This window comes from Salmo salar, chromosome 04 (genome assembly GCF_965601325.2).
Source record: "Salmo salar chromosome 04, fSalSal1, whole genome shotgun sequence".
Lineage (NCBI taxonomy): Eukaryota > Metazoa > Chordata > Actinopteri > Salmoniformes > Salmonidae > Salmo > Salmo salar.
Window position 1 is genome coordinate 13,761,533 of NC_138294.1, and position 72,089 is coordinate 13,833,621.

At 42.6% G+C, this 72,089-nt stretch overlaps 3 protein-coding genes, 1 long non-coding RNA gene, 1 other non-coding gene and 1 pseudogene across 5 annotated transcripts; 5 read left to right on the forward strand and 1 right to left on the reverse strand.

The window, feature by feature from the left end:
- The first annotated feature begins 8,311 nt into the window (after positions 1-8,311).
- Positions 8,312-28,212, forward strand: LOC106602208 (uncharacterized). Its single transcript, XM_014194711.3, has 16 exons — positions 8,312-8,501; positions 15,930-16,158; positions 19,779-20,362; positions 20,860-20,955; positions 21,640-21,795; positions 22,409-22,486; positions 22,699-22,837; positions 23,736-23,786; positions 23,893-23,943; positions 24,055-24,099; positions 24,203-24,247; positions 24,350-24,400; positions 25,413-25,466; positions 25,590-25,616; positions 25,852-26,027; positions 26,279-28,212. Exons 2-16 carry the CDS (start codon positions 16,020-16,022, stop codon positions 26,651-26,653), a joined length of 2,067 nt encoding a protein of 688 aa, XP_014050186.3. The 5' UTR covers positions 8,312-8,501; positions 15,930-16,019; the 3' UTR covers positions 26,654-28,212.
- Positions 28,213-28,525: 313 nt separating this feature from the next.
- Positions 28,526-39,851, forward strand: LOC106602222 (adipose-secreted signaling protein). Its single transcript, XM_014194738.3, has 6 exons — positions 28,526-28,707; positions 33,449-33,536; positions 33,949-34,085; positions 34,395-34,548; positions 38,116-38,241; positions 38,627-39,851. Exons 2-6 carry the CDS (start codon positions 33,518-33,520, stop codon positions 38,698-38,700), a joined length of 510 nt encoding a protein of 169 aa, XP_014050213.1. The 5' UTR covers positions 28,526-28,707; positions 33,449-33,517; the 3' UTR covers positions 38,701-39,851.
- Positions 39,852-40,351: 500 nt separating this feature from the next.
- LOC106602206 (sterile alpha motif domain-containing protein 9) lies at positions 40,352-50,122 on the forward strand. The gene is made up of 6 exons (XM_014194705.3): positions 40,352-40,623; positions 41,778-42,064; positions 42,888-42,989; positions 43,613-43,684; positions 43,862-43,916; positions 44,131-50,122. The coding sequence occupies exons 2-6, from the start codon at positions 41,805-41,807 to the stop codon at positions 49,054-49,056; spliced, it is 5,415 nt and encodes a 1,804-aa protein (XP_014050180.1). The 5' UTR covers positions 40,352-40,623; positions 41,778-41,804; the 3' UTR covers positions 49,057-50,122.
- A 1,270-nt stretch (positions 50,123-51,392) lies between these two features.
- trnal-cag (transfer RNA leucine (anticodon CAG)) lies at positions 51,393-51,475 on the forward strand. Its single transcript has one exon. It is a non-coding gene; the product is annotated as a tRNA-Leu (tRNA).
- A 3,482-nt stretch (positions 51,476-54,957) lies between these two features.
- On the reverse strand, positions 54,958-67,314 carry LOC106602168 (GTPase IMAP family member 9-like; annotated as a pseudogene).
- Positions 67,315-69,572: 2,258 nt separating this feature from the next.
- LOC106602224 (uncharacterized) lies at positions 69,573-71,446 on the forward strand. Its single transcript, XR_001328185.2, has 3 exons — positions 69,573-69,705; positions 69,847-69,914; positions 70,207-71,446. It is a non-coding gene; the product is annotated as an uncharacterized LOC106602224 (long non-coding RNA).
- The last annotated feature ends 643 nt before the right edge of the window (positions 71,447-72,089 follow it).

Below are 72,089 nucleotides of genomic sequence, written 5' to 3' on the forward strand. Positions count from 1 at the left end.
CTCAGCACTTGTCACGCAACTATCACATTGAGTGAAGCAAACGTGCATGCGTTCTGAGTGGGTACTCGGTGCTGCCTCTTATATCGTGCCAACTCTGTAATATCTATGGTTCCCCCTGCTGCTCATATCACTGAGTCTACTTAACGTAAACAGCAGGAAACAGATTTAACATTAACAGTAACATTTTTCTGGGGATAACTACAGGGGAATAACATGATTATATGTGAAGTTATGTAATTCATTATGAATGTAGAACATTATAATAATCACTTGATTATATGTAGTGATATTGATGTTTGATAAGATGGCTATACTCGTTGTTTTATAGTTATATGTTAAATGATTTGACAGTTTAAGTCTATACAATCTAAATGAATAATTTCCTCACTACATAATGTCTCCTTTATATTGTGTAGTCTCATTATTCATGTTTGAACTACTCATGCCATTGTGATGTTTGGTGTATGTTTGATGATTCAATTCAATTCAATTGTGTATCGAGAATCTGTCTCTTTTATATTCCCTTTTTGGAGCCTTTCTTCCTCAAGTTTCTTGTATGTTATTGTAGTAATAATGTCAAGCACAGTATAATATAATAATACTGTGTTAAATATCACTGCCCTTTAGGCTACAGTATATGATTACTAACAATGCTGAATGATGACACATGTATTCCAGGGTTAATATAGCATGAATTATCTACTAATACGTCTATTTACACACTTGTTTAAGTACTTCACTTGAATCTATTGCATGAGGATACTGTATCTTTACGAACACACACACACAGGAGTTTTTTCTAGCAGTGGTTTGCTTATCTTTACTCTGTCAGAGAGATGCAAAATCTACACCTCTCACTCAGAGGAGATGGGAAAAGATAGTTGAAGTGTGGCTTGATTGAACAGTATTATGCGTTAGACGTGCGGTTATTGGTTGAAATTGGGAGCCGTCTTTGGATTGCGGTGATTTGATTTATGCGAAAATATTGCAATTATTTGAATGTTTTATGAGGAAATCAGTGACTGGTCAAATTTGAAAGCTCTCGCGTAGTAATATTGTGGGTTACTGAACAGCCAAATGGAAAAGGTTAGGTCTTCATGTGTGTTTTTTTTATACCTCCATACATATCATTCACAGCAGGTTGGTGGTGCCTTAATTGGGGAGAACGGGCTCATAGTAATGGCTCAAGGTGGAATGGTATCAAACACATCAAACACATGGTTTCCATTGGCTCCGTTCCAGCCATTATTATGAGCCGTCTTCCCCTCAGCATCCTCCTGTGACATCATTACTATATCTGTCTATACACAACGATCCTGAATGCTGATTGGTTAAAACCGTAAACATGTATGCAACATGATGGTTTTATGAATGAACGTGTGAAGACAAAGATCAGCCTCAATATCTGTCTATATCAGTCTGGATGAGCCCCACAACTATTCCTGCTGTTATCCTTCTCTATTCAAAGTATTGTAGTAGTAGTACTAAGAATCCCAGGTAGATGGCGCCTAACATCACACACCAAAACAGCAAGTTGTACCTCAACCCTCAAAGTAAAAACAACTGAAAACTCCTGACTGTAGGCCTATATTGTCTAATTCCATTGGGTTTGGTACACGACAAGCCCTTTTCGCAGATGCAGTCAGGGAGTGATGGCAGCCCTTTAGTCACCACACATTAGCCTAATAATATCAGCCTGACAGGTTGGCAGAAGGGAAAAAAAAATATTTGCATGGGATCGATTACACAGTGCTCTCTGCCGAGTAGGCCAAAATGCTGAGTGTGCTTTAGTCCTTTTGCCTAATGGGGTAGTTCCTCCCTTTGCCTAATGGGTCAGTCCTCCCTTTGCCTAATGGGTTAGTCCTGCCTTTGCCTAATGGGTCAGTCCTGCCTTTGCCTAATGGGTCAGTCCTGCCTTTGCCTAATGGGTTAGTCCTGCCTTTGCCTAATGGGTCAGTCCTCCCTTTGCCTAATGGGTCAGTCCTCCCTTTGCCTAATGGGTTAGTCCTGCCTTTGCCTAATGGGTCAGTCCTCCCTTTGCCTAATGGGTCAGTCCTCCCTTTGCCTAATGGGTCAGTCCTCCCTTTGCCTAATGGGTTAGTCCTGCCTTTGCCTAATGGGTCAGTCCTGCCTTTGCCTAATGGGTTGGTCCTCCCTTTGCCTAATGAGTCAGTCCTCCCTTTGCCTAATGGGTTAGTCCTGCCTTTGCCTAATGGGTCAGTCCTGCCTTTGCCTAATGGGTTAGTCCTCCCTTTGCCTAATGAGTCAGTCCTCCCTTTGCCTAATGGGTCAGTCCTCCCTTTGCCTAATGAGTCAGTCCTCCCTTTGCCTAATGGGTCAGTCCTCCCTTTGCCTAATGGGTCAGTCCTGCCTTTGCCTAATGAGTCAGTCTTCCTTTTGCCTAATGAGTCAGTCCTCCCGGAAAGCCTTGAACAAACACACACCATTCTCTAAATGACTTCACATTTTTGGAATTAAGTTCATGCAGTTTCATGTTCTCCAAAAAAATGTAAAGTTGCGTGATGTTTCCACTTACCTGTGCTCTTGTCGATCAACCCAAACGTTTTTTAAGTGCATATTTGGGTTATTCAGGTCTAGTTAGATTCAGCACCTTCTAGCTATTGTCATAATATCATAGCAGCTTAAAAACAGGTGACAGTGTAAGAGTGTAACACACCCATGGGACATGCTGTAGGCCTACTTGCTGTGTCAACCAGGTTTCTTACGTAGACAATGTGTATGAATAAAACCACAAATGTTGCCGTATTCCACATTAAAACGAATCTAGCCCACTTTCAAATAACACACTTGAAATTGTCAGTCAATGTCAGTTGATCTGCTGCACCACATTCACACACAACGCACATCACTCACGTCACTCACATCACTCACATCACTCACAGCTGCTGAGCTAACAATCCTCTCCTTCTAACTGTGTCTGTATGGTGTCTGTTTGGCTACTAAAATTCTTCAAAGACTTACAAATCATTAACTCTTTATTTGCACACTCAAGGAATAGTATACAGTTAGAGCACTTAGACTTTATGTTTAATAGCATAACCTTGAGGCGGATCTGAAGGGGACTTGAATAGGAGAACCAGTAAGACGGGTGGTAAGATCTGTCTAACTACATGTACGTATTACCTCAATTACCTTGACTAACAGGTGTCCCCGCACATTGACTCTGTACCGGTACCCCCTGTATATAGCCCCGCTATTGTTAATTTACTGCTGCTCTTTAATCATTTGTTATTCTTATCTCTTACTTTTTGGGGGGTATTTTCTTAAAACTGCATTGTTGGTTAAGGGCTCGTAAGTAAGCATTTCACTGTAAGGTCTACACCTGTTGTTTTCGGCGCATGTGACAAATACAATTTGATTTGATTTTTTAAGCTCTGTGTAGTTTTCCTCCAAGACAGGACACCGTTGTAGTTGAATGTGCTCAGAACCACAAAAGCCTTACCTCTCATGATAACATTTACAGTTTTTCTCAATTGCTAAAACACTAAAACCCATTGGCTGAACAAAGTTCTCAGTTGCCTGGACTCATTTAGCTAATTATGCAGTCTGTTGTCAATACCTTAAACCATTTCACATGGTAAAACACAATTTGCAGATCTCACTTAGACTTTTCAGCAAAACTCTAAACACATTCACATTCTCAAAACACATTCTGCACTCTAATGCACATGTCATCCATACTGGTAAACACAAGTGGCAACAATCAAATACAAATAGAGAACACATGTCATTGATTGAACACAACCACTCAAAATTGATTTAACCTGTTTCAAATGATGCGACTGTCACGTCCTGACCAGCAGATGGAGCTGGTGTAGTAGTTTGGGGGTCAGGACGTGGCAGTCTGGTGTGTGTCTTGTGACTCCTGATCAGGAACAGCTGGGAATCGTTGTTCCTGATTGGGAGTCACATATGTAGGAGTTGTTTGTCACTGGGGTTTGTTGGGTAATTGTTTCTTGTTTAGTGTGGTTGCACCTGACAGGACTATTGGCTGTCAGTTTCCTTGTTTTTGTTTTGTATAGTGTTCTTTCTAATTAAATTGAAAGATGAATACTAACTCCACTGCATTTTGGTCCATTCCTGAAGACAGCCCTTACAGAATTACCCACCAACAAAGGACCAAGTAGCGGAAGAAGGCTGGCGAGGTAAGGGAAACCGGGAGGCACCCCCAAGAAATTTTTAGGGGGGGGCACAAGGGGAGTTTTGCGGGGCAAGAATGGAGCCCCAGGCCAGCTCTCCGCACTAGCATGGAGGTGCGTGTTCGCAATCTGGTACGCCCAGTACCAGCACCACGCACCAGGAGTCTAGTGTGTCAACCCAGCCTCGCCAGTCAACAGTCGTCATCAGAGCTGCCCGCCAGTCAACAGTCGTCATCAGAGCTGCCCGCCAGTCAACAGTCGTCGTCAGAGCTGCCCGCCAGTCAACAGTCGTCAGAGCTGCCCGCCAGTCAACAGTCGTCAGAGCTGCCCGCCAGTCAACAGTCGCCAGAGAGGTCAGACTGCGCTGAACTGCCGGAGTGGCCAGACTGCGCTGAACTGCCGGAGTGGCCAGACTGCGCTGAACTGCCGGAGTGGCCAGACTGCCCTGAACTGCCGGAGTGGCCAGACTGCGCTGAACTGCCGGAGTGGCCAGACTGCCCTGAACTGCCGGAGTGGCCAGACTGCCCTGAACTGCCGGAGTGGCCAGACTGCCCTGAACTGCCGGAGTGGCCAGACTGCCCTGAACTGCCGGAGCGGCCAGACTGCCCAGACTGTCCCGAGCTGCCAGACTGCCCAGACTGTCCCGAGCTGCCAGACTGCCCAGACTGTCCCGAGCTGCCAGACTGCCCAGACTGTCCCGAGCTGCCAGACTGCCCAGACTGTCCCGCGCTGCCAGACTGCCCAGACTACCCAGACTACCCAGACTGCCCCGAGCTGCCAGACTGCCCAGACTGCCTGGAACGGCCAGAGCCTGAGCCGCCTCCAGGATAGGTGGGTTGGGGAGGGAGGGTGTAGCACAGTGCCGTCGTTGACGGCAGCCACCCTCCCTTCCCTCCCTTATTGTTTAGGGTTACTGTTTTAGGGTTTTGTTGGGGATTTTGTTTGTTGGTGGTTTTTTGTTGTTGTGGTTAGGTGCATTCTGGGGTCTGCACCTTGAGGGGGGGGTACTGTCACGTCCTGACCAGCAGATGGAGCTGGTGTAGTAGTTTGGGGGTCAGGACGTGGCAGTCTGGTGTGTGTCTTGTGACTCCTGATCAGGAACAGCTGGGAATCGTTGTTCCTGATTGGGAGTCACATATGTAGGAGTTGTTTGTCACTGGGGTTTGTTGGGTAATTGTTTCTTGTTTAGTGTGGTTGCACCTGACAGGACTATTGGCTGTCAGTTTCCTTGTTTTTGTTTTGTATAGTGTTCTTTCTAATTAAATTGAAAGATGAATACTAACTCCACTGCATTTTGGTCCATTCCTGAAGACAGCCCTTACAGCGACACAACCAATATAAGCCAATTCAGAGAGCAAACAGGTTGTTGAAGGTGGGAAGGAGAAAGTCTGAGAATGGATAGAAGAAACAATGTGAGAGGACGAGGACGAGTGCGTATGCGAGGTGGGCGACGAGGAGGAGGAGGGCAAGAAAGAGGAAGAGGAGGACGAAGAGGAAGAGGAAGACAAAGAGTGGAAATATCTGATGAAATTCGAGCAACAGTTAAAGACCATGTTCTTGTCCATGGACTGACAATGAGGGAAGCAGGACTTAGAGTGCAACCCAATTTGAGCCGATTTTCTGTGTCCACCATAGTAAGGACATTCAGAGAAGAGAACAGGTACAGTATACTACTGTATTTTTGTAATTTACTGTACTACATTATATGCAGCTGTTTCAATAGACATTTGTAAAGTTAATCACTGTATGTATTGTACTGCATGAATATGTTTTGTAACTGCACAACTACTTTTTGTAGAATTGCAAGGCTGCCACATGCAGGTGGAAGGACAGCTATATTCACTCGGGAGCAAGAGACCGTTATAGTTGGCATGGTCCTTCAAGATAATGCAATACGACTCAGAGAAATCCAGGAACGAGTGATACAAGACAACACACACTTCCAGGGAATCGACAGTGTGAGCATTTCCACAATTGACCGTGTCCTCCATCGTAACAGGATGCGAATGAAACAAGTATACAGAGTACCTTTTGAGCTCAACTCACCAAGGGTGAAAGAACTGCGAGCTCAGTATGTGCAAGTAAGTGTACATTCAGAAACATTTACTGTAATCCAGATTGTCTACAGTACTAACACATACTATGTGAATGACATTACTCTTCAGTACATACAATGTATGTGAATCAGAAGTGCATACAGTAGGCCTAATTGTATTCTACAGTATAGCACGGTCTCTGTACGACTTACAAAATCCTACATACAGTATATTGAATTTCTACCCACACAATATTTGACGTGGAATCCTTGGACAGACCCCATGAGTTCATCTTTGTCGATGAAGCAGGCTTCAATCTAACAAAGAGGAGAAGGAGAGGCCGAAACATGATTGGACAGCGGGCCATTGTTGAAGTCCCTGGTCAACGAGGTGCAATGTCACAATCTGTGCTGCTATCAGCAACCATGGTGTTCTACATCACCATGTTACACTCGGGCCATATAACACCCAGCACCTTCTAACATTTATTGCCAATCTAAGAGATATTTTATTTGAGCAGCAGGTTCAGGCGCAGCAGGGTCAAGAGCTAAATGAGAATCCCATTCCCACCTATGTGATAGTGTGGGACAATGTCAGTTTCCACCGAGCTGCTCAGGTAAGGGAATGGTTTAACATCAATGGGCAGTTTATGAACTTGTACCTCCCTCCATACTCGCCTTTCCTGAATCCGATTGAGGAGATTTCTCCTCTTGGAGATGGAAAGTGTATGATAGACAACCCTACACCAGAGTAAATCTGCTGCAAGCCATGGATTTAGCCTGTGGTGATATAGGTGAGGAATCATGTCAGGGCTGGATACGGCACACAAGAGGCTTCTTCCCCCGTTGCATCAGGAGGCACAATATTGCTTGTGATGTTGACGAAGTGCTCTGGCCTGACCCAGCCCAAAGACAAGAAGAAGCACATTGATCACATGTTTACTCCTTTGATTTTTGTCCCTTTTAGTATTGTATACTGTAGTACAGTGCATTGTAGGCTGTATACTGTACAATGGACAAATTGTATGGCCCTGAACATTGTGCTTTCCATTTATTAACAGTACTGACTGCTCAATAGATTTTGACTGGTTGCAGGTTCATATCAACAAAGAACAAGAATTACAGTATCACAGAGACAAAGGACAAGTTTGTGAGATGCAGGGTACAGTACTGTAACAATAGGGGTACAAGGAGGCGGAAGAACAAAAAACAAAATTGCAAAGAGCAAAGCAGAGTAGTAATTTCTGATCAATTTTGAGCTACTAAGATAGAACATGTTTTCATTCATCAAAGGACAGTGACGGAAAAATATGAATATTTTTTTAGATTAAAAATGTACTTCTTCCTGAGAATTGTATGTTTTGAACAATGTGTTTTCTATTTTTCCGTGTATTGTTTACTGACTGCTTGAGAGTGTATATCATTTTGATCACTTTGTTTATGATTTGAGAGCAGTGTTTGATTTTGAACACAGGTAAAACTGTTTTGAGGCAAATGTTTCATTTTGCGGGAGGAGTCAGAGGTTATGTAAATAGCGCTTGAAGATGAGGTTTTGTGTTTAATGTTTTCAGGAAATGGAGCAAGGTTTCAGAAATTGTGTTTTAGCAATTGAGAAAAACTGTAACAGGTGTAGCCTGTGTCTGGCGTGCCTAATGATATGTTATTAGGCCTACACCGCCCGACACTCTCTCACTCAAGAGTAAACACATGTAATACGGTTGTGTGCGTCAAAGGGCCTCCATCTCTGGGAAAATGCTACCTTAGTTATGGGAGTTTAGGCTAGAGAGTAAAGAGGGGTAATGCTTGAACAGTGCCATGAGTTAATCCTTACAAATCCTTTAAAGGATGTCAGACAGGTGTGGAAAAAGAGAGAGAGAGAGGCAGAGAGAGAGAGCAAGAGAGGGAGAGAGAGAGCAAGAGAGAGAGAGAGAGAGCGAGAGAGCGAGAGAGCGAGAGAGAGAGAGAGAGAGAGAGAATTAAATGCATACCTGAACCTGGTCGGCACACCTGTCTGGCTGGTTGGATTGGCTGAGGGAGGGAGGGAGGGAGGGAGGGAGGGAGGGAGGGAGGGAGGGAGGGAGGGAGGGAGGGACTGACTGTAAAGTCTGCAGTTACTCCATCATGATGAAAAAAACCTCAGTCTATCTCTGGATACCTGTTGAAAGCAGTGAGGAAAAGACAGAAAGTGAGAAAAGGGAAAAAGTGTGTAACAAGGAACAACTATAGAGAGATAGAGGAGGGGAAGACTGACAGAAGACAGGACACTGGACATTATCCACTTGGAAGTCTCAAGGACCACAGAACAGGTACTAGGTCCATCTCAAAATGATAAAGTCCTAACTAATAAGCAAGTGTTTTGCATATATTTTAAAGCCTAAGCATATGTAAATGTGTGGAAAGTCTCAGGTGGAGACCCAAACTAAGTCCTGAAAAATGTAGAAGTACTGAGACTAGGAATGCTTAGCTATTTTGCATGTGTCTCCTTCAATATCGAACTACATTAGGCCTCAACATAGATGTCATTTAAATATCTAGCTAACAATAGCTAGCAGTAGAATGGACTCAAAAACACTGACTATTTCCCTAGTACTATTCCACAGTAGGCCTAGCTCCTTCTAGCCAGCTAGCTATTTCTCCCGTAGGTAGCTAACTGCAGGGCTCCGAAATGAAGGGTGTCCTGTTGTCCCGGTGATGATAAAATGTCTGGAATGTCTGGGAAGATTCAAACAGACTCTGGAACAGTTCTGGGAGGATAGATCCAAATTCTTACAACTACTGTACATAAAAAAAACATATAATAATAATACTCTGTTAAAGCTGATGCAAGAGATTAGAACGTTTAGCTTAAACCGTTGATAAGCCATTATTTATGCACATTTTAAGCGCAGCAATGCGCACTCAGCAGTAGGCTATGTGCCAATGTTCCAAAATGCAATTCATGGGAACACACCGTTCTAAAGAGCTACAGTCAGGCTACACAAAATAGATTTACATACACTAGTATTCCAATGTTGACTTTTTAAGAGGCCATTTTTTGGGGTGAATTTCTGGCTCAGCCCCATTTATCTATTTCAGTAGTAGGCTACTCTTATTAGCGAATTAAATCACTGTGAATGACCTGGGTTCTCGAGTAGACCCATGTTGGCATATCAAAACATAAATAAAAATATGTAGGCTATTTTAATTTGGAATTTTTCATCTTCATTTTGGGGAGATTTAAATTGCACTTAGGGATGATTCTGGGATGGTGATAAAAACGGTTAGTCTCATTGGCCAGAAAGGTGAAATCAACCGATTTACTCCATTACTGACTGTCTAATTATAATAGGCTAGTAGTGATTGATTACTAGTAGAATAAAACTGTCTTGATATACTGAACTCATGATGGATCTCCTCTTTCTCTTTCCATTTCCATTTTACAGCCTGCAGCCACACATTAATAGATGTTTATTCTCCCGTTGAAAATACGATTATTTTAGCGCAGTGTGACTTCTATTAACACCATGTCACAAGAATGTTTTTTGAAAAAAAAAACATCTGTTTTAACCATTGACTGTCAATCACTTCTATAGTTCAGATTAAATAATTCGGTGTGATGAACCAATAACAAAGGGGGAAATGCAGAGAACAAGGTAAATACATTTTAGCAGTTGTAGCCTATTTAGATTGTCATTAAGGAGAGACGTCTATTGGATAAATGTGTTAACTCCACTCTTGCTGCGGAAAAAAAGGGCTAGTTTTCAGACATTGTACGCGGGTTTTGAATTGTCAACGAATTCCGACTTCAGTGCTTTCAAATGAGTTCCGACATTGAGCGCGGGCTCCTGTGGTCAGATAAAAACAAATAATAATAATAAATTAAAAAATAACATCATTTTTTTAAATGTGCCTCTTGGCCCCCTATAGGCTCACAATTGATCAATCACATTCATTTATTATGCAGTTTATTTGAACATTAATAATCAGTTACCCAATCAAGGCAGGGCCAGCCCCCTACCTCCTCTCCTCCCCCATCTGATGATTATCAGAGTGGCAGCAGGCAGCAGGCTGTCTACACTCATTGAGAGCGGGCTCCTGAGTCTTCCTGTGGTTGGCGGTTGCAGTAAAAAAAATACAAAATATATACTACATACAGTATAATGTATATATAATATATAACCCTTAAACTCAACTCTGGATCTCAAAGCCAGTTCCACTGCATTTGTTCATTGTTCCCCACTAATCAGGTACTGATTTAGACCTGGGACACCAGGTAGGCACAATTAATTAGGTAGAACAGAAAACCAGCAGGCTCCGGACCTCGTAGGGTAAGAGCTAAGTACCTCTGGTATGTAATATTAAGATACAGTATATAATAGAAACATAATATATTTCCTTTATTATTATTATTTGTTTTTATAAAAAGTATATAATTTATTTTGCTTTCTCTTGGGCCAACCACGGCCTAGCCCCACCACGGGCATGGGCCCTCCAGGGGCTTCTGCCCTGGTAATCTCCTGCATTAATCTGGCCCTGGTCCCTTGTGTGTTGGACTATATCGTAGTCTACCACACTTTGAGTTCTATCAACTTTAAGTCCTGTGTGACTGAGAGTCTTGTCCCACAAAATATGTGTCTTTGATAGCCTACCTCTGTACATTTATCTGCATCCAATAGATGATGGAAATGGAAGTATTATGTCATTGATTTCACATTGCCTTGTCACCTGATAGTTGATGATAAGTAGTAGAAGAACTCAAGGTACAGATGCATGATGAGAGAGATGGCAAGTACCTGTGGATTTTCCTGCAAGAAAACATTAGTATGAGATAACACAGTGAAGGAAGTGAACAAGTGCATTCTATTTAAACCGTTATGGCTTTGGGTGACCAAAGCCAATCGTGTCATGCATGTCATGCATTTTATCAACAAATTCAAATACTACTAACTTATATAAAAAAAGGCTGATTTGTCCCATATTTCAATCAAATATTCCGACCTGTCACTTGCAGTCACGTTGCGCTTATGAAAATATATATAATATCGTAAAGATGTGGTAGCCTAAACCTACTGGTGATGTTAAACACGTGTTCTTCAATCATTTTAAAGATCTGATATGCTATGCAGAGCAGTGCATCACAAGACATGACATAGGCCAATGTCATAGGCCTATGGTTAACTAATCATATTTTTCAAATCCTTAAGGCAAAATTCATTCTAACCTTGGAGAGGACAGTTAAGCCTTACTACTTACAAGTGTGCTTCCGAGAAAGAGCTGCAAAAGTAAGTAACTAGCTGTATTAGGCGGAAATATAGAAAGTAATTTCATCAAACTTTTGAGGCTCTTCATTCAAAATATAGATGTTTTTCTTGAGACAATATGTGTGGGCATAGGCAGATGTTGCAATTGGAGGATGCATTTTGTGCATATTCTATAATGTTATTCAATAGGCTACATCTGTCCGTACAAACGTTGAGAAATTATGACATAATTTAAATTTGTATTGCTCTCTGGCATCTTAAACGTGTGCACTTCCCCATGAGCTCTCTCTGTGTGTGTGTGTGCATATGGATATTTTACATGTGGCCACCCTAGTATGGCTACTGACATTAACCATAAACAAATGAAAGATAATTATAAGTACTAAGACCATAACATAGTGTCATGATTGTCGTCTGGAAAGGACCAAAACGCAGCGGGTTGTATACTCATCTTCTTTTAATAGGAGAAAGAAGGAAAAGCAAACAAACACGTATACAAAAAAAATCACAAAAAATGATGAACGACGAAATACAGTCTTATCAGGCATAGACAGCTAAACAAGCACAACCTCCCACAAATCACAAACAAACACATCCTAATATATAGGACTCTCAATCAAAGGCAACTAGACAACCCCTGCCTCCAATTGAGAGTCCACACCCCAATGAACTAAACATAGAAACAGACTAACTAGAAAGAACATAGAAATAGACTAACAGAGCAGTGACCAAAAAACCCGGAAATAATAAATCAAACACCCTACTACATAAACCATCACCCCGAAACACATAAACAAAATACCCTCTGCCACGTCATGACCAAACTACAATAGCAAATAATCTTTATACTGGTCAGGACGTGACAGTACCCCCTCCCCCTAAAGGTGCATACCCCAGATGCACCTCATAAATAAACAAACCAAAAAAAAAAAAATACAAAAAGAAAAATTCCCCTATAAACTAAAGGGAGGGAAGGGAGGGTGGCTGCCGTCAACGACGGCACCTGTGTTACACCCCCCCTCCCCAACCCACCTATATCGGAGGCGGCTCAGGTGCGGGACGTGGACCCCGCTCCACCCTCTGCGTCACCCACTTAGGTGGCGCCCCTGGCCGCGTCAGAGGACTGGTGGGCGACACTGACTTCGCCCGGCTGGCGGGCGATTCTTGCTGCGCCCGGCTGGCGGGTGACTCTGGCTGCGCCCGGCTGGCGGGTGACTCTGGCTGCGCCCGGCTGGCGGGTGACTCTGGCTGCGCCTGGCTGGCAGGCGGCGATGGCTGTGCCCGGCTGGCGGGCGGCGATGGCTGCGCCCGGCCGGCGGGCGGCGATGGCTGCGCCCGGCTGACGGGCGACCCTTGCTGCGCCCGGCTTGCGGGCGGCGATGGCTGCGCCCGGCTGGCGGGCGGCGATGGCTACGCCCGGCTGACGGGCGGCGATGGCTGCGCCCGGCTGGCAGACGACCCTGGCGGCTCCTGACTGGCGGGCGGCTCTGGCGGCTCCTGACTGGCGGGCGGCTCTGGCGGCTCCAGACTGGCGGGCGGCTCTGGCGGCTCCAGACTGGCGGGCGGCTCTGGCGGCTCCAGACTGGCGGGCGGCTCCAGACTGGCGGGCGGCTCTGGCGGCACCAGACTGGCGGGCGGCTCTGGCGGCACCAGACTGGCGGGCTGCTCTGGCGGCACCAGACTGGCGGGCGGCTCTGGAGGCACCAGACTGGTGAGGCTGGGCTGACGCACTAGAAGCCTGATGCGTGGGGCTGGTACAGGATGTGCCAGTCTGGGCACACGCACCTCAGGGCTAGTGCGGGGAGCGGGAACAGGCCGAGTCGGACTGGGTTGACGCACTAGAAGCCTGATGCGTGGGGCTGGTACTGGACGTGCCAGCCTGGAGACACGCACCTCAGGGCTAGTGTGGGGAGCGGGAACAGGCCGAGTCGGACTGGGTTGACGCACTAGAAGCCTGATGCGTGGGGCTGGTACTGGACGTGCCAGCCTGGAGACACGCACCTCAAGGCTAGTGCGTGTAGCGGGAAACACTGGACCGTAGAGGCGCACTGGCGGTCTTGAGCGCAGGGCTGGCATCAACCCTACTGGCTGGATGCCCACTTTCCCCTGGCACATGCGGGGCGCTGGTACTGCGCGTACCGGCCTGAAAATACCCGGCCTTGCCACAGCACACATCACCCCAAAGCACGGGCCCTGTCCAGTATGTCTCTGCCCAAAAAGGGTACGGGTAGCTGGCCTGGGGCTCCATCCTCGCCCCGCCAAACTGCTCTTGTGCCCCCCCCAAAAAAAATATTGGGGCTGCCTCTCGGGCTCCCTTACCAGCCGTGTTCCCCGGTCCTCGCCAGATTTCCTCCGCTGCTTGGTCCTGTTGTGCTGTGTAGTTCTGTCACAGCTGTCGTGGAAGAGCGAATGGGACCAAGGCGCAGCGGGTTGCGTGTTCAACATATTTATTATAAAAAAATGCGAACACCACGGAAAAACAATAAACAAACTAACGACAGGAACAGAGAAGCAGGCTCAACAAAAGCAGTGCTCTCAAACAACTACCCACAAGTGACAAACAAAACACATACCTATTTATAGGACTCCCAATCAGAGGCAACTAGAAACACCTGCCTCCAATTGAGAGTCCAGCACCCAACCTACACATAGAAAAACTACCCTAGAACATACACATAGAAATACAAACATAGAGCAGTGACCAAAAAACCCAGAAATAATAAATCAAACACCCTACTACATACACCATCACCCCGAAACACATAAACAAAATACCCTCTGCCACGTCCTGACCAAACTACAATAGCAAATAATCTTTATACTGGTCAGGACATGACACATATCCTGTATGGTCATGACATAGGCTGGGTTGTTATAACATAGCCTGGGTGGTGGTGACATAGCCTAGGCGGTGGTGACATAAGCTGGGTGGTCATGACATAGCCTGAGTGGTTTTGACATAGCATGTGTGGTCATGACATAGCCTAGGTAGTGATTTGTGAAAGTGACATTGTGTGAGCCCCAAATAGCAGTTTAGGTTTACAGAGTGCAAACGAGTAAGTGAGGATTACTAGCAGTCTTATTTTGTGTTTTAAACATATTGCCTAATTATAGTGCATGTTTAAAGATGTTTCCTGTCAGGAAGAGCCTGTGGCCTAACAACAGCCTGAAAGCCTATTGATCCTTGTTTTCTCCAACCAGACCAGGTTGTTTTTACCATGTTGCAATAGGCTACAGTATCAGCGCTGGTTGAGGTCGCCTCTGTGCTGCCGGTCCTACTTCATTCCACCCCCTGTCTGATGTGACAGGTGCAGGCCTACTGTGTGTAACTAGAGTAAACATCATTCAGAGTGCACAGACCACATTCTTCTACATTATCTCACAGGCAGCCATGCTTGACTGAGACAAATGTTCCTCTGTGGAGGACACTGTGTGTGTGTGTGTGTGTGTGTGTGTGTGTGTGTGTGTGTGTGTGTGTGTGTGTGTGTGTGTGTGTGTGTGTGTGTGTGTGTGTGTGTGTGCGTGCATATGGATATTTTACATGTGGCCACCCTAGTATGGCTACTAACGTTAACCATAAACAAATGAAATAAAATTATAAGTACTAAGACCATGACATATCCTGGGTGGTCATGACATAGGTTGGGTTGTGATGACATAGCCTGGGTGGTTTTGACATAGCATGTGTGGTAATGACATAGCCTAGGTAGTGATTTGTGAAAGTGACATTGTGTGAGCCCCAAATAGCAGGTTAGGTTTACAGAGTGCAAATGAGTAAGTGAGGATTACTAGCAGTCTTATTTTGTGTTTTAAACATATTGCCTAATTATAGTGCATGTTTAAAGATGTTTCCTGTCAGGAAGAGCCTGTGGCCTAACAACAGCCTGAAAGCCTATTGATCCTTGTTTTCTCCAACCAGACCAGGTTGTTTTTACCATGTTGCAATAGGCTACAGTATCAGCGCTGGTGAGGTCGCCTCTGTGCTGCCGGTCCTACTTCATTCCACCCCCTGTCTGATGTGACAGGTGCAGGCCTACTGTGTGTAACTAGAGTAAACATCATTCAGAGTGCACAGACCACATTCTTCTACATTATCTCACAGGCAGCCATGCTTAACTGAGACAAATGTTCCTCTGTGGAGGACACTGTGTGTGTGTGTGTGTGTGTGTGTGTGTGTGTGTGTGTGTGTGTGTGTGTGTGTGTGTGTGTGTGTGTGTGTGTGCGTGTGCGTGTCCGTGTGTGTGTGTGTGCTGTAATACAGTGCCGACAGACAGTACCTAAACTAAAGGGACATTTGCACACTCTCAATCCACCTAATACCTGGGAGCTCCTGCCCCCTAGCTGCAGAGATCCAGACAAGTAGCCCTACCAGCCAGCCCTAACGTCTCCCCAGCCCCAGCCAGGCTCCATCTGAGCTGGGCAGATTCCTCTCAAACTGAGCTGGGCAGATTCTTCTTTAATGACACCTAACTCTTGTGTTCTGTTGCCCCCTAGCTGCAGAGCTAGAGACCAGTAGCCCTACCAACCAGCCCTACCGTCTCCCCAACAGAGGTCCAGACCACTAGCTCTACCGTTTTCCCCAGCATGGCTCTCTCCGGGCCGGGTGGCTTCCTCTCTGAGGATCAGTTCATCTGTTCTATCTGCCTGGATGTATTCACCAACCCAGTCTCCACACCCTGTGGTCACAGCTACTGTCTGGACTGCATCTCCACTTACTGGGATGGTATGTATTGTGGCTTTGTATATACTGTACACTACCTGAAAAATAAAAGTTTACATAGGCCTATATCCTGCACACTACCTGAAAAATAAATGTTTACATAGTCCTATATACTGTACACTACCTGAAATATACATGTTTACATAGGCCTATATACTGTACACTACCTGAAATATAAATGTACATAGTCCTATATACTGTACACTACCTGAAATATACATGTTTACATAGGCCTATATACTGTACACTACCTGAAATATAAATGTTTACATAGGCCTATATACTGTACACTACCTGAAATATACATGTTTACATAGCCCTATATACTGTACACTTCCTGAAATACAAATGTACGTTTGTTTGTATGTTTACATAGGCCTATATACTGTACACTACCTGAAATACAAATGTACGTTTGTTTGTATGTTTACATAGGCCTATGTACTGTATATTACCTGAAATATAAATGTACATAGGCCTATATACTGTAAATTACCTGAAATATAAATGTTTACATAGGCCTATATACTGTACACTACCTGAAATGTAACTGTTTACATAGGCCTATATACTGTATATTATCTGAAAAATAAATGTACATAGGCCTATATACTGTAAATTGCCTGAAATATAAATGTTTACATAGGCCTATATACTGTACACTACCTGAAATATAAATGTATGTTTGTTTGTATGTTTACATAGGCCTATACAGTGAGGGGAAAAAGTATTTGATCCCCTGCTGATTTTGTACGTTTGCCCACTGACAAAGAAACGATCAGTCTATCATTTTAATGGCAGGTTTATTTGAACAGTGAGAGACAGAATAACAACAAAAAAATCCAGAAAAACTGTCAAAAATGTTATAAATTGATTTGCACTTTAATAAGGTAAATAAGTATTTGACCCCCTCTCAATCAGAAAGATTTCTGGCTCCCCGGTGTCTTTTACAGGTAACAAACTGAGATTAGGAGAACACTCTTAAAGGGAGTGCTCCTAATCTCAGTTTGTTACCTGTATAAAAGACACCTGTCCACAGAAGCAATCAATCAATCAGATTCCAAACTCTCCACCATGGCCAAGACCAAAGAGCTCTCCAAGGATGTGAGGGACAAGATTGTAGACCTACACAAGGCTGGAATGGGCTACAAGACCATCGCCAAGCAGCTTGGTGAGAAGGTGACAACAGTTGGTGCGATTATTTGCAAATGGAAGAAACACAAAAGAACTGTCAATCTCCCTCGGCCTGGGGCTCCATGCAAGATCTCACCTCATGGAGTTGCAATGATCATGAGAACGGTGAGGAATCAGCACAGAACTACATGGGAGGATCTTGTCAATGATCTCAAGGCAGCTGGGACGATAGTGACCAAGAAAACAATTGGTAACACACTACGCTGTGAAGGACTGAAATCCTGCAGCGCCCGCAAGGTCTCCCTGCTCAAGAAAGCACATATACATGCCCGTCTGAAGTTTGCCAATGAACATCTGAATGATTCAGAGGACAACTGGGTGAAAGTGTTGTGGTCAGATGAGACCAAAATGGAGCCCTTTGGCATCAACTCAACTCGCCGTGTTTGGAGGAGGAGGAATGCTGCCTATGACCCCAAGAACACCATCCCCACCATCAACCATGGAGGTGGAAACATTATGCTTTGGGGGTGTTTTTCTGCTAAGGGGACAGGACAACTCCACCGCATCAAAGGGACGATGGACGGGGCCATGTACCGTCAAATCTTGGGTGAGAACCTCCTTCCCTCAGCCAGGGCAATGAAAATGAGTCGTGGATGGGTATTCCAGCATGACAATGTCCCAAAACACACGGCCAAGGCAACAAAGGAGTGGCTCAAGAAGAAGCACATTAAGGTCCTGGAGTGGCCTAGCCAGTCTCCAGACCTTAATCCCATAGAAAGTCTGTGGAGGGAGCTGAAGGTTTGAGTTGCCAAACGTCAGCCTCGAAACCTTAATGACTTGGAGAAGATCTGCAAAGAGGAGTGGGACAAAATCCCTCCTGAGATGTGTGCAAACCTGGTGGCCAACTACAAGAAACGTCTGACCTCTGTGATTGCCAACAAGGGTTTTGCCACCAAGTACTAAGTCATGTTTTGCAGAGGGGTCAAATACTTATTTCCCTCATTAAAATGCAAATCATTTTATAACATTTTTGACATGCGTTTTTCTGGACTTTTTTGTTGTTATTCTGTCTCTCACTGTTCAAATAAACCTACCATTAAAATTATAGATGATAATTTCTTTGTCAGTGGGCAAACGTACAAAATCACCAGGGGATCAAATACTTTTTTCCCTCTGTATACTGTACACTACCTGAAATATAAATGTACATAGGCCTATATACTGTACACTACCTGAAATGTAAATGTTTACATAGGTCTGTATACTGTAAACAACTTGAAATATAAATGTTTACGTAGTCCTATATACTGTAAATTACCTGTAATATAAATGTACATAGGCCTATATACTGTACACTACCAGAAATATAAATGTTTACATAGGCCTATATACTGTACACTACCTGTAATATAAATGTACATAGGCCTATATACTGTACACTACCTGAAATATAAATGTTTACATATGCCTATATACCGTAATTTCCGGACTATTAAGCACACATGAATTTAAGCCGCACCCACTGAATTAAAAAATATATATATTATTTTGAACATAAATAAGCCACACATGTCTATAAGCCGCAGGTGCCTACCGGTACATTGAAACAAATTAACTTTACACAGGCTTTAACGAAACACGGCTTGTAACAAAAATAAATAGGCTTTAACGAAGCACGGCTTGTAACAAAAATAAATCGGCTTTAACGAAACACGGCTTGTAACAAAAATAAATAGGCTTTAACGAAGCACGGCTTGTAACAAAAATAAATAGGCTTTAACGAAACACGGCTTGTAACAAAAATAAATAGGCTTTAACGAAACACGGCTTGTAACAAAAAATACAAAATTAGCAGTAAACAGTAGCCTACCACTATCTTCCTCCTCCTGTGCACTGAAACCACTGAAGTCATCTCCTTCGGTGTCGGAGTTGAATAGCCTCAGAATTGCTTCATCCGAAATTGTATTGTTTTCATTGTCACTCTCGTCACTTTCATCCGGAGGTAAATCCCCCGCTGAGCCCTCTTCAACACGCAGCAGTCCAGCCTTTCGAAACCCGTTGATGATAGTGGATTTTTTGACAATGCTCCACGCTGTCAGGACCCACAAATTTGAAAGCGGGAAAAATCCATATATTAGCCGCGTCATTGTTTAAGCCGCGAAGTTCAAAGTGTGGGAAAAAAGTTGCGGCTTATAGTCCGGAATTTACGGTACTGTATACAACATGAAATGTAAATGTTTACATAGGCCTATATACTTTAAATTACCTGTAATATAAATGTTCATATTCCTATATACTGTACACTGCCTGAAATATAAATGTAAATTTGTTTGTATGTTTACATAGGCCCTATACATGCAACAACTTACATCCATGCAACCTTATTGGTTGTTTTCTATTAGTAAACCTATTTCATCACGTCCCTATTCAGAGATCAATTGTATTCCGCCATGTGAAAGAATTAAGTGAAGTGTAACTTGTTGTTGAAGGAGGAGGAGGGAAGACGTGTGTCTGCCCGCTGTGTAAGGAGAGCTTCAGGAAGAGGCCGGACCTTCACATCAACCGCACCCTGAAGGAGATCACCGAGCAGTTTAAGAAGATGGCGGACGGATTGGACGGGTGGCCCATGGTGATTGAAGGAGGGATTGGGAGTCAAGGTTGGGGTGGCGGTGGTAATGAGGGGGTGTCAAACGGGGTTGAGCGTCCTACGGTCCCTCAAAGACCCCCAGGGATGGGCGTGATGCCTGGGGATTTGTTGTTGGAGATGAAGACCAGGTTCCAGAGACCTTCGAACTCCAGAACCCCTCCGCCTGTCCTCCACCCCCACCCGACCTCACCCTTCTCCTCCAACACCACCGCCCTCTCGTCCCCTGCCCCTCCTGTCGCCCCACGCAGATACACCCTGAGCGGGCCGGCTGATTCCTCCGCCGATGCGCCTCTCTGTCCTGAACACCAGAGGGTGCTGGAGTTCTTCTGCCGGACCGACCAGACGTGTGGGTGTGCCGTGTGCATGGAGGGAGAGCACCACGGACACCAGGTTATACCAGCCAAGAGAGAGTGGCTCATCAAGAAGGTAAAGAGAGGGACAGCGGTGGAGGAGCACGTGTGTGAACTAATTCTGATGGAGATGTAGGATATTCCAATTGCAATGCTACTACTGTAGATTTGATTAAATTCATGAAGTGAAATGAAAACATACTGTATTAACCAAAGCTATAGAGTCCGTTTAATCAACTCTACAGTAAAGACCCTGGGTGTTTGAAACATTGTTCAAATTGTATTAATCACACGCTTCGTAAACAGCCAGTGTAGACTAACAGTGAAATGCTTACTTCTCTCTTCCAAACAACGGAGAGTGAAAGCAAATAGAGAAATAATAGAAAAGTTAAACATGTAATAATAAAGTAATAATAGATAGACAATGAGTAATGATAACTTGGCTATATACACGGTGTACCAGTAGCGAGTCGATGTGAAGGGGTACGAGGTCATTGAGGTAGATATGTACATATTAAGAATAAGTAATAAGTACATTGCAGTATGTTGACTCTGGTCTGTTTCTGTATGCAGTCTCAGTTGGACATCACAGAGGCGGAGCTGAGGGACATGATCACACAGAGAGAAAAGAAGGTGGAGGATATCAGGACATCACTGGAGGACATACAGGTGGGTCTCTGGAACACACACACACAGACACACACAGTACACACACACAGTACAGACACAATACACACACACAGACACACACACACACAATACACACACACACAGAACACACACACACAGTACACACACACTCAGACACGGACACACACACACACACAGTACACACACACAGTACAGACACAATACATACACACAGAGAACACACACACAGACACAGTACACACACACCGACACAGTGCACACACACACACACAGCGCACACACACACACACACAGTACACACACACAGTACAGACACAATACATACACACAGACACACACACAGTACACAATACACACACAGAGAACACACACACAGACACAGTACACACACACCGACACAGTGCACACACACACACAGCGCACACACACAGAGACACAGTACACACACACATAACACACACACAGACACAGTACACACACACATAACACACACAGAACAAACACACAGACACAGTACACACACGCACAGAACACACACACAGACAACGAACACACACGCAGATACAGAGCTGTTGTATCTGTCTTTTTTCCCTCTCCCTGCTCTCTCTCTTCTCCTTCCTCCTCTCTCTCTCTCCCCTCCCCTCTTTCTCTTTCCTCCCCCTCTCCCTGCACCTCATCATCCCCCTCTCCCTCTTTTCCCAGGCGTGTGCGGAGCATGAGACAGCGGGCAGCATGCATGTGTTCTCTGCCCTGGTGAGCTCTGTGGAGAGGAGCCAGGCAGAGCTGCTGGAGATGATAGAGATGTCACAGCGGGCTGCACAGCACCGAGGACACACCCTCATCAGAGACCTAGAGCAGGTCTCTTTTTATTCATTCATTTTATTTCAGAGAATGGTTTATTTCAGAGAGAATGGTTTATTTCAGAGAGAATGGTTTATTTCAGAGAGAATGGTTTATTTCAGAGTGAATGGTTTATTTCAGAGAGAATGGTTTATTTCAGAGAGAATGGTTTATTTCAGAGTGAATGGTTTATTTCAGAGTGAATGGTTTATTTCAGAGAGAATGGTTTATTTCAGAGAGAATGGTTTATTTCAGAGAGAATGGTTTATTTCAGAGAGAATGGTTTATTTCAGAGAGAATGGTTTATTTCATCAAGAGGACAATGATATCAATCGCAGCGAAGGCGGAGTTATTTTTTTACAATTTACAATCCAAGAACTAGACATCGACACAATATTATTAAAACTTAAATCTCACAAAATGTGATGCATTGTACTAGATTTGGCTAAACAGCTCATTTACATCTTCAGTAGGTGATCAATAAAATAAATTCATGCTGCTATTTTTTTTTTTGCTACTGATATTGGTGATTGTTGTCTTTGTGACTGTGTTGCTGCAATGGTTGACAAACCAATTTCCCTCTGGGATTATTAAAAATAAAGTATTTATTCTCTTTTCTTTCCTATCATAGGAGATCTCTGAGCTGAGGAAGAGAAGCGCCACCCTCACCCAGCTAGCTCAGTCTGATGACTACGTACTTTTCTTCAAGGTTAGAGACTCTTTCTGTTCATCACATCTTTTTTTTCTTTATTGATCCTTTTCAACAATTTCTACCTTTTTTTAAACAGTTTTTTCCTTCAGTTATCTTAGTTACAAGGTAAGAGGTACTTTTCCTTTCCATTCTCTTCATTTAAAATTATCTTGCTACTTGTTTTTTTTCTAATTAATTTATTCCTCCATTCTCTTTATTCCTCTTCTCAGACATTCTCCACCCCGCCTCAGACCAGGGATTGGTCGGATGCTGTCGTGACCTCTGACCTCACCTCAGGGGCAGTGCTTCTGACTGTCAATCAAATGGTGGAGCGGTTTCGGGAGGAGCTCAAGAGACTGCCGGAGATCTGTGAGTTATGGCTGACCGTTGTAGAACTCCTATACATTCTATCTATGAGTACTATCAGTTTCCCAGTGGGCAAAACTGGTTGAAATTACATCAAGATTTCACCACTTTTGCTCGCTGGGTTGTTGCAAGTGACACACAGAGAATATCACCAATACTGTAGTGTTGAGACAGTCTAACTTTACCTTATGAGCACTACTAGGCTACGATACTGTGGTGTTGTGGCAGTCTAACTTTACTTTATTAACACTACTAGGCTACAATACTGTAGTGTTGAGATGGTCTAACTTTACTTTAAGAACACTACTACAATACTGTAGTGTTGTGACGGTCTAACTTTACTTTATGAACACGACTAGGCTACAATACAGTATGTAGAGGATGATGTAGACCAGCGATTCTCAACTGGTGGGTCGTGACCCAAATTTAGGTCGCAAGCGGTTTTGAATGGGTCGTGTGTGTGTCAGGAAAATAAATAAAAAACATAATAAAAAAATACTCCAGTCTGAACTTAAACGACATAAACCAGGTAGAAAGTGTGTATAAATGATAATGAACTTAATCTCTGAACAATTTTTCTTCAATCACAGTATTTTCAATATAAAGCTATTAGCAGTACTATTTTTGTTGTCTAAAACCAGTGAGTTTATTAACAATCTTCATCAAGAACATGGGCAAAATGTATTTATTGACAATGAAAGAGGTGGGAATGTTGTTCCCTTTTCATATAATTCCTATATTTAATAGCATTAAACATTTTTTTCAGATTATATTTTGCCAATTATTTTTCCCAATGCAAATATTGTGTCGTGACTGAGACAACCTGGTTAATTTTGGGTCCCAAGGCAAAACCAGTTGAGAACCCATAGACCCATACGCTGTATTGTCTTTTGTTGGCCAGGTCTGCGTCCTCAACCTCAAACAGACCAATCCGTGGAGAGATATATTCCAAGTAAGGTTTACACGCTCAAAGTACCATCCCATCTGTATCTTTTTATTTTAATTATGATCTAATATGTGTCTGATATTGATTAATGCATTCTCTTATGTTTGGCCAGGGTTGCGTCCTCAACCTCAACCAGACCAATCTGTGGGAAGATATAGTCCAAGTATGATTTTCATTCATGCCTGTGTCACACTCAAAGTCCCAGCTCCTCCCATTCTGTGTGTCTAATAATCTATACGGTATTGATTTGATGTATTCTCTTTTGTTTGGCCAGATTTGCTTTCTCAACCAAACCATGCTGTAGGAAGAAATAGTCCAAGTAAGTCCAACATAACATTCATGTCTGTCACACTCACAGACCCAACATATGTCTAATAATTCATACAGTAATTCATTTCCTGTATTCTATTTTGTTTGGCCAGATTTACCTTCTCAACCAGACCAGTCCCTGGGAAGAAGTAGTCCAAGTAAGATTTAAAATAATTCACGGCTGATTCTGTCACACTCATCCCTTTCCATTTGTTTCTAATAATAATACTGTAGTTGATTACATGATGTTGTTTTGCCAGGTTTGCGTTCTCCACCTCCACCAGAACAATCTGTAGGAAGAGATAGTCCAGGTTTGGATTCATTCATGTTTCTGTCACACGCACAGGCCCGTTCCATATGTGTCAGTTACCAATGATACATACAGTGTCTAATTAAGTGATAATGAGCGAGAAGGCGGTGTTTGGAGAATAAATTGGCACAGGTGTTGTTAGGCCCGAGACGAATATATCCTCCAAACACCGGCTTCGAGGGCATTGTCACTTTTATACAACGGGTTACCAACATATTCAAATAATGAGTGACATGTTTTCATTAAAAATGTTATCTTGATTAATTTATTCAAATTATTTCATCCTTCCACAAGATATAGGCCCGACACAGATCTAGGGTTGCTACCCAAGCCGGCTGGTTGTTCATTCTATCGGTTCGACCCAGCTTTTTCTAGTGACATTTATTTGGATACATCCACAACAATGAGCTAATGAGGCGCGATTTTGCTGGCATAGAACATTTTCTATCTCATCAGGACACTGTTGTTCAGAGGAGCTAGCCAACAACACAGCTAACACAATATCTTCAAACTGAAACTGGAAAGACTGCAAACTAGCTGCACTTCATCTCGTTTTACCTTTTTTCAATTGACATTTCTTGCAATACTGTATACCCAATGCCAGCTGATTCATGATTTCGACTGGCTGAGAAACACTCGTCCCGACTCCCGACACGTTCATTACCATGGGACACCATGGGACAGAAACAATGTTGCAAATGTCGGAGATACAGACAGCAAGGTTTATACAAATCTCCGCTTTTGAAAACTAAATGTTAGTCTAAAAGAAATGTGAGATCATGTCTAGATGATTTTTATAGTGGAGATCAAGTTCATAACTGCCCTGCCTGGGATGATGAGACAGTGGATTGCGCAGTCAGATGGAACAGAGTAAATAGGTATTTTAACGTGATAGATTTAGCCGGTGGTAATTTGTGGAATAGACACTGGCTGGAATGCGATTTTAACCAATCAGCATTTAGGATTAGACCCACCCGTTGCATAATTACATATATTCTCTTTTGTTTGGCCAGATTGGCTTTCTCAACCTCAACCAGACCAGTTAGTGGGAAGAAATCCAAAACCAAGTATGGCTTTGATTCATTTATTAACTCAAAGTCCCAGTCATGTGATAATACATACAGTATTTGATCAGGGGTTAGATGGTTTAACACCTCTCTCTCTCTCTCTCTCTCTCTCTTACACTCCAGAGGTGAGGAGAGTGCAGGAATATGCAGGTATGTACTTCCTTCTTCCTGTATCATGTTCTCTGTGTTCATGTGTCATCATTGCTAGATATAGACACAAAACTGCTGATTGAACTCTTGATTGGTGATTGATGACTTTTTCTCCCTCTTTTTCTCTGCCTCTGTTCTCTCTTTCTCTCCCCCACTCATTCTCTCCCTCTGTATGTCTCTCTCTCTCTGCCCCCCTCCCCTTCTATCTCACCCTCTCCCCTCCTCTCCTTCTCAGTGGATGTAACCCTGGACCCTCTCACCGCCCACCCCCGCCTGCTCATCTCTGACGACGGCAAGCAGGTGCGCTGCTGGGACCGCTACCAGCCCGTGCCGGACGGCCCCGAGCGCTTTGACCGTGTGGTCTGCGTCCTTGGGCGCCAGGCCTTCTCTTCAGGACGCCATTACTGGGAGGTGAGAACAGAAGCAGGGCTAGATTCATTCCAACAGCCATTAGGCTGTTGAACAATGGGGCCCGATAGATGGCGGGACTGTATGCAAGGGATTATGTGACTATATATGTGCTCACTTTCCAGTGTTGTTGTATTGCATGATATTGTATTGTAGTATATTGTAGTGTATTGATTATAGATTTTGGGTGATTTGTATTCTTACCTCACAAAATGAACGTAAATGGACAATAAAGGTATCGCATTGTATCGTAGGTGGAGGTGGGTGGGAAGACGGACTGGGACCTGGGCGTGGCTAGTCACTCCATCAGCAGGAAAGGGAAGATCACAGTAAGCCCCGCCCACGGCTACTGGTTCCTGAGTCTCCGGGATAAGAACGACTACGCCTTCCGAACGGAACCGTCGACAGCGCTGGGCCTCAACCACAAACCCAACCGTATAGGGATCTACGTAGACTGTGATAAGGGACAGGTGTCGTTCTATAACGTGGACGCTAAGATGCTCATCTATACATTCACCGACAGCTTCTCGGATGCCATTCATCCCTTCTTCAGCCCTTGCACCAATAAGTCTGGCAGGAACGAGGCGCCGCTCATCATTTGTCCTGTCTCGATGCCTCTGGTGGACTGAGATGGGTTTTAGATTTTTTGTTCATTCCTAAAGGTAGTTTCCTTCAGTCTGTCCTTGTTCAATGTTCTTCACTGAGCCAATAGGACGGGACTGGATAGGTCAAAGCAATATGGTGGAAGCTATAGTTGATGCGCCCAATATACCCAGATGTCTCATGTCAACATAAGGAAGTGAACAAGGCCAGAGGAGAGGGAACAATTTTCTGGAATGAAATACAGTCTCTTAGAACTATTCATAATGACCTCCTGTGTTCTATGGAGCTGACCAATGGATAATCTGGATACTGAGTCTGGATTGGACTGATAGTTTTGACCAATACAACCGACTATAGTCCATCAGTCTGAGAATTAAGGATTTCACCATCTGTCCTTATCACACGATGGATTAATCTGTCTATATTGGGTCATATGTATCTCAAATAGCACCCTATTCCCATATAGTCTGCTTCTTTGACCAGAGCCCTATGGGCCCTATGTATTGCATTACTATAGGGAATAGTGTCTTATTTGGGACATAACCACAGTCATACAAATAAAACATATTACTTGTATATTACAATCCAGTTTTTGAAGGATGTCCACAATAAACCAAATGTAAACTATGTGGACTGGGAGCCACCGAGTAATACCCAGAGACAAACACAAAGAATCCTTTATGAGCCAGTCAATTTAGTCATCGTATTCTACACAGAGTGGACAAAACTTTAATAACACCTGCTCTTTCCATGACATAGACTGACCAGGTGAATCCAGGTGGAAGCTATGAGCCCTTACTGATGTTACTTGTTAAATCCACTTAAATCAGTGTAGATGAAGGGGAGGAGACAGGACAAATATGGATTTTTAAGCCTTGTTACAATTGAGACATTGATTGTGTATGTGTGCCATTCAGAGGGTGAATGGGCAAGACTAAAGATTTAAGTGCCTTTGAACGGGGTATGGTGGTAGGTGCCCGGCTCACCGGTTTGTGTCAAGAACTGCAACGCTGCTGGGTTTTTCACGCTCAACCGTTTCCCGTGTGTATCAAGAATGGTCCACCACTCAATGAATGGTCTGCCAACTTGACACACCTGTGGGAAGAATTGTAGTCAACATGGGCTTGCATCCCTGCGGAACGCTTTCAACACCTTGTAGAGTCCATGCCCCGACAAAATTGAGGCTGTTCTGAGGGCAAAAGGGGGCTGTGCAACTCAATATTAGGAAGGTGTTCTTAATGTTTGCTAAACTCAGTGTATATACTGTATATAACTAACACCATCTAAAAAGAAGGCCCCTTGGTTGTGTTGGCCATCACTAATGCAGAATTACTGATCTTACACATACAGCACAATGATCACTGACTTCTGTTCAGATTGTGTAAATAGACATCAAACATACATCTATAATTACAATTTATGGAATTTGGGGATTGAACCTACCATATTGGATAGCCTGGGGTGAATGAGACTGAATACTTTTTGGAAAACTATATTAGTGACAGAATATATTTGAATCATGTTGTAATAGGAGTTCAATTGGAGGCTAATCTAATAAATCATTGCATGAATTTTTCTAAAATAACCCTGACCTTGAGATGTCCATCACTTAACTTCTTGAACTTTCTAGTACAGTATTTTGTAGGCTATTATATTATACCCTATTAGAGCCTATTAAATGAGCATATTCAATAAGGCTACAAATAAAATATGTATCCAATTGATAGGCTGCATTTTATTAAATCTGAAAGCAGGTATAGGGTTTATACCACATATATCTAATAGGCAGAATAATTACAGTGTAAACGTGATGTTTACATGAGGGGTGTTGAAAAATGTCCCTCCCCGCGATGCCTGCATCCGCCAATGACTGCAGCTATAGGTCACCGAGAAAGCGACGCGCCACGCATGGCTGTTATACACTGCGTCGGTCCGGAGGAGGAGAGCTGGAGAGGAAACTGAGCAGCGCCTCCGAGATAAGAGATCAGACAAACACAGCAAGCAGCGTGCCGTTTGGGATGGTTTCGCGTTCCACTGTCAGATACCACCACCACTAAGCGCTGAACAAATCTCCAAAGCGGTAAGTGCTTCTATAGGTTTTTTTATTACGTTACATGTTTTCATAAACGCTTTCTTGCACCTGGGGGAATCCAGTTCGGAGGTTCATATCGTATTGACATATAAATGGGCGTAGGCTAGGCTATCTGCCCATCTGTCTGTCTCTCTCTCTCTCAGGTTGAATATATTCGATTTCATTTATGCCACAATGACAATATAACGAATATGTTGTTGTTGGCCAAATCTATTCGTTGCAGTTTTGCCCTTCCGTTGAAACGACTGAAAATGCAGCTCTGTGCCTATGTTCCAGTTTTGATGCGCTCTCCATCCAATGGGCATGCAGTGTGTGTGATCGTCAACATGGAAATTGTAACATTAGAATTAAAACACTGGTGGGCTATGTGATTGAAAGGAACAACATTGAATAGGCTATATATTCAATAAACAACCCAAGCAGCCTAAGGAACACGTCCTATTCGCAAGTATTTTGTAATTAGGCTAAAACCTGTCAAAAATGTCCTGGACGGCGCACGTATCGATGTCCCTCCCTGTTGATGCGGTGGTGGCGGCTCGGGGCTGGGTCGTTCCCAACAGTGCAGCATTTGCATGTAGAACTGTGACAGTGTCAAATAAGGTAGAAGTCTACCAACCGCGATGCCTTTGCACAATGCGTCCAGGTCCCATTGATAACTGCGGTGGTGTAACAACGTAAAATATACTTTGAAGTAGACTACTACTTAATCATTTTTGGGGGGATATCTGTACTTTACTTGAAGCCTACTACAGTGCATTCTGAAAGTTTTCAGACCCCTTGACCTTTTCCACGTTTTGTTAGGTTACAGCCTTATTTTAAAATTGTTATTTTTCCTCATCAATCTACACATGATACTCCATAATGACAAAGAAAAAACAGGTTTGCAAAAAAATGAAACATCACATGTACATAAGTATTCAGACCCTTTACTCAGTACTTTGCTGAAGTACCTTTGGCAGCGATTACAGCCTTGAGTCTTCTTGGGTATGATGCTACAAGCTTGACACACCTGTATTTGGGGAGTTTCTCCCATTCTTCTCTGCTGATCCTCTCAAGCTCTGTCAGGTTGGATGGGGAGTGTCCTTGCACAGCTATTTTCAGGTCTCTCCAGAGATGTTCGATCGGGTTCAAATCCGGGCTCTGGCTGGGCCTCTCAAGGACATTCAGAGACTTGTCCCGAAGCCACTCCTGTCTTTTCTTGGCTGTGTGTTTAGGGTCGTTGTCCTGTTGGAAGGTCTGGAGCAGGTTTTCATCAAGGATCTCTCTGTACTTTGCATAGTTCATCTTTCCCTCGATCATGACATCCCCACAGCATGATGCTGCTACCACTATGCTTCACCATAGGAATGGTATAGGCCAGGTGATGAGCGGTGCCTAGTTTCCTCCAGACGTGACTTTTGACATTCAGGCCAAAGAGTTCGATATTGGTTTAATCAGACAAGAGAATCTTGTTTCTCATGGTCTAAGAGTCCTTTAGATGCCTTTTGGAAAACTCCAAGTGGGCTATGTGCTTTTTAATGAGGATTGGCTTCCGTCTGGCCAATCTACTATACATACCTGATTGGTGGAGTGCTGCAGAGATGGTTGTCCTTCTGGAAGGTTCTCCCATCTCCACAGAGGATCTCTGGAGCTTTGTCATAGTGACCATCGAGTTCTTGGTCACCTCCCTGACCAAGGCCCTTCTCCCTTGATTGCTCAGTTTGGCTTGGCGGCCGGCTCTAGGAAGAGTCTTGGTGGTTCCAAACTTCTTCGATTTAAGAATGATGGAGGCAACTGTTTTCTTGGGGACCGTCAATGCTGCAGAATTTTTTTTGGTACATTTCCCCAGATCTGTGCCTTGACACAGCTCTACAGACAGTTCCTTCAACCACATGGCTTGGTTTTTGCTCTGACGTGCACTGTCAACTGTGGGACCTTAAATAGACAGGTGTGTGCCTTTCTAAATCATGTCCAATCAATTTAATTTACCACAGGTGGACTCCAATGAAGTTGTAGGAACATCTTAAGGATGATCAATGAAAACAGGATACACCTGAGCTCAATTTCGAGTCTCATAGCTAAGGGTCTGAATACTTATGTAAATAAGGTATTTATTCTTTTTATTTTAAATACATTTGCAAACATTTCTAAAAACCTGTTGTGGCATTATTTAAAAAAAATAGAATAAAGCTGTAACGTAACAAAATGTGGAAAAAGTGAAGGGGTCTGAATACCTTCCGAATGCCCTGTACTTTTTACTAGGCCTTATTTTCCCTGACACCAACAGTAGGCTAGGCACTCGATAACATTTGAATGCTTAGCAGGACAGGGAAGAATGATCCAATTCATACACTTATCAAGAGAACATCCCTGGTCATCCATACTGCCTCTGATCTGGTGAACTCCCTTAACACAGATGCTTTGTTTGTAAATGATGTCTGAGTGTTTGTAAATGGTCTGGTGGTCAGAGTTGGAGTGTGCCCCTGGCGATCCATAAAAAAAAAGGAAATCGTGCCGTCTGGTTTGCTTAGTATAAGGAATTTGGAAGGATTTATAGCTTCTACTTTTGATACTTAAAGCTACAATATGTAACTTTTTGGTTGACCCCAACCAAATGCACATAGAAATGTGAGTGATAGATCTGTCATTCTCATTGAAAGCAAGTCTAAGAAGTGGTGTATCTATTCTATGTGCTCCATTTCTATGCTTCCCATTCTTAAGTTTTATTTTTGCATCTTTTACTTTCCGTTTTGTACACAAGCTTCAAACAGCTTAAAATAAAATATTTTTGGTTATGGAAAATATATTTCACAGCGGTTTTCATGGTACAATGATTCTCTACTTGCTTGTTTTGCCACATAACTGAAATTAGGCAACCTATTACAATTTTAGCTATTTCTGCATTGTGCATCTTTAAGTATACAGTGGGGGAAAAAAGTATTTGATCCCCTGCTGATTTTGTACGTTTGCCCACTTACAAAGAAATGATCAGTCTATAATTTTAAAAGTAGGTTTATTTGAACAGTGAGAGACAGAATAACAACCAAAAAATCCAGAAAAACACCTGTCAAAAATGTTATAAAATGATTTGCATTTTAATGAGGGAAATAAGTATTTGACCCCTCTGCAAAACATGACTTAGTACTTGGTGGCAAAACCCTTGTTGGCAATCACAGAGGTCAGACGTTTCTTGTAGTTGGCCACCAGGTTTGCACACATCTCAGGAGGGATTTTGTCCCACTCCTCTTTGCAGATCTTCTCCAAGTCATTAAGGTTTCGAGGCTGACTCCCTTTAAGAGTGTGCTCCTAATCTCAGCTCGTTACCTGTATAAAAGACACCTGGGAGCCAGAAATCTTTCTGATTGAGAGGGACATGCGTTTTTCTGGATATTTTAGTTGTTATTCTGTCTCTCACTGTTCAAATAAACCTACCATTAAAATTATAGACTGATCCTTTCTTTGTCAGTGGGCAAACGTACAAAATCAGCAGGGGATCAATACTTTTTTCCTTCACTGTATTTAAAACCAGATAGTTTTAGATTTTTACTCAAGTAGTATTCTACCGGGTGACTTCCACTTCAGTCATTTTCTATTAGGGTCTTTACTTTAACTCAAGGATGACAATTGGATACTTTTTCCACCACTGGATAACTGTCGATGGTACATTAAATCTGTCATAAATAGAGGGGATTGAGTTTGAATGAGGATTGGAATGAGCTTTTCTCTGTTCTGTGTTCTATTTTCTCCCCATTCTAGTTTAGGTTACATAACACTCAAGGCTATTCCCCCTCCAGTGTTTCTGTATTAGGGAGGATTGTGTGAATTAGGCTAGGTACCCAACTCCCCATGGTAAAACTGTAAGAAATTACTCTTTCCAGTTTCTTCCTCTAATCCCACCGGCTAAACTTTGGGGGCTAAGTTAAGCTTCTTTAGTGAGCAGGTCAGTGAGTCGTTTAGCCGTGCCTTTGTCTGCAACACTGGACTGGACTCACAGCTGAGCGCTTCTAATGATATTGATAAAGCCGCAGTAGGATTAAAATAAAGGTCAAAGGTTATTGTAGACGTGCGTAACAGATGGCAGGCACCCTATTCCCCTATGGGCCCTTGTTAAAAGAAATGCACTAGGGTACCATTTGGAACTCAGTCTAGGGCTCTATCCAGCGGATTGATATGCTACAGTACCAGAGTACTTTTGGGTAGAAGTTGCCACCTGGCACAGAGCTAAAGAAAATAAACCCCTTTACCATTATGACTTTGCCAGTGACACTTTAGTTTATTCGACTTTTACGTGAAGATATCATAGAATTATTGCCAAACACCATGTGACAAGCAACCTCAGATGTGTGAGTGCTTTTCCTATTTTGATTCACAGGTCTAGGATCAGCCATCGCTTATACCCAAATCGTAATTAGAGGGGAAAGTGTTTAACTGACCTTAGATTAGTGTCTAGGCCTAGGGTCTACTTTGTCCTACTTCTAGTTCTAAGAGGGTGTTGAGTCTGAGGGAACTTTTTGGCAGAAAATCACAGAAGCCAGAAGAAACTGTTGTTGAGGAGCTGTCGCCTTTACAATGAAATTGTGACTTGGTCTCTCTTTCTCTCCCTCTCTCACCTCACTCTTCCCCTCTTTCATTCCTCATCTCGCTCCCCCTTTCTCTCTCTCCATCTCTCTTGTTCTCCCTCTCTCTCTCTCTCTCTCCCTCTCTCTCTCTCTATATCTCCTTACATTGTTCCTTGTCATTTTCTCTGAAGGAGGGTAATGATGACATCACAAATTCAGACTGATACAGTGTGATCCATCATTCCTGGCCTGACATTGACATGGCAACAGGCAGGAAGGGTGAGTCCTTGACTTCTATGTGTGTGTTTGTGTGTCTGTTTCTGTCTGTCTGTCTGTCCATCTGCCCCTCTGTCTGTGTGAATGCAACTGATATCGCCCAAACTTTAATTAAATAATCTGCCAGCGATTATCTCTAAGTGCATGGATTTTCAATTGCCTTCCCGCTGATTGTACAGCCTTAATGCCATGTCAGACCTCAGTTATACTGATGGACCAAAACACTAACTCTCTCCCTCGCTCTCTCTCTCTCACTCTCTGTCTCTCTCTCTCTCATAAAAGCGCAATAAAAATTTGCAGTCGTATACAGCTGCTTAGGCATGCATGAATTATATGTGTGTGCGTGTGTACAGTATGTGCCTGTGTGTGTATTTCTGTCCCTGACTGAGTCACGCTCTTACTGCCTCTTCCCCAGGGTCGACCTCGAAGGGAGGAAGCGTGCATTTCCCTGACGACGAGGATGCCATGGGCTCCCCTGTTCACCGTGAGGACAAAGCCAAGGATTCGGCCATCCCTGCTCTCCCAGAGCCTGATGGGAACTTCCTGGTTAAGGTGGGCGGGGTTTGGAATACAAATGCTCAAATTGCTTGTGCCAAGTTCAGTAGGCAAACATTGTTGAACATTTCAGATTGAAATGTTATGAATAGAGCAGACACGATTCCTCATTCTACAGGTCATAGAGCCATGTTTGTTCTTCATAACATATTTCTACAACGTTATGCCCTGCTGAATGCATCCCTGATGGGTACCTACATATAACTACTTAACGCATTTCATAAGTGTGTGAGTATTTAATAAATGTTTATGTAATTTGTACTGTGTTTTCTCTCTCTCTCTCACTCTCACTCTCTCTCTGTCCAGGTAGGGTTCCTGAGGAGTCTGCATCGTTATGAGATCGTCTTCACCCTCCCAGAGGTGCCTGTGCTGGGGAAAGATGTGTGCTCCCTCCCTTCCTCTTCATCACCGACGCCCAGACCCCTCCTCAAAGTCAACCGTGTCACACCCACACCAGAGGGTACGTGGGAGACCAGGGCCGTATTCATTAGGGCATGCCAAAGAAAACGTTAAACCGTTTTGCAATGGAAAATGAAAATGAGTGTTTGTTATTGGAGTCCAGGTAGTCCCTTCCTGTTTCAGTCAGTTTTTATACTGTTCGAAGCCTATTGAATGCGACCTATTGAATACTGGTAAAGATGGGTGCAGTGTAGACCTGAAAGTGGCAGAAAACTCATGTCTCTGCCAACAAACATATTAGCACCATAACAAGACACTGTTTCTGTCATTACTGTAACCTACTATTACAGTAACCAGATTTCTGTCATTACTGTAACCTACTATTACAGTAACCGGTATGTTATCAAACCTGGGAAACTTGAATGTCTGTCTGGATCACTGGCGAAGGTCTCCCTCCTTCTTCTACCTTTTCTCCCACTCCACTCTCCCCCTCCATCCTCTGTCCCCAATGAATACTTGTCTGGCGCAAAGGCGACAATTTCCCTACCTCGTACCCTTTTATCATCTATTTTCCCTTCTTTGGATCCGCTCTCCATCCCGTTCCCCACCAATGCCATCCTACCCATGGAGGGTGAGGATCTGATCGGAATTACCAGAGGAATATAACCACCACCAGACAGTCATTACCAGAGGAATATAACCACCACCAGACAGTCATTACCAGAGGAATATAACCACCACCAGACAGTCATTACCAGAGGAATATAACCACCACCAGACAGTTATTACCAGAGGAATATAACCACCACCAGACAGTCATTACCAGAGGAATATAACCACCACCAGACAGTCATTACCAGAGGAATATAACCACCACCAGACAGTCATTACCAGAGGAATATAACCACCACCAGACAGTTATTACCAGAGGAATATAACCACCACCAGACAGTCATTACCAGAGGAATATAACCACCACCAGACAGTCATTACCAGAGGAATATAACCACCACCAGACAGTCATTACCAGAGGAATATAACCACCACCAGACAGTTATTACCAGAGGAATATAACCACCACCAGACAGTCATTACCAGGGGAATATAACCACCACCAGACAGTCATTACCAGAGGAATATAACCACCACCAGACAGTTATTACCAGAGGAATATAACCACCACCAGACAGTTATTACCAGAGGAATATAACCACCACCAGACAGTTATTACCAGAGGAATATAACCACCACCAGACAGTTATTACCAGAGGAATATAACCACCACCAGACAGTTATTACCAGAGGAATATAACCACCACCAGACAGTTATTACAAGAGGAATATAACCACCACCAGACAGTCATTACCAGAGGAATGTAACCACTACCAGACAGTTATTACCAGAGGAATATAACCACTATCAGACAGTCATTACCAGAGGAATATAACCACCACCAGACAGTCATTACCAGAGGAATATAACCACCACCAGACAGTTATTACCAGAGGAATATAACCACCACCAGACAGTCATTACCAGAGGAATATAACCACCACCAAACAGTCATTACCAGAGGAATATAACCACCACCAGACAGTTATTACCAGAGGAATATAACCACCATCAGACAGTTATTACCAGAAGAATATAACCACCACCAGACAGTTATTACCAGAGGAATATAACCACCACCAGACAGTCATTACCAGAGGAATATAACCACCACCAGACAGTCATTACCAGAGGAATATAACCACCACCAGACAGTCATTACCAGAGGAATATAGCCACCACCTGACAGTTATTACCAGAGGAATATAACCACCACCAGACAGTTATTACCAGAGGAATATAACCACCACCAGACAGTCATTACCAGAGGAATATAACCACCACCAGACAGTTATTACCAGAGGAATATAACCACCACCAGACAGTTATTACCAGAGGGGAACAAAGACCAAAGAGATCAATCCATCAGCTCCCATTTCAGCCCTGAATCGATTCAGAGAGAGGAGACCAGAAGAAGAGATGCTTTTGCATTGCCCCCACCCCCCCCTTTTACACCGCTGCTATTCTCTGTTGTTATCATCTATGCATAGTCACTTTAATAACTCTACCTACATGTACATATTACCTCAATTACCTTGACTAACCGGTGCTCCCGCACATTGACTCTGTACCGGTACCCGCCTGTATATAGTCTCACTATTGTTATTTTACTGCTGCTCTTTAATTACTTGTTATTTTATTTCTTATTCTTATTCCAACTGCATTGTTAGTTATGGGCTCGTAAGTAAGCATTTCACCTGTTGTATTCGACACATGTGACCAATAAAATTTGATTTGATTCCCTGGCTTCGTCCCAAATGTTCCCCTGCACCCTATTCCTTATACAGTGCACTGCTTTCGACCAGGGCCCATACGGCGGGCCCATAGACCTCTGGTCAAAGGTAGAACACAATGTAGGGAATAGGGCGCCATTTGAATTTTAGGGGGAAAGAATCTGAGCTCCCCTCTGGGCTTTCAGAGTGGCTTCCTGTAAGAAAACTCTGGGTTGTGTCCCGGATAACTTGAAACATTGAATGTTCCCTATAAGCCCTGATCAAATTAGTGTAATGTCTAGGGAACATGGTGGCATCTTGGACACAGATTTTATGGTATGTGGGGAAGATATGGCCAATTACATTGAAGTAAATACTGGTTATAAATACTCAATAGACTTCTGTCTCTCAGTCTAACGTTACTTCTGTCTGTCTGACGCCTTTTTGTCTCTGTTTGCATGTCACTCTTTCCCCGATCATTCCTGTCCTTTTATTATTGACTGTCTCCATCTTTCTCTCCTTCTTTCTTTCTGTCTTTCTTTCTTTCTCTCCCTTTCTTTTTCTACCTCTCTCTGTCTCCCTCCCTCCCTCTCTCCATCCATTCCCTGTCTCTCTCCATCCATTCCCTGTCTCTCTCCCTCTCTCCATCCATTCCCTGTCTCTCTCCCTCTCTCCATCCATTCCCTGTCTCTCTCTCTCCCTCTCTCCATCCATTCCCTGTCTCTCTCTCTCCCTCTCTCCATCCATTCCCTGTCTCTCTCTCTCCCTCTCTCCATCCATTCCCTGTCTCTCTCTCTCCCTCTCTCCATCCATTCCCTGTCTCTCTCTCTCCCTCTCTCCATCCATTCCCTGTCTCTCTCTCTCCCTCTCTCCATCCATTCCCTGTCTCTCTCTCTCCCTCTCTCCATCCATTCCCTGTCTCTCTCTCTCCCTCTCTCCATCCATTCCCTGTCTCTCTCTCTCCCTCTCTCCATCCATTCCCTGTCTCTCTCTCTCCCTCTCTCCATCCATTCCCTGTCTCTCTCCCTCTCTCCATCCATTCCCTGTCTCTCTCCCTCTCTCCATCCATTCCCTGTCTCTCTCCCTCTCTCCATCCATTCCCTGTCTCTCTCCCTCTCTCCATCCATTCCCTGTCTCTCTCCCTCTCTCCGTCCACCCCCTGTCTCTCTCCCTCTCTCCATCCATTCCTTGTCTCTCTCCCTCTCTCTATCCATTCCCTGTCTCTCTCCCTCTCTCCCTCCATTCCTTGTTTCTCTTGGTCCATATGCCATCTCCTGCTCCCTCCCTCCCTCCCTCCCTCTAGGTGGGGTGAAGGTGACGTGTGAGTACACCACCCACCAGGAGGGGGTGCTGCAGGAGGAGCTGACCCTGGTCAGCCGGGGAAAGAGGGACCAACGTCTGCAGGTCAGACTACAGGCCCGGGTCATGGGTGAGTTACTCCTGTGTGCCTGGTCATGTATGGACACAGTCATACACAAATAAACATACACAGTGACACACATACTGATCATCTGGGCAGTAACCCTGTGTTAATAGGGGAAATATCTGCAGTTAGTTACCACTTACTTATGGTATTTACAGTAAGGCATCCTGCTGAGTTAAATGCTATTATGCAACAGATGTACCATATGGCCTGTCAGTGTTAAAGGGTGGACAGCACCCTCTGGTGGACTAAGAGGTCTCTGCAACTTCCTCTACATCACACAGTCAATATGATCCTTTTACTCAGCAAAATAACAGTGACTCTGCTCTCTTTCTCAATCTCCCTCCCTCTTTCTCTCTCTCTCCCTCCCTCCCCCTCTCTCTCTCTGTAGATCGTCATCATGGTACTCCTATGCTGCTGGAGGGGGTGCGGTGTCTGGGGGCGGAGAAAGAAAAAAGGAAATGAGCCGTCCGTCCCTTTATATCTTCCCCCTCCTGTAGAGACCAGCCATCGTCCGTCCCTTTATATCTTCCCCCTCCTGTAGAGACCAGCCATCGTCCGTCCCTTTATATCTTCCCAACCCCTCCTGTAGAGACCAGCCATCGTCCGTCCCTTTATATCTTCCCACACCCTCCTGTAGAGACCAGCTGTCGTAGTGGAGCAAAACCAGCACTTACCTGCACTTAGCCGCACACAGGCATGCACCCGTAGTGGCACACACACACACACCTGAGGAAGCTGATGGGAGGTGCTATAGGGACGGCTTATTGTAAAGACTGGAATGGAATGTGGAACGGTATCAAACATATGGAAACCACGTTTGACTCCGTTCCATGAATTCCATTCCAGCCATTACAATGAGCCCATCCTCCTATAGCTCCTCCCACCAGCCTCCTCTGACACACAAACACACACACACACACACACACTGAATTTTTTGTGATTAGCCCTGTAATGAAGACCAAGGTGTCCATGATTACTTAAAGTTCCACAAATCTAAAATGACACATTCCTCAGTGAGGGAGCCAATGTGTTTCTAACATACACTGTAGGTCCATTATATAACCAGGCACTGCAGCTCTTTGCTTCTCGTCCCTTCTGTCGTTCTGCAACAAGAGCCAAGCGTTAACCTGCCTTAAACGAACAGAAATATGATTTAACATTTTAATTAGGCACGTCAAAATAACCTGTCGTTGTATTATGATAAACATTGAGTGGACAAAACAGTAAGAACACCTTCCTAATATTGATTTGCACCCCCCATTCACCCTCTGAATGTCACACATACACAATCCATGTCTCAATCCTCTCAAGGCTTAAAAATCCTTCTTTAGCCTGTCTACTCCCCTTCATGTACACCGATTTGAAGTGGATTTAACAGGTGACATCAATAAGGGATCATAGCTTTCACTTGGATTCACCTGGTCAGTCTTCCTAATGCAAGTGTTCCTAATGTTTTGTCAACTCATTGTACAGTATGTGTTCTGTGTGAGCGCCATCTTTCACCAACTATGTAAGAGTATGCCTTTTAGTCTATGTGTCCTGCAAAACTGTCTGTTCTGTACTAGATTCTCCTATATCTCTGTCAGTAAATAAAATATCATGTCAACTGTTAACCTGTGGATGTACACTATTATTTTCCAGTGTGCTACAGTTCATTGTGTCCTACAGGATCCATATTATTTTCTTTGACTCATGATCGGGTATTATATATATACATTGTGGTTGTTGAAGACTACCGGTGGTGTTCAAGTATAGACGACAGCCACAAAGATAATGTAATGGAGATGGCAGGTCAGGACAGAAACACTGGCATTGAGCCAGCACAAAACTGGTCCACTGGCTCAATTCCCAGAATCTTTGCCTTCATAAAAAAACAAGACAGTCGAGCCGAGAGTTGAAGACGGGTAGAAAACACAAACGATCCTGCATAGAAGAAGCTCCTCAAACCTTTTTTTCTTTCTTATTTTATCTTACCGGAGTCAATAGGTTTTGCATTCTACTTTCTAACGTATTTTAATCCAAGACACAAGTATCTGAAATATATATCCAAAGGTACCTCCCACACACCCTAACTCTGCCCTTTGGTTTCCTTATATGGAGATCATGGGTAGGTCTAAAGTATGATCGGATATCAGCCTCCACACCTCTTCAGACGCAGGCTAAGGATCTACTAGCTGTGAGCTACTAAATAGACCATATTTCTCCTGTATTAGTAGTTTATGAGGTTAAATTCGGCACCTCGGTGCCCCCCGGAATACGTGACGAGTTCGTGTTTCATTGTCAAGAATACTGCTGGGAAACGGTTACTGATATTTCTGTGGCTGTACAGGATCTAAGAGCACACCTTTCAAACTGCAGATATGAGTAAAGTTAGGACTCTGAGTGGTAAGGTTCTGTTTAAAGTCTTGGATATATTCCGTTATTGTCTACACAAATGTTTTCTAAACTAAAAATATCGCTGTAATTATTGTAATTATTACAAATGAATGCAGCCTAATTACGTTTAGCTAGTTATAATAATAATAATAATCGTACTGATTATTTCTCATGCAATAACTGAGATTCTGAATGTCTAAATCAGACATAATCCGTGGGTGATGAAGTTCCAAGTATACTCAATAGCGTACTGAAATCAAATGGCTCCTGAGGGAAAATCTTATTTGACGTAGCAAGTCTACAGTACACAGTCACAGTACACTCCCTGGTATATTATGTGTCTCTGGAATACAGAAAGACAAGCTTTCATTCAGTCTACTCCTTGTTTGATGAAGAGATAGGCAATGAATAGGTTTTTCTTTTCATAGTAATGTTTGGGAAGTAAGCCGTTGTCAAATAACCATAACACTGTTCAAATCACAAGTTCATATGAGAAGCTGAAGTTCCGGGTTAGTATGACTGTCAAATGAAATTTACTGCATGTGCAACCACTGCTGAGTCATCGAGGGGAGGTGTCTGATCTTGTATCCCTGGACCATAGGAGAGAGTAACCAGATTACCTTTATCCACTTTGGCTATTGTTTCAACTGTAGCTTTCTACTGCATGGGAATGCACAGTCTGCCTATTGAAGGTGACACAATATGATACACCTTTTCTACAAACAACATAACTACCATGTTTGGGAAACAATACATTTTCTACAAGAGTATCCCACGTGGTTTATATACAGAGGAGAGGTATTCGTTTGTTGTGGTCATAAGGGAATGTGTGTTTACTAGACCTGTTTCTCTATGATTTGGACAAGAAATCCGGTACATTGCTTCCTCTTGTTTCGATGCTGACAGTTTCAGAAAGGGGATGAAGTTAGCGGGAGATTTTGATACATGGCTAAAGAGCATTTTACATTTTAGTCATTTATCAGATGCTCTTATGTAGAGTGACTTACAGTCAGTTAGTGCATTCATCTTATTAAGACAGCTAGGTGAGACAACCACATATCACAGTCATAGTAAATACATTTTTCCTCAATAAAGAAGTTACTGCTGAAGAGCAGTTTTTCGTATCTTTCCTCTCACCCCTCTCGCTTTGTTTTCTTTGTCAGGAACCTGAATGCTGGTGTCGAGACAGGATGAGTGACAACACTGTATCGCCTGAGGGTGCAGAGAGTGGGAAGAATGAACATGTCCGCCGCTGGCTACATAGTAGTCCCACTGCCCCACAGGAGTATAATGAGGACGTTGCAGGGTCAAGTCTGCTCTGCCCTGGTAAACAGGGCTTGGTGGCCCAGGAGGAGAGAGCAGAGTCACCTAGCTGTTTGTCAATGAAGAGTGATCACTCAATGGGTCAGCCAATCAACTTCCACCGAGGATATGGCACAAGAGACAAAAGGTTTGGGCCTGTATTCACAGTCTCTGAGTAGGAGTGCTGCTACAGGATCAGCTTTGCCTTTTAGATCATAATTAATAATATTATATGGACAGAGGGGAACTGATCCAAGATCAACACTACTACTCTGAGACACTTTAGGCCTTTTCGCACTGCAATGTTCTTAGCCCTGGGCTAAGACTGACCCTGGGCTAGCTTATCCTGTGTTCACACTAACATTTGTTAATCCTGGGCTAAAATATCCTGGGGACAGTGGGGAACAGACGTTAGCCTGCCTGCATAGCAACCGTTTTTGTTAGCCATAGCAACCAATGTTTTCTCACTGATGAAAGTATTAGTTTTTTGTCAGGTTTTTGTCCTCAGATGGAAGGATGAAATAGTATAAATATACTTATTAAAATAGCGTGCAGAACTCATCACAAGCATATGCAAATTAAGTGAAAATGCAGCTATGCAGCAAATTAAGTGAAAATGCAGCCCTTAGCCCAGGGCTAGCTGGCCTTCCTCCGGAGCAGTGAAATATTCTATGCATTTTTCTTGACCCCCGTTTCACACTGGCTATTTTGGCACCGGGTTTCTGGGGCTAGTCCTACAAAGTTGGACCTAACCCTGCTCCGGAGCAAGGCCAGCTAGCCCTGGGCTAAGGTTGGTGCTAGAATGTGCAAGTGTGAACACTTGCATAGCCCCAGGCTAAAATCTCCATAAACCCTGGGATAAGGAGACTCGTGCAGTGTGAACTCTGCATATGGGTGAATATAGGTCTTGATTTCCAGCTGTCTTTACAAGCTATGTTATAGGGTTAGGGTACTGACTGTATTTTTCACAGGGAGGGTGCAGAGTCACCTACATCCAGCTGTGTGTCAATGAGGAGTGACCGCTCAATGGATCCACCGATAAACTACAAGAGAGAGTTTATTCCCAATCGCAGGTAATTTATGATTTTCACAATGAGTATGTTGCAATGTGTCAATATGTCAGGCAATTGACTTCCACGAGGTCACGGCATAATAGACAAAAGGTCTGGGCCCGTTTTCACAGTCTCAGAGTAGGAGTACTGATTAGTATCAGTTTTGATTAGCATCAGTTTGGATTAGCATCAGTTTTGATTAGCATCAGCAATGATTATTATCAGTTTTGATTAGCATCAGTTTTGATTAGCATCAGTTTTGATTAGCATCAGTTTTGATTAGCATCACTTTTGAATATTATTTTGCATATGGTCTGATGACGGTTGACTGACCAAAAGCTCAGCCACAATTAAATAAATACATTTGCATCTGACTGGAAATGTGCAGCGACTTTTTCCTGTTTCTCCAGTTTAGCATTTTGACTCCAGCACCTTCACTAAATTGGTTTGGGTGTGTGGTAGATTCTGCCTATTATCTATTAGATCATAATGATTGGACAAGGGGGACTTGGTCCTAGAACAGCACTCCTACTCGGAGACACTTTGAGTATGTGATTTCTAATAGACATCTTGCAGATCGGTAAAAGCGGTACATCATGAGCATAGGATTGATTAAAAACACACCTCAATAAAAAATTTTGCAGGGAGGGAGCAGACTCACCTACACCCAGCTATCTGTCAATGAAGAGTGACCAGTCAATGGGTCCATCTTCAAGGTAATTTATGATTTTAATTGTATCTAAAGTGTGTCATGTGGGAATTCATTACCATAAAAAAATCTACAAAATGAAAATACACAATACCATGCATGTATGTATAAAAAAAACACATTTGAGGTGATCCAAAACATCAATTTGTTTAATTTCAAATGAATGTATTTCCACCTATTGTAGGATGATAACATCAGACACAACACAACTGTCCATTGGTGGAGTGCATGCAACAATGGTATGTTTGCAAGTTTTAAGCTGAAACTCTATGTATTCATAGTAAATGTATATTCAGTGGATTGTTCTTAGTTTCAATAATAACAAACAATAGGCATTGGTGATTTGGCAAATAAAAAATAAAACTATATGTGCAGGTACAGTAACTGTTAATTGGTTTAAAAAGAAATACAACTGCCTATGTTGATGATCGTTTTTATTTCTTGGGTTCACAGCTTACAGAACATCATGGCATGAACAGAGTCAGTGACCTCAGAGAATTCCCACAGAGAATCGAAGACTGGACTAAGGAGCATGTGAAAGAGTGGCTAACTAGTAGCCTCAAACTCCCTGAGGTTGCAACAAAACTTTATGAACAGGATGTGTCAGGAGCTAGCCTGGTTTGCATTGAGAAACAGGACTTGACTGGTTTAGGTGTTAAGTTTGGGCCTGCGATTCAAATCATAAAAAATGTAGAGATACTGAGAAACTACTTGGAGAGTGTAGGGAGAAGCATGAGATCCCCTGAGAGTGACCCCTTCAGAAGACAAGAGAGATTTAGATTTAGAGCCATACCAGAAGCTAGGATGGGGTCACATGAGGAAACTCTGGATTCTGACAGTGTGAAATCGGAGTCGGTGGCTCCAAGTCTAAGCTCTTCATGGACATCAGTGGAAGAAATGAGACATTCCGATTCAGATGTTGCATCCCCCATTCAACTGCCAATGGGAGAGTTGGAATCCATTCCATCTTATGGAAATATCGAGGACAATACGAGACAAAGTGAGACTTCCATCTCATCATTTGACCACTCGAGAGAAACTGCTCCAAATCTGGAGAAGAGAATATGTCCCCCACGTCCCTTTGACAAAAACGACCCATCGTTTACATACATACAAAATGATACCCTCCCCCCTGAATCCGGTCCAAGCAATCTCATTGACCCGGTACATGAGTACAAGATCCTGCCAAGCACAGAGGAAGCCAGTGAGATAGATATCCTGGAAAAGTTCAGCAACGAAGTGTTTAGTTTTTCCGCAGCCTGCATGAACTCTCGCACCAATGGGACCATTCATTTTGGGGTGACAGGCGGGCCCGGACACATGCATGGACAGGTGATTGGGCAAAACCTGACATCATTCAATATGTATACAGACAAGTTTGACTTGCGTCTCAAGGAACACTTTGGAGAAGAAACAAACATCGCAAGAGCATGCATCAGGCCTCCAAAATTCTTTCAGGTTCAACGTCTAGATGGCGCGACTTCAGACAAGTGGGTGATAGAAGTTGATGTTGCCCCAAGTTATTCACAGACTCAAGAGAAGCTTTTCTATACCTCAATAATATCTGAACAAAATGGAGAAGAATACAAAACTGAATGTCTATTTATTCGACAAGGCCCAAAGAGCATCAACATTCTTGCAGACAATAATCCCAGAAGTCTTCAGGAGAAGATGAGAGGTTTGACAGAGGAAGTCAAATATTGGTCATCAGCACGCAAATCAAAAGAGGAGAGCAACTGTCAGCAGCCCAACCAAAACTACCAAGGGCAGAGGCTAAAACAATTGATAACTCATGGGAGAGACACACTTGAAAACTCATTGCAAATTATAGTTGTCACAAACAAGTGCCACCCCAGTCAACTTGAACATTTGGGTTTTTTGAAAGAGATGAAGTTGTTTGCAGTGCTCGAGTTTGACCCAGAATCTGACACGAACGGGACATGCAGTTTCTACAGAACAGATCGCATAGCTAATCTTCACTACCCTCGAATGTACAATACCAATGACAGTGTCTCCACTGTTATCGGAAAGCTGAACTTGTTTAAGCAGACAAGCTGGGTCTTTTGTAATGGTCAAGCAAATGAGGTCAGTGAAGTAGACAGACCTTTCACTACCAGTGAATGGCTGAAGAAACGTGCTGGAGAAATCAGCGATATGGTTTCATTTCTCTGCAATCCAGATGTCTTGTCGAAAGACAGATTACTTGTGGTGTTCATGCTTCACTCAGGAGTCACTGACATCTCAAGCCCTATACTTGAGGCCTTTTGTGCGATCTATCGCACTCTTGAGGGTGAGGATAATATGCTCTGCATATGCAAAGATTCAAATGTATTCAGTCAATGGAGAGACATGATAAACACTCGCTGCAAAGTGGATATCACCAGTAAATGTATCTATGAATTGAGCCTGAATGAAATTGACTGCACCATCAGGAAAATCAAAGAACCCCAGACACGGTCCTCTAGGAGATATCTGCCATCTTCTGGCTCCAGTTCGGTCCTCCTGACACAAAAAGATGAAGAGCTGTTGACCGTACTTGATATACTGAGTGAAAATGAATGTGAGAACACTGAAATTGAAACCAATGACAATTTTGAGGAATTCAAGACCAACACGGAGGAGGACTTTTACAGAGGCGGACAAGTGACTTGGTGGAACTTCTACTTGTCCGAGAGGCCAGGTTGTCTGCCATTCATCAAACGTGACAAGTATGAGGATCTTCACAACCTGATCACACCTACAGAGGGGTACACATCGCCATGCATAATAATAAACCTCTTCCATCATCCAGGCTGTGGTGGAACAACACTGGCCATGCATGTGTTGTGGAACTTGAGATGTAAATTCAGATGTGCCGTTCTGAAAAACACCACAGTACAGAACAGTGAGATCGCAGTCCAAGTCACACACCTGCTGACCTGTGGCAAAGAGAAGCAGTTGAGTTATACTCCTGTTCTACTCTTGGTGGACAACTGGGAGGACGTTGAAGACCTACAGAGATGCATACTAAGTGCAGCCAACGAGAAGAAAAAACCGGAGACTCTGATGGTCATCATACTGAACTGTGAGAGATCACAGATTCCTGCAGTGAGCTCCAGAAACAGCCGACTTGACAACGTCTTCATGATCAACAAACTCTCCACCAAAGAGCAGAGCTTCTTTGAGGTGAAACTGAAAGAGCTCAAAGGTCACCATGAAAAACCTGAAACATTCTACGCCTTCATGATCATGACAAACAATTTCAGTGAGAAGTACATAGAGAATCTGGTGCGCAATACCCTGAAAGACCTTGACACCTCCAGAAAAGAAGGACAGCTATTTTCACTCTTAGCTTTGCTAAATACATATGTGAACGGCTCCTACATGGCCCTGTCCCTCTGTGAGGAGTTTGTTGAGATTAGGAATGCTCTGTGGGGAAAAGAAACACTTGAGGACAAAATGAACCCATACTCCACGCTTCTGATCCATTTCAACATTGAAGAGCACGGCACCTATAAGGGAGTTCGGTTTCTACACCAAATGATTGCAAGTAATTGCCTCAAAGTCCTCACCGGAAAGCACAAGCTTCAACTGGGGGAAATAACAACCAATCTGTTACACTGTGACTTGCTGTACAAATCTGGCATGGGTAAGGACATCCTGGTTCAAAACATCCAAAGTATGCTGATCACGCGGCAAAGAAAGGAACTTGGACATGACAAAGATACACTGTTCTCTCCTTTGATTGAAGACATACAGACGGATGAGGGAATCAGCCAAATCAAAGAAGTTCTTGTAAGAGCAACAAAGAGATTTGACAAAAATGCAACTCTGCCACAAGCTTTGGCAAGGCATTTCTATCTGAAAGAGAAGGATTATATATCTGCTCTGCAATGGGCCAAGGATGCACAGCAGAAAATGTACAATTCTTACATTGCTGACACATTAGGACAGGTGTACAAAAGCCACCTAAAATATGAAATTGAACATGCTGAGGAGCTCACTCCAGAAGGGTTAGACAAATGCCTAAAATTAGCATTTCAGGCCACCAAAGCATTCAGAGATTCACAGGAACTCGCAAAGAAGGATGAGCCAATGGGTTCCCTTGATTTGCCCAACAGAAAGAGGCAAGGAACCTACAACACATCTGGGTATGTCGGTGAAATGGAAGTTTCAATTATTCTTTTTGATATCATCAAAGATATTCCTTTTTTCAACAAAAGTGACGCACTCCAGCGAGACAAAATGCTGCAGTTCCTCAAAAACCACTTGCCAGTGAGTGATTTTCATGAAATAACAAACAGTACAAATGATCAATTCATTGCTGTTCTGGCAGACCACGAGAAATTCCTGGTCTCTTTGAAGCCACGGCTGAAGGAGATGTTCAGTTTTTTTGAGAACTACTTCACATACCTGAAGCCAAGGTCAATTGAGAAGGAGACAGCAGAGGACAGAAACAAACGAAAAGTATCAGAGCACTTCAAGAAGTACATTCACATCTTCTGTTCCTCGGGAGAAGAGAGGGCCTCTGAAAGGGCCAGTAAACCAAAACTGAGTCTCCGGCAGGAGACAGAGGAGCAGCGAAACTATTTGGAGCAAAAGCGAGCAGATTCATTTGCTGGTCTTCTCCAGTGTCTGAATGAGAAGAATGGGAATCAAATTGAATTAATTCTGAAGAAATGGCAGTTCATTGTTCAAAATTCTACACGGAAACTCATGGCTGACCGGATCAATTTCATCCTTGCAAACATTGTTCTTCACTGCATTAAGCCAAGCTCAACATTGCTGAAGAGGTATGAGGAGCTGGTCTCCCTTCTCAACGAGGCACTGCAAGAAGAGGGAACCCATTCAAACTGCACAGAGCTGTACTACCTCTCAATGTTGCTGATGTGGCCAAGAAAGGACAACCTGCTTGAGAGCACCACAACGTTCAAAAACATTGGCACGTATGTCACTTCATCGAAAAAATCTTTCCATCGTCGCTTCTCCCACATGTTTCCGTCGAAGAGTTGCATTGCACATTTCTACCTCGGAAAATCAAGAGGACTGAGAAGAATAATTCACAAAGGCAGGCTTGATCAGTTCCTGTACAAAGAGGGACCCAAAACCTCACACAAGAAGGCCTCATCCAAAGATAGACCACCAAACCCGCATCAACTTTGGCAAAGTGGAGCAATATGGAGGGATCCTGAGATACAAAACCTGTTACTACGGGTCAAAGGGAAAACTGAAAACGGTGACATTTATGTTTACTACGGGGGCAATCTGAAAATCTCAGTGCGTCCAGTATACCTTGGTGGAGTCCGGAGTGGCTGCAGCACGGAGGAGGTCTCCTTTTACCTTGGATTCACCATGGAGGGACCCGTAGCTTATGACATAAAGTATGAAAATGACCAGTAAACAGCTTACCATCAGGTAGACTGAGAAAGGGACGCAAGCGTTCGCACTTAGGGAAAGGAAAGGCTTCCATTGAAGTTATATAGGCCTAGAGGTTTTGACTGGGGTGAATGTCTGTGAACCAGGACAGAATCACATTAAGTAAGATACCAGTGTGCTCTTGTCACTGTGTGAGGAAACCCAATCTCAACCACCTGGATATAATCAAAGCAGAGAGAACAGGTGTCGGGTGACATGCAGCAATGAATCATTCATGCTTTTAGAGGTGAAACAATGATAATCAATCTTGCATCAGAATGGATTGCAATGTCTCTAAATCCCTGTAATTGTGTCTCAAAGTTCCTGTAATTTTGTCTCAAAGTCCCTGTAATTTTGTCTCAAAGTCCCTGTAATTTTGTCTCAAAGTTCCTGTAATTTTGTCTCAAAGTCCCTGTAATTTTGTCTCAAAGTCCCTGTAATTTTGTCTCAAAGTTCCTGTAATTTTGTCTCAAAGTCCCTGTAATTTTGTCTCAAAGTCCCTGTAATTTTATATCTAAGTCTCTGTAATTTTGTTTCTAAGTCCTTGTAATTTTTCTGTAAGTCCCTGTAATTTTGTCTCTAAATACCTCTAATTCTGTCTCTAAGTCCCTCTAATTGTAACATACAGTAGCAGACCAACGAACAAGGATTGTAGACCTATAAACCATGTGCAACTATTTAATGCTTAAAACATGTATTATGGTTTTGCATTGTGTTTGTTGAAAGTATGGAATGATTATTATGTTACAAGGCATATTGACTTTCTGCACGTTATGTAGCTTCTTCAGTTGTTTGTCTAAATACATTCAATTGCGTGGTTATTTGAAATTAGAGACAAGAAATTAGGAGAAAACCTATTGTCAATGTTTGTTCATGGAATAAAGGATTGCATTACTATGAATATATATATTTAAGGGTATTTTTCTCTGAATGTTCTGTAAAACAATTATGATTATATAAAAAATGTTACCTGCATGTCTTGCACCCTACTGAAAATATTTTAATATTTTAATTTGTTACACCTTTCAAATAAAATTGTATTGGTCACATACACATGTTTAGCAGAGTTATTGCAGGTGTAGCGAAATGCTTTAGCTCAGACTTTACAGTAATATCTAACAAGTAATATCTAACAATTTCATAACATATACCCAAAACACACAAATCTAAGTAAGGAATGGAATTAAGAATATATACATATATGGACGAGCGATGTCAGAGCGTCATGGACTAAGATACAGTAGAAAAATATAGAATTAAGCAATAAGGCACGAGGGGGTGTGGTATATGACCAATATACCTCGGCCAATATACACTTTTGACCCTGGTATTGAGCCAAATTAATATTCCTAACCTACAGTAAAGCACTGTTTGATTATGTTGTTGTTGTGTTTTATTTACCAGAAAAATTTTCATGTGCCACTGGCTTTTCTACATCTTACTATTTGCCACTGTTCAGCTGGAAAACTATACAAAATGGCCATCCCTGGAATGTACTGGTCCTGATCAGTAGGAATGTTATTTTTCAAATGCAAACACAGCAGGCAGATAGTGACTATATTTCATGATTTTATTAATTTGCAAAAAAAATAAGTATTTTGCTCTGTTTTACAGTCACTGAAATACCATTTTTCAAAATAACTGGTCTGACAGCACCCTCTACTGGACCAACACACCGATTACGTGTCAACTAGGTATTCTTGTTATTATTTGTTTAAACAAAAGGGTCTACCAAAGACGTGTGTGAGGTGGTGATCGTGAGAATGTAGACTTTCTCTCAGTCAAGATGTCCAATACAATAATGGTTGTTGTAAAAAAAATACATAAATAAATAAATACTATATTTTGTTCGAAAACAGGTAGACAACATGTAGTGTCCGTAAGCTTGTGTACTTACTGAATCTGTCTGACTGCCATTTTCTCACATTACGACGTAATAAACTTCCAAAACCAAAGTCGAGTAAGGGTTAGTGTTGCCAAAACTATAGCCTAACAGACTGCTACTCCTTTATAGCCGCAAGACAGCAAGAAACATGTATTATAAAGTCAGAGATAGATAGCTAAAAAAGTAGGCTATTTACCGGATATCTAAATGAAAGCAAACCAACGCGAGGTTCGCTATTATGAAGGCATGTCTTTGTAAAACATAATGAATAGCACACGTTTGGCGTGGCTTTATGCAATGGTAGCGTAAAAGCGCGGATAAAGTTCTTCATTTTTACAATGTATTATAATTTCAGTATTGTCTAAAAGACTCATGGTAAAATCACCTCGAGTGGATGGTCACGTTCATCTACTTGTATTTTGAGTTGATTTTGTATGTCAGGATGGCCGAGCGGTCTAAGGCGCTGCGTTCAGGTCGCAGTCTCCCCTGGAGGCGTGGGTTCGAATCCCACTTCTGACATTGTTTTTGTAACGTAGATGCTTTTTTCTTTGTAACATTTTTATATTCAACAAGAAATGTATGTCAGAAAATGTTGTTCAGTGTTAAGACACTTTGAACCTAAAGGTACAGTTCAACCATTTTACTTATTTAAGATATTTTTTTCCTTACATTGAAAACAGTCTATGACTGTGAATGAGTCACTGCAATACACTCTATGGTCTGGTAAACTAACCACTGCACTGATTTTGCAACATGTATAAATGCAAAGAGAATAGTCAAGCATGGGGTTGTGGCAATCATTTATAAATACACTAGATGAAAAATAGGGGGCGCTGTGTTGAAGCCACCGTGCCTCCATCTTGGCACTCCCCCACAATTTGTAAAACATATTTTGGAAGCTATAGAAATGCTTTTATTAATGTCTACATTTGTTTTTGCCACATGTATTCTATTACAGACACCTAAATGCATACTTTACAATTATATTATGTGAGGTAAACATACAAATAAAAAATTAAGATATATATATTTTTTTTTTTTCAAGTATATATTTTTTATATTACTAATGTTACTATCCCCACTACAACAAAACAATACTTAAATACATGTAATTTTGTCCTTGAAACATTTAAAGCTGCAATAGGTCACTTTTTGGGTGACCCCACCAAATTCAGATAGAATATAATATAAGTTATAGATCTGTCATTGTCATTGAAATCAAGTCTAAGAAGCTGTAGATCTATTCTATGTGCTCTATTTCTATTCTTCCAATTCTTAACTTTCGTTTTTGCATCTTTAACTTTAGGTTTTGTTCACCAGCTTCAAACAGCTGAAAATATATTTCACAGCGGTTTCGATGGTACAATGACTCTACACTATACTCGCTTGTTTTGTCACAAACTTATATTAGGCAAACTATTAGAATTTTAGCAACCAGGATATGGCAGAGAGATTTCTGCATAGTGTACCTTTAAGTGAAATACTGTAGAATTCCATTCATTCCTATGGAGCACTGCTCCTACTGGGGAGTGCCAATATGACCGACCGGTGGCTTCAAAGCCTCTCAATAGACTATTGAAATGCAGCATCAGCAATCCAGGGTTTATATACTGTATATCATTGGTTGTGCCTGGGGCTGAGTTTGTGACAGACACCACATAGCCTGACAGTATAAAGGCAACTGAGGTAGGTGTTCTCTGGACAGACTCTCATTAAGTACCTGACAGATCTACACTCCAAAACCTAGAATTGAACAGCAAACTCTAAGTAACCTGCCTAGCCTACTTCTTTATTATTTGCAAGTCCAAATGTGTATCTGGTACATGTTGTTTTCTTATATATTCTGCATAGTTCTGCAATGCATAGTTTTTACTTTTTGTTTTTTGAAAATAGTGCTGTTAGAGTTTTGCTAATATTTTAAAACATACTTCAATTCATTGGTGACAGGTGTGGTTATGTCAAAATATTATGTCAGCACTGAGCTCAATGTCTGCAATTGCCCAAGCTGCAACATTCCAAACTTTACAAATTGTGAGTAGCCTGGTGGAACCAGCCTGATCACTGCAGTCAGCATTCTGCTACGTGAAAGGGAAATAGAATGTTGAACGCAGCAATGAGGGCTATTTAGGGGAATCTTTGGTCATTGTGAGGGCTGTTTTTAGAATTTTCGTAGTGTCAGGAAATGGATTGTGATTCTTCAGACTAAGAGTGTCTTCTCCCGAGTGGTGCAACAGTCTAAGGCACTGTATCTCAGTGCTAGAGGTGTCACTACAGACCCTGATTTGATCCCAGGCTGTATCACAACCCGGCTGTGATCGGGACTCCCATAGGGCGGTGCACAATTGGCTCAGCATCATCCGGGTTAGGGGAGGGTTTGGCTGGGGAAGGCCATCATTGTAAAGGAAGTATTTGTTCTTAACTGACTTGCCTATTTAAATAAAATTATCTGGGCTATTATGATGATTTGAAGCCATGCATACACATTTTACATTGCATGTACACATACATAGCTAGTTCAATTGATAAATGAAATTAAAAGTGATGGTAACTTTGCCCACAGTTTAGATTCTACCATCGGTGTGTATTCATGGATGCCAAGGGAAGCCAGGCTTCCCCCCCAAAAAACATAGAATGATTTATCCTTCGTCTCTCTGTTTTTCATACTTTTCCTTCAATTTTCAAGAGGCTGAATGTATCTCACCGGAGAAAGCATCAGAGCGAGCGAAACAAAGGCCATCTTTCTCAGTATGTGTAGCCCGGCTATCGGATGCTATCTTGACAAAAAGAGTATGACATTGTTGCCACCCGTAGCATTGCATGCAAGGGAAGCCAGCGAGCATTTGGCCTCCCCTGATTAAAAATAAATAAATAAATGATAACCAATCATCATTGAGCTAAACTGAGTGAGCTCAACTGTGATTGGCTCTGGCACACAAAAAAAAATGTCAAAGGAAGCCAGTTTGGATTTGGCTTCACATCAATCACATCACAAGCAAAACAGAATTTACATTAAAAAAAAGATTGCATCTCTTTGTATCTTTGACCTCCAGTGGCTAGCTAGCTAAAATTGTCAATTTCTTAAAATAGCAATGGATGGAAATAGGGATTTGGACTTGTGATTTTACTTAATTCTCCATACTGGACAATGATTATAACAGCGATTCTGATCCAACCATAAATTCATATATTGTCCCCCTGGCCTGAGGGGATTGAAGTTCAATATGTAGCTAGATGTAGTAGGCTAATGTTAACTAGCAGGCCTGGCGCATCGTTGCCCATGAAAGGAATTTAGGCTAGCAAGCAAGCATTTTAGCCAAATATATACATATTCCTCTAGGGAACTCCTACTGTGAAGTGTGTATGTGCAATAACTCAATTCGCCCTTGCACTCCTTCTAAACAATGCAATTTTTTGAAACTTTGGCAAAGGGCGGTCTACAAAACTTTGTGTACTCTGTTCGTAAGAGATTTTAGTTTTGGGAACAGAGAACTGCATTGAGATCGAATGTTTCATCGATGAGAAAATGAGCAGAAATCGACCAAAATCGATCTCGCTCCATCTTCTCCCACTGCCGGACACTGGGCTTCTTCTCATCAACATACAGTATTTGGTGGTGAGTGAAAATGCCAAATGGATGCTTTAGATTTATACATCTGGTGAACCGTCTAGCTCATTGTTCTACCTGTGCGTGTGCTGTAGACCGTCATATCATATTTAGCTTAGGGGAATGCCGCAGGTACTTCATGTTTTTCATGGAAGACCAGGTGTGTTGAATTTAGGCAATCACTGAACTGATCAATTAGCTGGTATGGTGCCTAGAACAAAATCCCGCTGGACCTGAGACACTCCAGGAACAGGGTTGCCTTCCCCTGGCCTACAGGAAGGGGCTAGTTAGGGGTTGTTTTTGAACAGGGACCCTTCTTCTACATGCAAGGCACTTCTGATTAGTGTTGTTACTGTAAGTATCATCATTTGGGAATTACCAGCTTTAATAAACTGTATCATGGTAATGCACCCACTGCTGCACCAACTGGTCCTCCAATAGCAGCTCCAATAGTAGCTCCACTTGCAGCAGCTGAACCTACAACAGCAAGATAACGCCCAGCTGTGTTTCTTTCAGCTTTCTCTCGAGCCTCTCTTTCATGTTTTTCTCTCAGCTCCTTTCTTGCTTTCTCTTTCCTTCAAATTTTTTCTTCAGTTTCTCCTCCTCTCTGTTTCTCTTCTCTTTGTTCTCGCCGAGGATTCTGTTCTTCTCCTCTTCAATCGCTCTCTCAGCCTCCTGGAACATCTCAGTGGTGTAGTAGCTTCCTCCATTCATCTTCACCATGTTGTTTATCTTCTCAAGCAGCTCAGTGACCTGGGAGAGATTCTTATCTTTGTTGTTGAAGACGTGATATCCCCCCTTGCATTGGTCAACTAAGCTTACTAGATTTGCGTTTCCAGACACAAATTCTTCAATTGTTACGTCCTCAAGAAGGTCTCCATGTGTGAAGAGAACAATGGTATATTTTGATGCTTCGGCACCGAAGAGTTTCTGAATCATTTGCACTGTTTTCTGCTCTTCTTTAGTGAATCTTCCCAGCTTGATCACAACCAGGAACACATGGGGACCAGGAGAAGAGAGGTTGATGCACATTGTGATATTTTCTATTGCTTCCTCCTGTGTAAACTTTGTGTCAAACAACCCTAGGGTGTCAATAACAGCCACACTTTGCCCACACACCATCTCTCTTTCCTTATCACAGTCGTTAGTCACAGAGTTGGAATGTGAATGTAATTTGAACACTTTCTTCCCCAGGATGGTGTTTCCTGCTGCACTCTTCCCAGCTCCAGTCTTCCCTACCAGCACAATCCGGTTCTCTCTTGGATAACAAGGAAAAGTTGTTACTGTATACTGTTTGGGAGGCCCATGAACAGGGTGGAATTAAAACACCACAAGTCAGTTGTATTCAGCAACCAATCAACACTGCAGAGGACATAGCTTACATGTAAATGCTTCATCACATTTATTTATTTTCAAAGACACAACTAGGCATATCAGACTTATGGTTGTTGCACCGACAAAACTGGGAAGTGGAGAAATATAAGAAGTATGGAGATTAACAGTAGTGTTCTGACAAGCACACATATTACGCTGTAATTTAGCCCATTCCTTGACTGGATTGATAATTGTGGTAACCCGTAACAAAAATCGAATAAAAAAAGGTAGAACAGTCATTATTGTACAGTGAAATGAAGACTAAGTAATCACCAGTCATGTTTAGGTTTTGGAATACTGTCAAGCTATTACCAGGTCTAGTGTTCCCAACCAGAGCAATCCGGGTCTCTGTTGGATAAGAGGGAAATGTTGTTACTGTAGAGAGAAGTGTGATGTTGATGTTCTTTCTGTTTGGGCATCGTATAGAACAGCTACTAATGCTACATTTTCAGTCTCACATTGCTTCTTAGACTTACATTATTGGTCTAAAAAATACAAACTCTAAGCAAATTAACAATGACACTATCTACAGGTAACTGCCTAAATAAAGGAAACACCATTGACAGAGCTGTCATTGTCCATTCCTTGCCTACCCACTAAGTTTCCACATTAGGCAAATATGGCAGCAGTGTCTTACTGCCTTGGGTAGAGCACCAGTTGAAAAAGTCTAATATAATCGATATTGTGTGGGACACATAGAGAGAAAATGTCAACAAAAAAAAACTAAACGAGAGAGAAGCAAGGAAAAGGCATCTGAAAGAATGTTGGGGAGAGAACCAACTTCCATGTAAGTTCTCTGACTTTCTTGGAAACTGGATACAGACATCATTGTCCTCCTTGCTTGTCTGCTCTTCTATCTTACCAAGGATAATCCAACCATAAAGCCGTGGGTTCGCTTTTAGTATGGGGAAAAACTACCAGATTTGAATCAACACCATCTACGAGAAGCTTGGAATGCGCTAGAATTTGGCTTTGTCAGGCTTCCATTCATTTACAGGTTACAATACAACCTCACAGTTTCATGGGAAGAGAAAAAGTCATTTCCAGAGGGGCAATTCCACGTTAACAGAACTACGCTTTGACTCAGTTTTTTTCACTTAGAAAATGTATGCCAAATAAAAACCATTGAAATCAAATTTTAACAAACCACATAACTCGCTGAACAAGGGCTACTTTAAACAATTTCCACTGAAAAATGTACAAAAACATGTTTAGTGGAAGAACTATGCAGATAGAAACTTTGGTAACGGAATTACCTCAAAATCTGCCTCAGGTTTTTATGCCAACATTTTCTAAATACTTAAATATCTGCTCCGGATTATGTTTCAAAAATGTCTGCAGAAAGAATATGGTGTCAGCTATGACATGACACTATGAGTTTGAAAAAAAATCTATTTGGGTTGTTAAACTTCAGTAAGTGAAGTTGATTTACACCCAGTAACAGAATTACATAATTGGTCCCTGATCTGTACTACACAGAAATGCATAATTATGGACATGAATGTCATTCTCATGTTTCACAAGTTTGGACATCACAGCACAACACAGGAGAGTAAAGTAGGCCATAGTAAAGTAAAGTAAATTACAGTGCAGTACAGAAGAGCCGAGTAGGGCAGAGTACAGTACAGTGCAGTAGAGTACAATTCTATCGTTCCGTACAATATGCTGTACTCTACATTTTACTGTACTGTATTGGCCTACTGCATTGTACTGCTGTATTGTACTCTACTCACTGTACTGTGCTTCTTTATTTTTACTACTTTCTACATTGTAGAATAATAGTGAAGACATCAAAACAATGAAATAACATATTTGGAATCAAATGATAGTCCCACCAAGCGCAAACCAGCCTTGGGCTGCAATTTCTGAGGCTGGTAACTCTAATGAACTTATCCTCTGCAGCAGAGGTAACTCTGGGTCTTCCATTCCTGTGGCGGTCCTCATGAGAGCCAGTTTCATCATAGCGCTTGATGGCTTTTGCGACTGCACTTGAAGAAACTTTCAAAGTTCTTGAAATTTTCCGGATTGACTGACCGTCATGTCTTAAAGTAATGGCGGACTTTCGTTTCTGTTTGCTTATTTGAGCTGTTCTTGACATAATATGGACTTGGTCTTTTACCAAATAGGGCTATCTTCTGTATACCACACCTACCTTGTCACAACACAACTTGACTCAAACGCATTAAGAAGGAAAGAAATTGCACAAATTAACTTTTAACAATGCACACTTGTTAATTTAAATGCATTCCAGGTGACTACCTCATGAAGCTGGTTGAGAGAATGCCAAGAGTATGCAAAGCTGTCATCAAGGCAAAGGGTGCTTACTTATAAGAATCTCAAATATAAAATATATTTTGATTTGTTTAACATGTTTTTGGTAACTACATTATTCCATGTGTTATTTCATAGTTTTGATGTCTTCACTATTACTCCACAATGTAGAAAATAGTAAAAAATTAAGAAAAACGCTTGAATGAGTAGGTGTGTCCAAACTTTTTTACTGGTACTGTTTGTATTCATTAGTTACTCTCATTACAATAAACGTATTACATAGAGCGTATAAAAAAATTGCATATGCAGTCTTTCCAAAAGTTTCACAGATATTAAACTTTGTCATCCTTTTTGAATGTCAATTTGGAAAGAACACCCATTTGTAATATCAACACATGCAACAAGAATTTTGTTCAGGCTTGTGTCTTATAATAGTAACGTTATAGACGTCCTTACCTTTGCCTGCCTGTTGAGTTGGGTATCTGGAGTCATATGTCTACAAGTGGAGATGTACAGTAGCTGAAGTTTTATAGCAATGTGGGGCTTATTCTTAGTTGTAGGGTACTTGGGGGTAACTAGCCCCCTGGGGTACTTTCCCCACCCCCTGTAATTCAAATAAAGACCACAAAATATCACCAAATTATTTTCCCTGCTCTTGCTCAACAAAAAAATGTCCTCTGTGTCATCACACATTTTGGAGATATTTCAACAAAATAGTTTAGTGGTAAATTGATGAATAATAAATAGGACAGACTATTTTTTACTCTCTACGTGCTTCAGCACTCGGCGGTCCCCTTCTGTGAGCTTGTGTGGTGTACCACTTCGTGGTTGAGCTGTTGTTGCTCCTAAACGTTTCCACTTCACAATAACAACACTTACAGTGGAACGGGGCAGCATTAGCAGGGCAGAAATTTGACGAAAGTGAAAATCACTGAGCACTTCAGTAAGGCCATTCTAATGCCAATGTTTGTCTATGGAGATTGCATGGCTGTGTGTTCGATTTTATACACCTGTCAGCAACGGGTCTGGCTGAAATAGCCGAATACACTAATTTGAAGGGGTGTCCGCATACTGTTGTGTATATATAGTGTATCTGGGACCAAGGATTGAACTAAGGCAATATTCAGAATAGAGTTTCTGACAACAAACTGATCACACCTCCAAATTTTGTTTACGCCTATAACCAAGTTGATACTCTGGACGGACTGATGTTCCTCTGTCCATCTTGTGCTGAAATAGGCCTATATTGCTTCATGTCATGTGAATACCTTTTAGGCCAATTGCAGATTAGGGTCATATGTTGGTGGTTACTTGAAAATGTCTAGCATTCTACAGACAGGTAAAAACTACTATAACAGACACTACAAGTTTGAACTGTGATTTATTGGTGAAGCTTATTCCTAGGCACAATGATGCAAAATAGCGCAACCTGCAGGTGAAACACTTGAGCTACACAGTACAACAGAGATGAACAGCTCACTCTAGAACATGTTGATTCTCTGAGTCACCGACCCCATCATTTATTGTAGTGTACCACCACCTGCTGGTGAAAGTTGACACTTGTCTGATTGTGCATTATAATGTACTTTTAGTTACGACAAGACTTTAGTCTAAAATATCTATAATTAGAAAATGTACAGTACCAGTCAAAAGTTTGGACACACCTACTCATTCCAAGATCTTTCTTTATTTTTACTATTTGCTACATTGTAGATAAATAATAAAGACATCAAAACTATGAAATAACACACATGGAATCATGTAATAACCAAAAAGTGTTAAACAAATCAAAATATATTTTAGATTTTAGATTCTTCAAAGTACCAACCCTTTGCCTTGATGACTGCTTTGCACACTCTTGGCATTCTCACAACCAGCTTCAGCTGGAATGCTTTTCCAACAGTCTAGAAGGAGTTCCCACATATGCTGAGCACTTGTTGGCTGCTTTTCCTTCACTCTGCGGTCCAACTCATCCCAAACCATCTCACAAGTGGGTTGAGGTCAAATAGCCCTTACACAGCCTGGAGGTGTGTTGGGTCATTGTCTGTTGAAAAACAAATGCGTGTTAAGTGTGCCTTGGATTCTTAATAAATCACTGACAGTGTCACCAGAAAAGCACCCCCACATATTTTTTTTATTTTTTTTATTTCACCTTTATTTGACCTCTATGGGCTGCGTCCCACCTACTCAACAGCCAGTGTAATCCCGTGGCGCGATATTAAAATACCTTAGAAATGCTATTACTTCAATTTCTCAAACATATGACTATTTTACATCATTTTAAAGACAAGACTCTCGTTAATCTAACCACACTGTCCGATTTCAAAAAGGCTTTACAACGAAAGCAAAACATTAGATTATGTCAGCAGAGTACCCAGCCAGAAATAATCAGACACCCATTTTTCAAGCTAGCATATAATGTCACAAAAAACAAAACCACAGCTAAATGCAGCACTAACCTTTGATGATCTTCATCAGATGACACCCCTAGGACATTATGTTAAACAATACATGCATGTTTTGTTCAATCAAGTTCATATTTCTATCAAAAAACAGCTTTTTACATTAGCATGTGACTAGCATTCCCACCGAACACTTCCGGTGAATTTACTAAATTACTCACAATAAACGTTCACAAAAAACATAACAAATATTTTAAGAATTATAGATACAGAACTCCTTTATGCAATCGCTATGTCCGATTTTAAAATAGCTTTTCGGTGAAAGCACATTTTGCAATATTCTGAGTAGATAGCCCGGCCATCACAGGCTAGCTATTTTGACACCCACCAAGTGTGTCACTCACCAAACTAAGATTTACTATAAGAAAAATTGGATTACCTTTGCTGTTCTTCGTCAGAATGCATTCCCAGGACTTCTACTTCAATAACAAATGTTGGTTTGGTTCCAAATAATCCATAGTTATATCCAAATAGCGGCGTTTTGTTCGTGCGTTCAAGACACTATCCGAAGGGTAAAGAAGGGTGACGCGCCCGACGCGTTTCGTGACAAAAAATGACAAAATATTCCATTACCGTACTTCGAAGCATGTCAAACGCTGTTTAAAATCAATTTTTATGCGATTTTTCTCGTAAAAAAGCGATAATATTCCGACCGGGAAACCCTGTTTCCGTTCAAAGACTAAAAAATAAAAACATGGTGTCGGCTCGTGCACGCGCCTCAGTCTCATTGTTCTCAGATCGACCACTATCCAAATGCGCTACTGTTTTTCAGCCATGGCCTGCAAAGTCACCATTCATCGTTCTGGCGCCTTCTGAGAGCCTATGGGAGCGTTAGAAAATGTCACGTTATGCCAGAGATCCCCTGTTTTGGTTAGAGATGATCAAGAAGGCCAAGAAAGTCAGAGAGAGCGCTTCCTGTTTGGAATCTTCTCAGGTTTTGGCCTGCCAAATGAGTTCTGTTATACTCACAGACACCATTCAAACAGTTTTAGAAACTTTAGGGTGTTTTCTATCCAAATCAAACAATTATATGCATATTGTAGTTACTGGGCAGGAGTAGTAACCAGATTAAATCGGGTACGTTCTTTATCCGGCCGTGCAAATACTGCCCCCTATCCCCAACAGGTTAACCAGGTAGGCCAGTTGAGAACAAGATCTCATTGACTACTGCGACCTGCCCGAGATAAAGCAAAGCAGTGCGACAAAACAACAACACAGAGTTACACATGAGATAAACAAGCGATTTGACACACTGAACTCTGTCTGAGAAGTAGTTGGTGAACCAGGGGAGGCAGTCTTTTGAGAAACCAAGGCTGTTGAGTCTGCCGATAAGAATGTGGTGATTGACAGAGTCGAAAGCCTTGGCCAGGTCGATGAATACGGCTGCACAGTATTGTCTTTTATCGATGGCAGTTATGATATCGTTTAGGACCTTGAGCGTGGCTGAGGTGCACCCATGACCAACTCGGAAACTAGATTGCATAGCGGAGAAGGTACGGTGGGATTCGAAATGGTCGGTGATCTGTTTGTTGACTTGGCTTTCGAAGACCTTAGAACGGCAGGGTAGGATAGATATAGGTCTGTAACAGTTTGGGTCTAGAGTGTCACCCCCTTTGAAGAGGGGGATGACTGCGGCAGCTTTCCAATTTCTGGGGATCTCAGACGATACGAAAGAGAGTTTGAACAGGCTAGTAATAGAGCTTGCAACAATTGCGGCGGATCATTTTAGAAAGAGGGGGTCCAGATTGTCTAGCCCAGCTGATTTGTAGGGGTCCAGATTTTGCAACGCTTTCAGAACATCAGGTATCTGGATTTGGGTGAAGGAAAAATGGGGGAGGTTTGGGCAAGTTTCTGTGGGGGGTGCAGGGCTGTTGACCGGGGTAGGGGTAATCAGGTGGAAAGTATGGCCAGCCCTAGAAAAATGCTTATTGAAATTCTCAATTATCGTGGATTTATCGGTGGTGACAGTGTTTCTTAGCCTCAGTGCAGTGGGCAGCTGGGAGGAGGTGCTCTTATTCTCCATGGACTTTACACTGTCCCAGAACTTTTTGGAGTTTGTGCTACAGGATGCACATTTCTGTTTGAAAAAGCTAGCCTTTGTTTTCCTAACTGCCTATGTATATTGGTTCCTAACTTCTCTGAAAAGGTGCATATTGTGGGGGCTATTCGATGCTAATGCAGTACGCCACAGGATGTTTTTGTACTGGTCAAGGGCAGTCAGGTCTGGAGTGAACCAAGGGCTATATCTGTTCCTGGTTCCATTTTTTTTGAATGGGGCATGCTTATTTTGGACGGTGAGGAAAGCACTTTTAAAGAAACCAGGCGTCCTCTACTGACGGAATGAGGTCAATATCCTTTCAGGATACCCGGGCCAGGTCATTTAGAAAGGCCTGCTCGCTGAAGTGTATTAGGAAGCGTTTGACAGTGATGAGGGGTGGTCGTTTGACCGCAGACCCATTACGGACGCAGGCAATGAAGCAGTGATCACTGAGATCCTGGTTGAAGACAGCAGAGGTGTATTTAGAGGGCAGGTTGGTCAGGATGAAATCTATGAGGGTGCCCGTGTTTACAGATTTGGGGTTGTATCTGGTAGGTTCATTGATCATTTGTGTGAGATTGAGGGCATCTAGCTTAGATTGTAGGCGGCCGGAGTGTTAAGCATGTCCCAGTTTAGGTCACCTAACAGCATGAACTCTGAAGATAGATGGGGTGCAATCAATTCACATATGGTGTCCAGGGCAAAGCTGGGGGCAGAAGGTGGTCTATAACAAGCGGCAATGGTGAGAGACTTGTTTCTTGAAAGGTAGATTTTTAGAAGTAGAAGCTCGAGTTCTTTGGGCACAGACCTGGATAGTATGACAGAGCTCTGCAGGTTGTCTCTGCCGTAGATTGCAACTCCGCCCCCTTTGGCAGTTCTATCTTGTCGGAAAATGTTATAGTTAGGGATGGAGATTCGGGATTTTTGGTGGCCTTCCTAAGCCAGGATTCAGACATGGCTAGGACATTCGGGTTGGCAGAGTGTGCTAAAGCAGTGAGTAAAACAAACTTAGGGAGGAGGCTTCTAATGTTAACATGCATGAAACCAAGGCTTTTACGGTTACAGAAGTCAACAAATGAGAGTGCCTGGGGAATGGGAGTGGGAGCTAGGCACTGCAGGGCCTTGATTAACCTCTACATCACCAGAGGAACAGAGGAGGAGTAGGATAAGGGTACGGCTAAAGGCTATAAGAACTGTTCGTCTAGTGCTTTCGGAGCAGAGAGTAAAAGGAACAGGTTTTTGGGCGTGGAATAATATATTCAAGGCATAATGTACAGACAAGGGTATGGTAGGATGTGAATACAGTGGAGGTAAACCTAGGCATTGAGTGACGATGAGAGAGGTTTTGTCTCTAGAGACATCAATTAGACAAGGTGAGGTCACTGCATGTGTGGGAGGTGAAACAAACGGGCTAGCTAAGGCATATTGAGCAGGGCTGGAGTCTCTACAGTGAAATAAGACAATAAACACTAACCAAAACAGCAATGGAAAAGACATATTAACATTAGAGAGAGGCATGCGTAGCCAAGTGATCATAGGGACCAGTGGGATGCAAGGCGAGCTGGAGACACGGCGATTCAGACAGCTAGCGGGCCGGGGATAGCAGGCTAGCAGATGGGCCTTAGGGGGGATGTCATGACGGAAGAAGTCTGTTGTAGCCCCCTCGGACGGATTACGTCGGCAGACCAGTCGTGTTGGGTTGGGTTGGCAGGGCTCTGTGTAGGCAGTAAAAGGGTCCAGGCCAATTGGCAAAATAGGTATTGTAGCCCAAGAGAATGGCTCATGGTTCTCTTCAGCTATCAGTCCGATATGCTCTAGACAGCTAGCAGGCTAGTGGATGGGCCTTCAGGGGACGTTGCGACGGAGGAACCTGTTGAAACCCCTCAGGCGGATTACGTCGGTACACCAGTCGAGGTGGAATCGGCGGGGCTCCGTGTCGGCAGTAAAAGGGGTCCAGGCCAATTGGCAAAATAGGTATTGTAGCCCAAGGAGTGGCCATCCTCTTCAGCTAGCCGGGAGATGGGCCTAGCACGAGGCTAGTTCCAGGCTCACTGGTGCTTGCTTCAGGATCGAGATGTTAGCTAGGGGGTAGCCACTCGGATAGCAGCTAGCTAGCTGCGATGATCCAGGTGAAAATGTTCAGAGCTTGCGGTAGGTAACCAGAGATGTGGAGAAAGAGCAGTCCGGTATGCTATGGGATGAAACGCGCTGTGTAGACGGGCAGGAGTTGACCAGGCTAAGGTAAGCTGATGACCGCTAGCAGTGGCTAACTGACTATTAGCTAGTAGCTAGTTAGCTGGCTAGCTTCTGTTGGGGGTTCCGGTTATAAGGTATAGAAAATAGCAGATCCATACCACATTGGGTGAGGTGGGTTGCAGGAGAGTATGTTGAAACTGAGGTTAAAAATATATATGATATATACACTGCTCAAAAAAATAAAGGGAACACTTAAACAACACAATGTAACTCCAAGTCAATCACACTTCTGTGAAATCAAACTATCCACTTAGGAAGCAACACTGATTGACAATACATTTCACATGCTGTTGTGCAAATGGAATAGACAACAGGTGGAAATTATAGGCAATTAGCAAGACACCCCCAATAAAGGAGTGGTTCTGCAGGTGGGGACCACAGACCACTTCTCAGTTCCTATGCTTCCTAGCTGATGTTTTGGTCACTTTTGAATGCTGGCGGTGCTTTCACTCTAGTGGTAGCATGAGACGGAGTCTACAACCCACACAAGTGGCTCAGGTAGTGCAGCTCATCCAGGATGGCACATCAATGCGAGCTGTGGCAAGATGGTTTGCTGTGTCTGTCAGCGTAGTGTCCAGAGCATGGAGGCGCTACCAGGAGACAGGCCAGTACATCAGGAGATGTGGAGGAGGCCGTAGGAGGGCAACAACCCAGCAGCAGGACCGCTACCTCCGCCTTTGTGCAAGGAGGAGCAGGAGGAGCACTGCCAGAGCCATGCAAAATGACCTCCAGCAGGCCACAAATGTGCATGTGTCTGCTCAAACGGTCAGAAACAGACTCCATGAGGGTGGTATGAGGGCCCGACGTCCACAGGTGGGGGTTGTGCTTGCAGCCCAACACCGTGCAGGACGTTTGGCATTTGCCAGAGAACACCAAGATTGGCAAATTCGCCACTGGCGCCCTGTGCTCTTCACAGATGAAAGCAGGTTCACACTGAGCACGTGAAAGACGTGACAGAGTCTGGAGACGCCATGGAGAACGTTCTGCTGCCTGCAACATCCTCCAGCATGACCGGTTTGGCGGTGGGTCAGTCATGGTGTGGGGTGGCATTTCTTTGGGGGGCCGCACAGCCCTCCATGTGCTCGCCAGAGGTAGCCTGACTGTCATTAGGTACCGAGATGAGATCCTCAGACCCCTTGTGAGACCATATGCTGGTGCGGTTGGCCCTGGGTTCCTCCTAATGCACGACAATGCTAGACATCATGTGGCTGGAGTGTGTCAGCAGTTCCTGCAAGAGGAAGGCATTGATGCTATGGACTGGCCCGCCCGTTCCCCAGACCTGAATCCAATTGAGCACATCTGGGACATCATGTCTCGCTCCATCCGCCAACGCCACGTTGCACCACAGACTGTCCAGGAGTTGGCGGATGCTTTAGTCCAGGTCTGGGAGGAGATCCCTCAGGAGACCATCCGCACCTCATCAGGAGCATGCCCAGGCATTGTAGGGAGGTCATACAGGCACGTGGAGGCCACACACACTACTGAGCCTCATTTTGACTTGTTTTAAGGACATTACATCAAAGTTGGATCAGCCTGTAGTGTGGTTTTCCACTTTAATTTTGAGTGTGACTCCAAATCCAGACCTCCATGGGTTGATCAATTGGATTTCCATTGATAATTTTTGTGTGATTGTGTTGTCAGCACATTCAACTATGTAAAGGAAAAAGTATTTAATAAGATTATTTCATTTATTCAGATCTAGGATGTGTTATTTTAGTGTTCCCTTTATTTTTTGGAGCAGTGTATATATGTACAGTATATATTTGTGACATACATGTAGAATTAAGCATAATGATTATGGCTGTAGATTGCAAGAAAAAACTGTTTCAGGTGTTTGAAAAATGCTAAATTGACATTTGTTTGGTAAAAACACTAGGATAAATACATGTAGGTAGTCTATTCTCGCTCTTTTTTTATTATTATTGAACTGCTGTACGGTTTTCAGGTGTTTTATCATCAGTTGAATGTGTTTGATGTATGTGTCATGACTCATAATGGAAGATTGAGTGAGGGGAAAGTATTTGGAAACTTCTTAATGATTTCGTTTTTAAAAAGAACAAAGCACAATTAAGTCATACAATCAAAATCTCGACACACAATGGACAAAGCTCCTAAAGAGGGGGGGGGGTGTGTGTGTGTGTGTGTGTGTGTGTGTGTGTGTGTGTGTGTGTCTGTGCTCATGGTCATTTGCATACATGGACCTGTGTCAAGATTTTGATTGACTTAATTTGCGCTGTTTTTTTTTTCCATCATTGCCTGAGACTCGCATTAGCTTCTCAATATTTGCCCCCCTCCAGAATACCCCCCAGCCGTACTCGCATACTTTGTGGTCCCTCAGATTATGGGGGTGCATGATGCCCCTGCATACAGTAAGATAAAATAAGTCCATTAAATGCACCCTGTATCAGGAAAGTGATCTTTGTGGCTAACCACATTGGAACATTCTAATCTTGAAGGACATGAACTGGCAGAGGTTTAAGCAAAGTGTAGTGCCATTGTTTTCAGGAAGGGTTACCTATGGCAGGGATGGTAAGGACGATAGGAGAGACAGGAAGGGTGATAGGAGAGACGGGATGGGTGATATGAGAGACGGGAAGGGTGATAGGAGAGACGGGATGGGTGATATGAGAGACGGGAAGGGTGATAGGAGAGACGGGAAGGGTGATGGCTTCTAATCTATCTAATGGCTTGAACGTTTCAGTGTTTCCTTGTGGATCAATCTGACAGTGGTGATTAAAACATAGGCTAATTGATGCTTTAAAAATATTTAATTTGTACATTTTTTCCTCTTTCCTTTATCAAATGTGAACAAATGTTTATTTAATATTATATATTTAATACACTTTCTATAATTTCTACTGCTCAGTTCCTTTCTGTGCAAACCCAACAAACAGTAAGTAATAGTAAAAACAAAGTACATAATAAAACCAATAACAGGATGGCTGTGAATCTTTAAAAAATGGTGCCTATTTCACAAGGTTACCTCTGAAGACTGATTTTACATGGTGCATGATTGAAATCAACGGAAAACTGGTTGAACTAGTGTCTACCTTTGTTTGAACGATTCAGTCAACAATGAATGTTCTTATGTGTATAATAAGAATGTCATGCCATTATTGAGGGATTTTTAGCATGTGTTAAATACCTATCCAGGCATTGGCATGCATCAGCAATGTAGTTGGGCAGGAACTCAACCCTTGACGTGCATTACACTGCAGAAACAATTTCTCATGAAGTCATGTGACTTACAGTTATAGTACAAGATTCTTCTAAACATCTTCCTGCTCTTAACATACAATGGAATGGCATGCTGTGTACACAAAGATCATAATGTAACCAATGTTTTTTTTTCAGTGCCCTGACAGCTATATTCATGTTTTTTAAGTGAGTAGGTGTGTGTGTGTGTGTGTGTGTGTCTAAGGGGTTTGGATTTTTAAGCAAAAAAAAAAAACACTTCTGTTCTCCACAAATAGAAAAGGACTATAACATATTCTTCCCTCTTCCATACTCTATATTGAAAAGCACATTTGTGTCTATCTCTAAGCTGGTTAAGAAATAATTCACTTGCATAAAACACATTACCTGTCCGCTAATACAGCACTATTAAATGCCCAGTGCACTACTTTTGTGGAGAAAAATTAATGTATTCAGATTTTTTCAGGGGATGCTGCACCCTACTTCCCACGGCTATGTAAGTATATGTTTTTTTGGTGGTCAAATTCACTACAGCATAATTTTTTACAGTGTGGCTGTGTGGTTGAGTTGTAAAATTCCAAAGAAAAGTACCATCATACTGCCCCAGAACACAGCGGTTCAATTCCCGCTTTCTTCTGTCCCACTTTCACGGCTTCTCTGTCTCCTCCTCTTTCTAATACTATTAGCCACTTAGCAGTTTTATGAAGTTTTCAGGATATCAAGCCTTTCCAGGATATCAGTCAAGTTAGAGAACCTAGCTAGTTTAACTATCTTAGCTGGCATGCCTGCTTGCAAGGTTGCTAGACTTTAGAAAGGGAAGCAATAACTAAATGTACTGAATAAGACACATTCCTTTCAATCTTTTACACAGATTTTAGCAGAGAAGTATATTTAGTTTCTTAAAAAATAACCACCAGTCAGGAGGACACAGACATCTCAAGATGAATGCTTATAAATGCAAATATATATATGTATGTATATATGTACAGTATATATTTGTGACATACATGTAGAATTAAGCATAATGATTATGGCTGTAGATTGCAGGAAAAAACTGTTTCAGGTGTTTGAAAAATGCTAAATTGACATTTTTTTTGTAAAAACAGTAGGATAAATACACATGTAGGTAGAGTCTATTCTCTTTTTTATTTTTATGTTCTCCACAAATATAACATATTCTTCCCTCTACCATATTCTATATTGAAAAGCACTTTTGTGTCTACCTCCTTTAAGCTGGCTAAGAAATAATTAACTTGCATAAAACACATGAAAAGGTTGTATAGTTATTATCACTGCATGATGAAATGGAAAATCAGCAATTGAGTGGTAGATAAGGATGTTTTTTTACTGATAGATTGCCAAGATAATGCCTATAGGTCTATCTGTGGGTGGGTCCAGTGAGATCCTATAAAACCAGAAAGATGTGCTGCTTTCATAACCAAGGGGAAAGGTGGTAAGGCAGCATTACTCTCGCACAACGCTATAATTTGTCCTAGTCACACAGGAACATAGAAACAGGAACTACTAGGTCCGTTCTACTAGATACAGGGTATGTATGCACTACCAACAGTTTCTGTAGGAATAGGGTATTTGTACTCAAAATGGACTGCAACCATGATTTTATTAATTCTATGTGCACTGAAAAATGTTATTGCTATGTTCTTCCCTCTTTCTGGAAACTCTCACACAGATTTCTCTAACCTTACAAATCTTGACAGATCTACACTCCAAACATGAACAACAACGCTTCTCAGCCTGGTGAGTAGCATAGGCTATACACTGTAGGAACAAGACAGACATTAGAACTAATTTTAAGTATTTGATTTAAGCCATTGTGTGTCTTAGGTCCTCCCCAAAATTGACATTTTCATGTTTTGTTATTTATGTTACAAATCATTGCCGTTTGGGGTTTCTTTTCTAGACACCATAAAATTGCACTCTCTTTTCAAGAGCAGAGTGAATCCGGAAAAAAAGCAATTAGGAGAATTGTCCACATCAACATGAGACCTTTCAAAACTAACCATAGTGTGCTTGTGAAATTCTCTACCAGGGCAGAATGGAGTTGGGAAGAGTGCAGCAGGAGGCATCACCTGTCTCGCTGAGAAGCCACTGGAACCTATCGGTCCCTTTTCGGGTGTCGGCTCTACTGTTGGCGCGATCGCAGGACGAACAGTTGGAGGAGTATTGGGAGGAATAGTAGGAGGAGCTGTGGGATCTGCAGTTGATTCTGCATACCGCCAATCTTACTATGAGAAAAATAAATGTCCAGAATGAATGAATCAGTTGTTAAACTATCATACCAGATAACCTTTATATGGCTTCTACCTTGATTTGTTATTGCATAAATACTATGTATTATAAATGTTTCTGTAATTCTTTGTATTGGTTCAATCTAACTGAAGTGTCTGTATGCTGAGAGACAGTGAGTCCATGCCTTTACAAACATTGAGTGTATGACTTTTGGCTCTTTGCCACCTGGAACACAATGGTTTCAGTTTTACATCCTCCTCATAACTCACATTTAACTATGTTTTAATGAAATCTGAACATATCAGTTCATGCCTTAAGGATAGAATCCTTAATCGAAACAATAACAAAGCCGTCACCCCTCTGTTTAGGTAAAGAGCTGGGAAACGGGCCTGAAGAAAGATAACCATTCTCAGATTCATAGATCTATGCCTACAAGGACTGACCATCCATGATATCAACATTATAGTTTTAACCATGTTTTGAGGCTATGCAGTGTTTGTTTATGTTCACATTGTTTACAAACATTGGAGTAATGTTATAATTATACACATAGGATGTTATTCTTTTTCTCTTTCTCTCTTGTTTTAGATAATGGGTGTTGGGTTGTAAGATACAAGAAAGAAACAAAACATACTGTATCATTAAATAATGGACCAATATTGGCTGGTTTTGTGACTAGAGAAGCAGTGTGACTACTATTGGTGGGTGTTTTGTTATTTTACTAAAAGCAGAGCATATGAGATCATACTGGAGATATGCATTTAGTTGGTTACGAATGAAAACACTGTCACTCTGTGGTAGGAACCTGATACAACAATACCAGGGTCAGACAATCAAATAGCAATGTAGATAGTTTTACAGGAGTTCTGATGATGGAGAGAACTCAACGTTTGACTGCTTTAGGTTTGATTTATATCTAAACCACACTGAAACAGACTTTCATCTCTAAGCAGGACTTCCATATTTACATATTTTAAGCTTGCTGTATTGTAGACTGTACAATGTAAAGTGTCATTAAAGCTGACCAAATAATATGAATATACCTGCATTTAGTTTCATATTTTTCATACCATACTTCACAAATATGATTATTATATGAATAAACCTGTATTTATTTTGCGTCTGAATACTGTACCTGACCTGTAATCCCCCAACTAAAAGAACTACAAACAAAATTAAAAAGCTGGTGTCAATTTATTTATTTTTTGCTGCTGTTGGACTTGCGGAGTCCATGTTTAGTCAGTTACAGTAAAATGACTGCCCAAGAGCTGTAGTGTATTTACATGCCTGCAGCTCCAAGGGGGTAGCCAAGAACCACTGGCCGACCTGCCCCCAGCCGATCTGGGAGGCGTCTGTGCTGACCAGGTCACGGCGGCACATCCTCAGCATCTCCACCCCATCTGCGAGAAAGGAGTGACAGTGCCACCTCAATGCCCTGGGGCTCTGTACAGTCACCCGCAGCTGGTGGTGACGGTGGCGCTTTGGGTGCGGCCAGTGGGAGTTGAACCACTGTTGAAGAGGCTGGAGATGGAGCAGGCCCAGGGGAATCAACAACGAGGCCACCGTCAGAAAGCCCAACAGGTGTTGGCAGGTTAGGGCGGATACCACCCCGCCCCTGCCGAATGTGGTGGGCAGGCGTGCTCTCATGAGGACTGAGTCCAGTTTCATGCCAATGAAGGCCAC

What these genes read in the sequence shown, in the direction of transcription:
- LOC106602208 (XM_014194711.3), top strand. Translation starts at nt 16,020, where the DNA reads ATGGCTCTCTCCGGGCCGGGTGGCTTCCTCTCTGAGGATCAGTTCATC. An exon ending in TGTGGGAAGATATAGTCCAA is followed by an intron (nt 23,944 to 24,054) that starts GTATGATTTTCA and finishes TTGTTTGGCCAG; the next exon opens with ATTTGCTTTCTCAACCAAAC. An exon ending in TGTAGGAAGAAATAGTCCAA is followed by an intron (nt 24,100 to 24,202) that starts GTAAGTCCAACA and finishes TTGTTTGGCCAG; the next exon opens with ATTTACCTTCTCAACCAGAC.
- LOC106602222 (XM_014194738.3), top strand. An exon ending in ATGGGAACTTCCTGGTTAAG is followed by an intron (nt 34,086 to 34,394) that starts GTGGGCGGGGTT and finishes CTCTCTGTCCAG; the next exon opens with GTAGGGTTCCTGAGGAGTCT. An exon ending in TGTCACACCCACACCAGAGG is followed by an intron (nt 34,549 to 38,115) that starts GTACGTGGGAGA and finishes CCCTCCCTCTAG; the next exon opens with GTGGGGTGAAGGTGACGTGT.
- LOC106602206 (XM_014194705.3), top strand. Translation starts at nt 41,805, where the DNA reads ATGAGTGACAACACTGTATCGCCTGAGGGTGCAGAGAGTGGGAAGAAT. An exon ending in TATGGCACAAGAGACAAAAG is followed by an intron (nt 42,065 to 42,887) that starts GTTTGGGCCTGT and finishes TATTTTTCACAG; the next exon opens with GGAGGGTGCAGAGTCACCTA. An exon ending in TCAATGGGTCCATCTTCAAG is followed by an intron (nt 43,685 to 43,861) that starts GTAATTTATGAT and finishes CACCTATTGTAG; the next exon opens with GATGATAACATCAGACACAA.